The sequence below is a fragment of the Mchenga conophoros genome, linkage group LG5, assembly GCF_057382185.1.
Source record: "Mchenga conophoros isolate Kocher_MC1m ecotype Shallow Benthic linkage group LG5, M_conophoros_male_GT1.1, whole genome shotgun sequence".
Lineage (NCBI taxonomy): Eukaryota > Metazoa > Chordata > Actinopteri > Cichliformes > Cichlidae > Mchenga > Mchenga conophoros.
Genome location: NC_140530.1, coordinates 14,085,417 through 14,146,851, shown reverse-complemented (window position 1 = coordinate 14,146,851; position 61,435 = coordinate 14,085,417). Strand labels below are relative to the sequence as shown.

The following is a 61,435-nucleotide window of genomic DNA, read 5'->3' as shown; positions in this document are numbered from 1 at the left end:
CAGCTTTTTCCATCAGGCCATCAGACTGCTGAACACGTCATAGACACCTCAGCTTCACTACTGGAACTTCAACATTATGCACTCCACACTGTATATAAATGCCACTTGTTTTGCACATATTCAACTCTGTATATTTTATATATTTTATTATTATTATTATTATTATTATTATTTATTTTTTTTTACTATTTAATTTGTAAAAATGTGTATACACACACACACACACACACACACACACACACACACACACACACACACGTAGGAAAATATTTAGTATACACATCCAGAAATGCATACACTATTATATATTGTACATATATTTATTAGTTTCAGGTTGGCCATTCTTGTATTTTGCTCGTTTGTGTTGTTGTGTTTGCACATCTCTGTTGCTTGTGGGGCTCGCACACAAGAATTTCACTCGCATGTGCTGTGCCAGTGTGCCTGCACATGTGATGTGACAATAAAAAGTGATTTGATTTGATTTGATTTGAAACTCCCTCCAATTAGTCTGTCATCCTCATGTCTGTATGATCACCCACAGCAATCTAACGAGAACAAATTCATTCATTTATATATATTACTTTCACAGCTGGACGTATGAATTGCATGCAGCTATACAGGCAAGGTCACGATTAATCTTGAGAACTAAACACCATTATAAAGTAGAAAAGCACAACATTGCACCTCATTGGCAACATTTCTAGTTTAAGTTTTTATTTTCAAAATCACCATCACTACTGTAAATGTGATATTGATGAAGCAGCCAGTGTTATATGTCTCCATCGTAAAACAGAATCACAACCAAGTGTGAGTGTGAGAAGTCAAATTGCTACTCAAAGCAAAGATTTATAATGTACTATTGTACAGTACTACTGGGTAAGCATAATTTTTTTAACATTCAGGGTTAAAGTTGTGAAGGGGCATATTTGAACCTAACTAGGTGGAATTTAGTAAAACGGGCTCTAAGGGAAACCCTGCAATGTTAAAAAGGCCAAAGCACACACAACACTACAATCACCACAGTTAAATATAAGTGGAATCGCTGCATGTGATGACATAAATGTATGTATTAATCACAGCGCTACCTGGGAACAAACTGTGCCAGCACAGTTGACTGGGTGTGCTTGGCTGTCCTGTATCTCTGCTACGTCATCACACTCTACACAAAGGCAAATGCAGGCTTAGACTAGCACGACTTCACTGAATTAAAAAGTGCAGCCAGTTTGAAAACAGATTGTTTGTGTGAACTGCACGTCCTGCAGCCTTACAGTTCCATTCTGATAAGTTATGTTAATCAACTCTACGTGTGGGCGTGTTTCGGCTCGGTGCGCTGCTACAGCGGCCCCCAAGTATCTGTGCTCCAGGAAATTACAAAAATTATCATGCAAAGGCAACCATAAAGACTGTAACTTCTATTCAGAGACAAACACGACGATGTATTGCATACATTACACATAAAAAGTGGCACACCAAAGTGATAGAAGTACATTTTAAAATACTTAAATCTTACACTGCTTGACTGCTGAAAAAAATGAGACACACCACAGACAAAGTCAAACTTTCAGTACATTCAGGAAGCGGCATACGACTGAAACATTGACTTCATGAACACCTTATTTAAGGATAACTGTGCTTTTTTGGGTATTTCGTTAAATTAAATGAAAACTTAAAATAGAACGGTAACCCCACTGAACCATGAAATACAAATGCGCATTAAACAGAGGTGGAAAAGCCACACTGCAGGTCAGCGTGAAAGACACAGAGAACGTTATACAACCTTATCTCTCCTAAACAGTTCTCAAGATTGTGCAGCACAGCGCACTGCTATCTGGACAACAGTCAGCAGAAATTGAAAGCCTTACGAACTACATGTCGTGATGTTTAAAAGCGCAACAGCAAGACTAAAATTAGATCTGTAAATTACAAGGCACAAATATTTAATCTGACAATATGCGGCATGTTGTTTGAAAGAGAAGCCAATAATAGGACAAGTGCGTATTGTCCACACACTGAAAACAACACCTTGTAGACTGAAAAGCCATAACATTTTCAACATACTGGGTCCTAATCAGGTGAATCACCAACAGTATACAGAAAAGCAAACAGAAAATAGATACGAAATCAGTTACTGCACAATGCAGATGCTTTTGTAAGCATGGTAAAATCTGACAATGACTCCAAAATTCCTTTTGCAACACAGGTCCAAAGCAGCACCCTAAAGCCAGCAGTAATCACATTTGTTTGCCCTGTCATTATTCTTTTGTCCTGCAGAGGGGCCTCAAGCTAAATGCTCTAGTGTCTCTAGCTTCTGACAGTGAGCCATGAAAACAGAGGACGGATTCTTTTATATTAGTCTGACTGAAATGTGTTAACGTTAACGTGCGCTTAGTCATCCACAGCAAACTGTAACATTACGATTCTATCGACCAGAATTGGCTGTAATCAGACAAGTTTAATCAAGTAAACCCATCATACATTGCTATAAATACTTCTTAATACACCACACTGACCTCAAACGTGTCAAACTTGGAGTAACCTGAACAATAAAAGATCACGAGACAGAACAATTTGACCGAATCTGCAGCAGAAACCTGTTTTTGCAACAGAACACGATCTCCTCGTTTGGTGTCTTGTTACATGAGGGTATGCTGTGTGCGCCACAAATGCTGCATTACTGATTGTCTCACTCTGCTTATTCAGATATTTAGTAGTCTTGACTACATCTCTGTGTTAATGCAGCTCATATGATACTGTTACTTACAGGAACTTTCAACCGCAGTGATGTGTTGACACTTTGATTGTAGTATTGAGATAAGCTGCAAAAGAAGAGAACATATGTTCTGACTTAAAAGTTTATTTTTTTTCCACTTGGAGTAAATCATATTAAAAAAACATAAATGGATCACTATTACACTCCACGGGGTCAGGGACACTTGTAGGATCAAAGTGGACAAGGTGCTGCTGGACACTTTGGTAAATGGCCTGCATTTGTATAGCGCTTTTCTAGTCCATAGGACCCCAAAGCGCTTTACACTACATTCAGTCATTCACCCATTCACACACACATTCACACACTGGCGATAGCAAGCTACATTGTAGCCACAGCTGCCCTGGGGCACACTGACAGAGGCGAGGCTGCCAGACACAGGCGCCACCGGGCCCTCAATTAGAAGATTAGTTATGAGCATTGTGCTCGGAGTTCCACAAACCATGTCTATGATTGAGTCTTAATTTAGCTTCTCCTTGTTTGATTCCCAGTTTCCTGCTTTTGACAGCTGAAATTATTTGTTTGGCCATACTGTGAACTGCGATGCAAGGCAGAAGTCATTGTTTTGTCTGACAGGCAGCTTTGCTTGTTCCCCGTAACAACCTTCACACCCCCTCCTCCTGTCTGCAGCAGGAGGCCTGTGTAATTACATCCAAACCATTCCCCTCTCCCTACGCTTGATATCACCGCTGACATCCACTTGCACGGCCCCTCCTCTCGCGCTCTCGCTCTCTCTCTCCCTCTCGCCCCTCTGAATCTCTGCTGTTGGAGAGCTCTCTGGTAGACAGTGCGCAGTCCTGCCTCGTCTTCAGTTGTCTGTAGTGCAGCGGAGCAGGTGGAGAAGGAAAAGAAACGGGGGAGACAGAGGGGAGAGCAGAGTATGGCAGACAGCTGGAGAAGGAACTGTTATCCATGTGAATAATGGAAGATGGCTGACTTATACGCTGGGATATTTATTCAAAGAACAGTAGAAAAACTGATGCCTCAGTGTGTCGGGTAAGTGTGCAACTACTGTGAATGTAAGACTTTGCTCCATAGCAACACATAGCGTGATAAAAACAAATGGGAAAGTCTTAATATTCTTAGTGTTTTGAAGTTAAGATTGTTATTAGAATTATGTTTTCCATAGGACTGGGGCCAGCTGGTGCTATTTAAGTACGCAGCGAGTTATGAGATCAGGGGGAGATCACCAGTTGTGACTGAGGTATCCTCCTTAATCACTAAAGAGTGAAAAAAATGGAGCTTCCTTTCCACCTGAGGATTGAAGGCTGCACCAAATCCAGATCAAATGTTCTGTGACTTTATCAGATCCACCTGTCACACTCTGCAGGCAGCCAGGTCTCCAACTGCACATGTGGGGGTATGAAATCAACTGACGCAGGGGACTCTGATTAACATGAGACTGATAAGAGGTGATAGCGAGTCTAGGTGTGACAGCGCTGTCACTTCCATGCAGATATTGGAATTAGAAGGGCTTCTCAATAGTTAGGTGAGACAAGCAGATTTAAGACTGACTGATAGACATCATGCTAGATTCAACTGAGTCACGTGAATAACACATAGAGGGTTATATCCATGTGATTCACTGGGTTTGAAGAGGCGTTTTTTTCCTCACGGGAAGTGGCTGTACTCATGCTATTCAGCACTAACTTGAGAATGCAGAGCAAAGATCAGGACAGGCCTCAAATCCCAAGATCAGTGATGAGCAACGATTGTAGTGCCTTAAACTCTAGATGCCTCTGTGCTTTTACATGGCAATGATGATAGCAATGAGTAAAATGAAGTGACGTGTTTCATTTACAATAAAATATTCACAAATAAAATGAATTTTCATGTTTTTAGAAAGTAACAAGATTCAAAAAGCGATCTTCGGGACAACACTATTCACGCGCAACATAAGTTCACTGTTCACTGGTAAGTGCTTTTGCAGTGTAAACATATTGACATGCTAATCCTCCAAATGGGAAAATAATGGGAGTGAATTTGTGTCTGGTTAATGTGCATCTACATTAGCAACTGGTCCACCTTTATTAAAGATATTCAGTTGTCAAGAAAGATGAGCACAGCAACCATGTATGCATGTATGTGTGAGAAAGAGAGAGAGAGAGGGGGAGAGAGTAGGTTACCACAACTTTATTTTGGTGAATCAAAGTGCACAGTGTGCAGCGAGCTTGTAGCATGTGAGTTATGCAGGGAAACAGGATGCGATTAGTAGGAATGCACAGTCCATTGGTTGATTTGGATTAGTAACAATCACAAACTGATATTATTGCTTCAAAAGCAGCGCTAACTCTATTAGCTGTGGTTGTGGAGCCAGATGAAATCGAATTCTCGTGTGCAAGCAGAGCTGGTGCATGTGAAGCTACAGTGGCCTGCGATCAATTTGCATCAACCTAGCGGCGGCTGTATAAAATTTAAGCTTAACACAGTAGATATGGTGTGCATAATTGTGTACAAATGGGGCATATGCTCCCTTTCGCTGCCTGCGTAGCCACTCAGCTGGAAGGGAAGGCTTTCATATAGCTCCAAACAGATGTTCCATTCATACCAGGGGTGGCTAACCATCATGACCGATTTAATGCTATTTCGGTAATTTTGAGTTTAGACCTTGTAGATGTGTTGTTTTTAGTGTTTGCATGATTGAAAACAGTGGTGAGGTTTACCTAGCTACCTTGCCCAAGAATCCTCTGGCCAGTAATGATTTAGTGTTTACCAGTAGCATTTATGAGCTAGTGTTGAGGTTCAGCATTTGTTTTGAAAGTAAGTTCAATATACCACTACAGTACCATTGTTCTGCATGGTTAACTGAGAAAATCCTTGGTAATAGTACTTTATATATAATATATTAATACTCACAATAAAGAAGATATCTGGAATCCACCTTCTAAGTTTAGTTGACTGTTCTCGGGGAAACAAGGTGACTTATTATATGATACAGTAAAATTTACTCTGGTGATTTTTTAATCTTTTTTTTTAAGTCAACAGTCTTACTGAACACTCTTTCTCACTTCTTCCTCAAAGTAGGGGATTTCTGTCTGTTCAGGCAATACAGTGTGCTTTTCTGTTTACTAAAAATGATAATTAATTTGGTTAATAAGTGTGTAAAGAGTAGAAACAAACCATATTGTGTAGTAGTAAAAAATTAGCATGCTGGATTACAGTTTGAATGGCTTTTTTTTTTTTTTTTTTTAAATCAAAGTCAAATCAAAATTGCCATCAGTTCAGTCATGAAGCATTTTTTGGAGTCAGTATTCTTGCAAAGGCTTTCCTCAAGTTTTCTTTCTCAAATGGCTCAAAAGGATCATTGATCATCAAGTAAAAAGTCATGAACCTGATCTTCGAATCCACATTACCTATCCTGACACAGATCACAAGATCCAGCCTTTGAGATATATGAGTTTTATTTTAAAATACACTCTCTAGGACTATATTTTACTGAAAATAATAATTCAAGTTTAGTGAAGAAATAAAAAACTGAGGTACAGATATGAGCTAATTATCTTTTTACAAAGTTTTTGTGTCATTTTAAATGAGACATCTAAGGAAATGAGCTGATGCATTATCACAATAACGGTCCACAAAATGGAAGGACACTGAGTCTGACCTGAATTCATTACACTGTGAGGAGGAGGAGTGATGTCATCGTTTTGTCTTCAGACTTTGTTTTTTTCCCTCTTTATTTAATTGTTGGTGCCTCCCATGTTAGCTTAACCTGTATTCAATTAGTTCCCTGTTTGTTTCTAATCCTGTCCCTATCACTGTTGTTTATCAGGTTGCCTGCACAGCCTGTGTTTACGCCTGCTTCCTCCTATCTGCTTCCTCTGTTCTCGTGTTCCTGTGTTCAGTTCCTCGTGTGTTTTTGAGCGTGTTCGTGGTTATTTGGGTTTACAGCAAGTCAAACTGAAATTAATCTTTTGTTTATACATCCTGCCTATGTGTCCAGTGTTTTGATCCTCATCCCTGTGTTCTTCTGTGCCTGTGTGTGCTCTCAAATGCTGACTTCTATTATAAAAGACATTAATTAGACGGAGATGGCATTAAAAAATAGTACAAATGTTACACATATATTAGTATATAGTATAAAACTGATATAAAACAATGAACAGCAAGGAGAAGGAGACTGATTGAAAAGATTGATGAGTTAACTGAGACATACTGTGCTCCACTTTCCATTTCATGCTCCACAGGTGTTCAATTATTCCTAATTGTTCTATTTGTTTCTCTCTTACAGACAGTTGCAGGCGTTTACTGGAATCATAAGCAGTGTTTTGACAATACAGACTATTGTGAAATCATCACTGGGAGAAAGTGCTGCGAGCCTCCTCTGTATGTTGGAGCACTGGTGTGTCACCCTAAAGAAGCTATCAGGAAAAACAGAACCTTGAGGAGCAAACATTCATATCTTAAGTGACACATGCAAGCAAACTTTCCTGTGCTTGTCTTCTCTAAAAATTCTGCACAATACAGTGTGCGCTTTGTGGAAGGGAACACTCCACTTTGATGTTCATATTACATATTAATTTTATCCCACAATAATTACCATAATTAACTATATGATGGAGATATATGTTAAGTTCTTCTGTGGACATCACCTCCTATAGATTCATGCTTTCTAAATAAATATGCTGCTGCTTGGTCTTACTAATGAACTAAGGACATCAAGGAGCCAACTTAAAAGCTCAAATTTAGGTTAAACGTCACTGGGAACTGCTGTCCAGTCTTAAATATGGAATCAGAAGGAAGCACAGGACTGTCCACAGCTGCACTGGTGGCCATCGCCTGCAACACCTTTGTTGCCATCCTCCTTCTCCTCCTCTGTCTAATCCTCTACCGAGCCTGCAGGGTTCCTTCTAGCCCAGAAAGGCAGCCTGTGCTGGCTCCAAGTGAAGCAGAAACCCAGCAGATGAACGAGCACAAGTACCTGTTAACCTCCTGACTGATGAAGAATGAGTCAAATGTAGCAACAAGCTATGACCTCAGCGTACTCCTCCACAGGAGAGGGAAGTGAAGGAGCACTGAGCCTGACTGCAAGCAATAACGAAGCTTGTCCTCTCCTAGTGTCAAAAAAAAAAAAAAAAAAAAAAAAAATAAAGAAATCAGCTGTCGCTCTAAAATCAGAAATGCCTCACAAAAACAGAAAGGATGAGTTGTTGTGGAGTGAGAGAACTATTTTTAAACAGCGATCACTTGTCAAATCTGTTAACTGGTTTGACAAAACACACGGGGGAGTGCCGGTGCGAATCTGTGTTTAACGCACACACAAAAAGCCTCGAGAGGAACACATGGTCACAAGGATGTCTGCAGGTTACGTACAGACTGAGAGAAAGGGGGGTTCAGTACATGAAGAATGACTAGTACTTGTTGGAGGTTTCTAAATATATATCCTCTTATTTCATATGTTGGCCTGAAAAAAAAGAGAAACAGTATGTTACTCAGAACAGGGACTTGAGCCCGTGTGGAGTCTGTGTGTGTCACTGTCACTCATAAATATCAGTGGACTGTGAGGCACAGTGCTTTTGCTATGGGTGCTGTATAAGAACTAGCGATGCTTAGTTGAAATAGCAGCCCTCATAGTGACATCTGCCTGCAGCCATGTGTGACAGGCAGCTCGCTTTGGACAGAATCACACGCTGATCACGTAAAGATCTTCAGTTTTACCAACATCCCATTGCAAATTATTAAGACTCAACCACTTCTCCACTATTACAGCTGAGATCACACGTACATCAAAAAGGAGTAAGAAAGAAAAGGTTCTCAAAATATATTCCTACTCCATGCGTGAAAATATACCTACTGCTAATATACTCCTTTTCATCATTTTCTTTTTCATATGAAACACAATATGAGTACATGGATTAAGTTTAGAGAAAGTCAGAAAACAAAGAAGTTCATATCTTTAAACATATATTAGATATTATATAAATACATAAATATATTGAGGTTGAATGAATCACTGATTAACTGATCAACAATTAATTGCCACATATTCCAGAAACTTGCTGAATATCACGTAATAATGATGCTTAAAAGTCAGTGCCCTAAGGGTGAAATCATTTTCTGGACATGCTAGCGAAGATTCAGTGAATTTATGACCTTTGTAGTAGAAGTGCTTCCACCCTTTATGCTTCCTATAACAACATAACTGTATAACTGCAGCCACATTCTCATTACTACAACACGGGCACTCTCATTTATTACACATCTGCAAACATGAGATGATCAGGCAGCGTTCTCCAACCACACTTGGAGAAATTGTAATGTAATGAATTACTCATAAGGGAGAAATTGCTGGATGTGATCACATCTAGACCCAAAGGATAAAGGAACTCTCTATGGCAGAAAGACAGAAAGAAAAAGAGCTTGGGAGACAAAGAGCAAAATGTTATTCCAGGTGAGCATTAGAGCACTGGGCGGCGCTTTACTGCAGATCATTAAGAATGAGAGGAATGAAAACAAAAAATAAAGGCAGAAACCATTCAGTAGATGGAACATTAAAAGGCTACCATCCCTGGAACGGTGCCCAGGACTATGTGTGCCAGTTGTTTGGATGTGGTCCACAAGTGCCCAGTCTAGTAGGGTAATTTATCTCCCTGTCCAATGCTGTGACTTTCCCCCTTGCTATTTAGCTTAATTAACTTGTACCATACATATGAAATGAGCTTTATACATGCCTGCAGAGGAGGTCAGACAAATCATAATGCCTGGTTAATGTGCACCAAGAACAGCAATTTCAACAACAAATATGATGTGATTATGAATAAATGATGGACATCTTAACTTAAGCTGGAAGAACACATTTTAATAAACATATACATATCGGTTTGTTGTCATGTGATGTTTACTGAATAGAGTGAACAAAATAAGTGTTTTTCATGAACGGCAATGAAACACTCTATTTGTGTTTGGCTTAGAAACCAAGGTGACCACCTTAACTTGAGTTTTGGTCTGGTTCTCTTAGCAGGCTGAGGAGCTTCTCCATTTTCGCTACCTCCACTTCTGGTCCCTTAGGCAGCTCATGACCTTTCTTGGCCTATAGACATTACACACACACACACACACACACACACACACACACACACACACACACACACACACACACACACACACACACACACACACACACACACACACACACACACACACACACACGCGTACAGATGAGAAATTACTTGACCTTATACTTACCAAGCACTGTGGGAAACCACAAACCCAGCAGGGAGTTAAAAAGGAGGGCAAGATAATAAAAGCAGACAAAAATTGAAATGGATGCAGGGTCAAAAGTAGCAGAGATTTTATGTTAGTCTATTGAATATAGTGAAATCTGCTATGGAGACACAGAGCTACTGCCTAAAGGGCAAATTCAAAGCCATCTTCCAAAGTTATGGTGAGATGACATTAAATCCTCCTGGGTGTAGTAAAGCACAGCCTCTTAAGAGCGATATAATATGGCACAGCTTTAGTTCTATTTTGCTGCAGGAGTTAATTTCACTTCTGTGAGAGGATATTTATTAGAACTTATCAAAGCTCCTCTACAATTGTTACAGGCTTTACTCATACTTAATACGGCTTTGATTTAAGAGGCCCAACAGAATAAACCTCAAAAAGCCACAGGTAAAAATAGAATGGCATGTGGGCACATTAATGAGCAGATGCAACAGTATGTATTAACCAATGATATACGTGTATCCATCTGTTACACTGTAACTACCAATCCACATTAGATATTACTTCATCCAAATCATTATATTCAATAAAAAAGGACATTTGTTGATTAGGCCATCCCCTGCAGGTATTGACTACACCCTGTTGCAAACCTCTGTGTTGCGATGAAGTTCAAGCCTTCTAAAGTGCTGTGGTATTTTAAATAAAAAAAGAGTATGAAATGATGAAAATGGAGGACTTTGTATTAAATTTATATAAAAATTATATTTAAAAAGTGTCATTTTTCAAAAACCTATGGAAATAACTATGTAATCAATTCTGAAGCGAAGCATCTCGTGTGAACTTTTCATCTTACTAAAAGAAAACAGTAAGACGTTTGACAATTTGTTTACCAACTCAAACACTGTTAATATTAAAAGCAAAAAAATGTATGTGCTGTACTATTTAACGTATCTGTATGTAGGTGGGATGCAGTGAATATTTCTAGAACTAGTCATAACTGAACATAGTGAAAAATGACAGCTGAGCAGCTAACGCCTCAATTTAACCCTGGAAAAAATATATTTGCTGTATATTTCGGTGTGGCTATTTTGACATTTGAAATAGTCAAAGGTGTTCCTCTGAAGAAAGACCATCATATCTCAAGATAATATATCTGGGCAGTGATGAGTTTTCACAGAGCAGAGTGAAAGGCTAAACTCAAAGTGAATAAAGCTTCAAAACTGATCTCAGTCATAAAGGTTTTGTCTCAAATTGAATATATCCGGATTTATTTTTCCAAATACTTATTTTTCTGGTTATTTTCCAAAAACATAAAACGGCAGACTTGTCTGTGTATAATATGAATGTGTACTAATTTTCTCCATTTACTGTAAGGCCTTCAATTTGATGTCTTCTCATTTTTTGGCAATGCTACACAAATTAGGTAGAAAACTAAATTTTAATATGGAAGTTTTATTTAAGAGGCAATAACGATAAGTCATAAAATACTTCATAATGCGACTTTTATGATCGACCCATCACTGATTTGTGGGCATGAAAGTAGGAGGCTGAGATGAGATGAACACATTCATGTTGAAAACAGCTAAACAGTGTGTTGTACTGAACATACACAGGGTCATTTGATGTTAATGGACTCACTGAGTAACACGGCAGAATCTACTGGACAGTACAACAATTGTATGTAATGCTGTCTAGTTAGTGACTGTTTATTGCTGAGATGTGCATTGCATATTTTCTATTTTGGACACTAAAAGCTGCAGTTCATTCTGGAATGTCCAAACAATGACTTAGAAACTGGGGAGAAGAGAAGAGCACTAAAAGATAACAGAAGGGTTGGACTCTTTTATAGTACTAGCGCCAAGACTATGATCTACTTTATAGAAACCCTTACAATTGGTAAGTACAACACATTGGCTAGTTTGGCTAGACCACTTTTGGGTATATTTATAGTTTTGGTAGGCTAAGATATGAATTTTACAAGATATATTATTGATAATATTAACTGTGGGTGTTACTGTCTTATACTTATTTGCTTCAGTAGCTTCCAAATTGCTCTGAGCCCTGTCACTGGTGCTGAACTGAGCAATTATTCCCCAATTGTATGCTTTAGGGCTATGGTCCTAGGTCGCTAATGAGGCAGTGTTGTGAGTGTGTGTATGTGTGTACATGCCTTATTATGCTGTACTTTTATAAACCGTGTTTATGCGGGCAGGTGAAAGGGACCTGTTTGTGTTTTGGCAATACCATGTATAATGCAGCATGCATATTACACTGGTCATTAGAATTTATTCTATTTTACATGCACCATTGTGAACAATGCACAGGAAGAATAGAGAGGCTGTAGGGCTGACTTTAAATGTGTCCTGATTAAAGTGTTGTGACTCAGCGTGCCACCCGGTTTCTTTTATGTTCAGACAGAGTGATGTGATTACTCCACAGCCCATTAACCATTAGCATAAGTGGCAACAGCGTCTTCAGGGACTTATAAATTGTGAGTTGACCAAAGTAAATTTTTGATTTATTTCATAGCTACAAGTTTAAAAATACAAAAATGAAGAGCAAAAAATACTTTTTTACTCTTCATTTTCTCCGTAATGTTTTAGCACTCTATGCCCTCACCATTTTAAAATCCCAAACTCAGAGCACAGAAAAAAAATGCTGTAAGCTTTCTTTTATATTGTAGCTTTTCATACACTCATTCATTTACTAAGAACACTACACAATGAGGCTAATTGTTAACTGGGATAAATATAAAGGGAAAAAAGCAACAAAGGCAATTAGTAATGCTAATGGAGGGTGGGGGTGGGAGAGACTTGCTATTTAGTAAAATTAGCTCGGGGTCAGGACACTGGACTGAATGAATCATTTGATTTGCTTTAATTGATGTGGAACAAGTGGAAGTCGCGAATGGTGCGGTAAGCTTGTTAAGACTCTAACCTTCGGCTTCTTGCGGAGGTTGGGAGAGAGTTTGAAGCTGGTGACATAGCCTCGGTCATCACCCACTATGATGACAGGATGGATGGGATTAAACTCGACGTGGGTCAGCTTGGTCTTCTTTTTGTCCACCACCAGCTGCTGGCAGATCGCCTCGTATTTGTTGACGCTCAGGTCAAAAACATGAACCTGAAAAAGAGGAGCGATCATACCAGTGGTACAGATTTATCAATCTTTTAATAGTTGTGACCCTCTGATTAATTGACTTACATTTCAGTGGTAGACCAAAACAACAATGTTTGTATGTGCAACAAACCCACATCTCATAAACTGAGAACAACAATAGGAAGTATTCAGATATTTCAAGTAAGTAAGGCCTGCATGTGTTTCTTCTTTGTGGTGGTGCACAGTTCTCTGCAGGGAGGCAAGACTGACCATCTGGTGAAAGGAAGGGTGTTCCTAGTAATTCAGTGAGTGTGCATTGCTGTCCACATGAGCATGTGTGTTTTGTGCACTGTGTTGGCAGGTCCAACATACCAATGAGTTTACAGCCATTGTTATCCAGAAGAAACCAGATCACAGATTTCTTTCTGTTTGAGTGCATTTTAGATGATTCCACTGCAAAGCGCAGCCCACTCCTTTTATCAGAAAGATGACTGTGCGTGGATCACTTGGATTCACACTGTCTGTGTGCATCAGTTACACACAAAGTGTCATAGTCATAATTTGTAACCAATCATCATACTCCACCAGGGCATGGTGACTTTCTGCAACCTCTTGTCACTGCAGCCATTAACTACGGTGTTTTTGCTGTTCACATTTAAGCACTAATGTAACATTAGTCATGCCTGATTGCAGGGCACAGACTACATCTGTAATTCATGCAAGAACTTGAAGCAGAGAGACATTTTACTGTGATGAATTTATACTTCTAAAGTGCCAAACCTATACTGGAGAGAACAAAGCTTTATGTAATAAGGATTTTTAATAGTTTAATAGTTTAACCACTGTAATCATTTCATTGCAGACTCGGTGGTAATGAAATCAAATGTGCAAAGGACTAAAATGCCTCAGAGCAAACTTCACTTAAGTTGCATTGACAATTACATCAATTTTTTTTTTCACTTGACCTTAACATTTGGCAATCCAGTCCAACATTTTTGATGGCAATCCAAAAGTTCCACAAAAGTTATGCTAAATAAAAAGATGCAGCAGTCTGTGTGCAAAAGGTTAACAGCAAATGCACGGGAAGCAAATATGGACTTGAAGGCTAATAATGTGCAGAGGAGTCTGGACTTTTTATTATTTCATGCTGACACTTTATTTCCCTGACAGTCGGCTCAGATGGAGAGGCAGGGACAGATAGAGCGAAGAGATATTTGTTTGCACCACACAAGTCTGTGTCATTCTTACACCTCAGCCCGCCAGGCAAGTCATTATCCTTATGAACCCATGCACACAAGCAAGTACGCATACATGCTCTCTCTCTCTCTCTCTCTCTCTCTCTCACGCACGCACGCACGCACGCACACACACACACACACACACACACACACACACACACACACACGCACACACACACACACACACACACACACACACACACACAGTGCCTGACATTTTATAGTGTGGAGACAACAGCAGCAGGTCAGGTTGTCATCAACAGTATATACACGTCAGGGAGGACACAACTCATGCTGAGTCACTCAAGGCTAATCAGACACTTGTCACAGAAAATTGCAAATGTACTGCAAGGAGACTGGTATCCTAGGGAAGATTATGCCGATTAACATCACGCGCTGAGAACCCAACAGTGAATGTGATTCTGCTGTCATTTTGTCATTCTTTAAAGTTTGAACTATTAGTGCCTGCATACTCAGTAATCATCAAATATGTAGAGCTGTTTATGCCAAAGCATCCCTAAAACCAGTCTAACCAGATCCATTCAATTTTGAGCTCAGCACACTGGGAAAAAATGGTAAATTACAATCTTGGCACTTCTGGTTTCTAAAGAACAAATATTATGTGAAATATATGCCAACTCATGAACTTAAAATGAGTTTTTTAAATGGTTAAAAATAGCCTTTGATCCAGTTTTAAAGGCTAAAATAACCAAGAATCACAAACGTTCTAGATATCTTCGTTCATAGATGTATAACTAAGATTACAAATTGTGAATTTGGTGTGAAAATGGATGGTTTCTCACGTAAATGTCTGATCAAGACTTGGGCTTGGATGTAAAATCATTTGCATAATTATGATAGTGGGCATACTACAGGGCATATTGTGACCGAATCCTGGCACTGGAGAGGACGAGACACACATGCACACACTGCCACATAAGGTGTCTCTCAAATTGCTCATCTCTCATTTCCTCCCTGTCACTCTCACTCGACTTCACACTGGCACGCTGGACAGGAAATGTGTCAGACACAACACTCTGGACTTTTATAATGTGGCGCAGGCTGTGAAGACAAACAGATGGGGACAGCTTGCAGCCATACTAAGAAAATATGTGGAGATAAGCAGCACAGCATCCAGTGAAATTACTTTTGGCTGAAATCAATAACTACTGGGAGAGCAGGAAGCGCTTTTGCTACATGAAGCTGTGTTTGAACAAACTTGATTGCCTGAGGCTAGGCCGAGGGCTTAGCCAACTGAGTCTATAACTATATTATGAGGATAATAATAAAGTGGGTGGCAGGTGGTAGCTGGTGCTGCTGTTTGTTATCTCACATGTTCAGTTTGGAAAGTGTCAAGCTTAAGACATGGGATAACTAACGTTATTGGCTTTGTCAATCTGTTTCGAACATACGTAACCTTCACATCTACCTGATGACAGCTGACAGGTTCAAATGCCATTGAATTAAAGGAAAGAAGTGCAAGTCTAAAAAGGGACTTCAGGTAAGCAGCACGTGTGGTGGCTGCAATCACAGTTTTCAGACAAGCTTTTGGTTACTGGTTGTGTTCTCATTCTCTGCAACTCTAAACTATGAATATATTATATTTCATATGTAACCACACTGTTAATCAATTAGCTTGACACAGTTGTGATATCTACATTTTTCTAGTCCTATCAATTAAGCATTTTTGATAAAGCTGAGGATAATCCACACACTGTAGTTTAGACGAGTATTTCTTGGGCCAAAACATGCAAAATCTATTAGGCTCATGCTGCGGGTTGCAAAATTTAGGAAATAATGTAGAGAGACTCTTACTGTTCCATCTGTTGTTACAGCAGCAAATACAGTGGACGAGTATGGAGACCAGGCAACATCCCCAACCGCTGCTTGTAGGTCAAAGACGAACATTGGAGTGCTGGAAAAACATCGAAACATTATATCAGAGAGGGAAATATGATTTTCAGTATACCGCATGAGACACAACATGTCTATAAAATTTAAACAAGAACACTTACTTGTTAGAGTCTACAGAGAGAAAGACTCTCAGTGTAAAGGTATGACCTGTTGCCATAAAGAACAAATTGGTTTCGTAACATAAAGCAGAACTTTATTTCTATGATCCACCTGTTTCCAGACACCGATGCCTAATCAGGGCCAGTCAGAGAAAATGTATGGACATCAAACAGAAGGTTGCTTCACACCATTTCTCCTCATTATTAACTTGTGGAACACTACCGGAAAAAAGATCATGAAATGAGATATTTCTAAGAGTTGGAACTGGGTACCTGCAGGTCTTGTTTAAATATTGAGAAGAAAGAGAGCGTGTGCATGTGTCTGTGAAAGTGAGCAAAAAGTAAGTAACACTTTTATAGGTTGTAACTTTGCTAACACGTTAAAACAATTTGCACATGCAGCATGTGGGTAACTGTTGTTTGATTTACTACGGCAGGAAGTAATATGCGTGGCTGGTGGAACTAAAAAGGATGCTCTCTCGCCATTGTTTGTAGAAGCCGTTGTAACTGATTACTTTACCTAGGTGACAGACACAATGAGTCTAAATCTGTTGTGAGTCTTCGATGCACAACATGCACATGGCTAGGTGTAGAATATGTATAAAATAAGGTGCAAATTGTTAATAAATCTGACACAGAGTCATTTATGAGATGTTTGTTTACAGCTGAATAGTACTGCACACTCCTGTAAATGAAGAGGCAGAGCTACCAGGATTCAAGGTTTTCATCCAAGTTGTTAATTACAAAAGTGCATATTTTGCAGACTTTTTATGTGATTAATAGACTTGATGCATCACATTTATATAGCGACAAGGACCTCAGTTCATTTGGGAATAGCTAATGACATCTCTGACAGTTTCACAGGATAGATGAGCCTCAGCAAAAGCAGGGCTCCCACACCTCCCACCTATGTGGTAGAGTTTACGAAAAGTTGTTTTAGCCATATCTTTTTTCTCCAGAAAACAATGTCCCTTGTATCTTTAGGGTACTTTATTGCAAATCATACTTGAAAGCCCTATCTCTAATAATGGGCTGATGATTACTATCATTATTCATTCAAGCAGCCTGTGTTGGCAAGTCGTGGGAGGCACTTTGGATTAGTCAAATAAAGTCAGGAAATGATGCTGGGCCATGATGGCTATAAGGAGGTAATAAAGACTAATATGCAATACAAAAAGCTTGTAGGACTGATAATTACCTTTTCCTTCTTCACTGAATAGACACAGATAGATATTTTTAAGCGAATTAGTAGAGTTGCTAAGGATGATGACATAAAGATTTTACTTGTACTGCTACTCTATAACTAACTGCAACATATGTTTCCTGTTAAACAAAAGAATGTCTCATATATTTTCCTTCAGCTAGAAGAAGAATGAGGATGAATGAGATTATTATCATGTCGTCTTCAGTTTCCTGCTGTTAGGCGACAGAAGTGTCACGAGGTGTGTTCTTCTGCTGCTAGCCCATCTGCATCAACTGCAAATAACTTGGTTGTGACGGGTGAGTGATTGTTTGAGTTACTGTTCGTTCTTCTGGCATCAACAAGGCATCACTTGATATTTTTCAAATTATTGTCCGTAAAGCCCAGTAGATCAGACACAGTGTGTAAAGTGTCTACAGTGCAAATGATGTCATATTTACAGCTGGTGCAAGTATCTTTCACAGTATTACTTTGTTTGAGTCTTACTTGATGGTATGGTCCCAGATTTTGACAGTCCAGTCTGAACTACAAGAGACGAAAACCTTTGGATGGAAGTAGTTCCACTTTACGGTATCCACCGCCATGCTGTGGGCATCGTAGGTCTCCAGAAACTGGCTTGAGTAAGTCTTAGAGCACTGAGAAAAGAAGGCAAAGTCTTAATTTGGGCCACATATACGGTATAAATAAAATGTAGTATTTTCATTGTCTGACATCACCAACTTCAGATACCAAAGTTTGAATAACAAGACTGTGCTGAAGGATTGTTGAATAGTCAGAAGACAACTACAAAACAACTTACTGCATTAAGTTGTTTTGTAGGTATCTAATTAAAGCCAATAATTTCAATATTTTGATTTTGTTAAAATGTAAACATTTCCTTACTCAAAAGTGGTAGTTTTAAGGATTCATATACCTGATTGGTGTCTCCAATGTACTTAACATGTGAAGAGTCTGTACCTCCATGTTTGTCAAGTTTGTCGAGATATTTCAACATGTCCATGACTTGAGCTACATTTCTAAAATGAAATTATGAAAAACCTAAAATTGAATATTTCTTTGAGAATATTTTACATATCTGGGTAGAGTTTTTCACTGACAGCTAATATAAAAAGTCTTTCAAGTACAATAGCTTGTTTTAATCTAGAGTAATAATTACTTTAGCTCAACTTTGAATTACCTTTTAGATTTTCAATGTTTGGCATTGACAGAACAGAATTTAAAAAGAGCCGAATAGCAGCAGATTTATAGACAGGACAGGTTAGACAATCTGGGATAAAACCAGCTTTATAGGGTGTTGGTAAAACTGTTGAATTTCTGAGCGCTGGTAGATTGTTTGTTGACCTGCAGCTAAGTGAAAGATTTGTAATCTGTCCTCTTCTGGGGCTCTGCACCTTTGAAGCTTGAGGAGACAGAACATATTTTATCATACAGGCCATGTTTTTTTTTTGGCAAGTCTGCAAAGAGAGGAAGGTGAGAAACATGGTGTACAGACCAAAATGTAGAGGATATAATTATGTATGTACTTATTGTTCGTGTTATAATTTGTAAAAAAAATTCAATCAAGTCAAAGTACAACACAGCCAGCTAGTACATTAAATTAATGGCTGGTTTTACTTATGGATCAGGATCAAACTCAGGATCAAATGTTAATAATTTATTATCATAAATAATTTGATTTTACAATGCTGTCTTCTGAACAACATGGGAACAAGCCTGTGTGAGTAATTACAGAGAAATGACAAATTATCCTCATACATGATCACACTGCATTCTCTTTATGGCAATGTGAGATACTTCCCACTATGTTAATTTTCATTAACTTTTGCTCTTTGCATTAATATCTAAAGTGTTTAAACAGTTCTGTGCTAATAAATGAATATCAGGGTCCAGGAAAACTGAAAAAACAGTTTCAAACTGAGAAAACATTTTACTGATGTCCTAAAACTGTGGTTCCAAGCCAAAAAATGTTCATCTCCCACCTTCAGGGTTATGGGTTTTGAAATTATCGCATTCACAAGATTTTCAAAAAAGGTGACCTCTGACCTCTCAAACTCATAATTTTTAGTAGATGCACCTATGATATCAGTTTGAAGCTCCGACATTATGTCACCTTGTTCTCAAGTTATCACATTCACAAACTTAGGTGTCCACGCCACCTGCCCGCCTGGTGGGGTGATGACAATACTCCATCAGCCTTTTACGGGCAATGGGTAGAAACCTTTGAAACCAAAGTTAAACTGAATAAAATTATAATGAGAAAGATTGCATCAGAAAACTTGTATTTATTTTCCCTACAAAAATCAACAAGAATCATTCATTTAATTTATTTAACACTATATTTTTCACCTGGATGACTGACCACCTGCAGTGGTTTATACCCCTGCCAGTGGAGCTCACCTCACATTCGGGGGGCAAATGTCCTATAGCAACCAAACCATGCAGGGGAACAGCATAGAGGACAGAGGAAAGAGGCAGTTAGCCCAAAACTACTTAAACTGTCTGAAGAGGACAGAGAGCCTCTTCTTAAGGAGAGACATTAACTGCTTAAAATTAAGTCTATGAAGTTCCCAAATCGTCACAAAACAAATTGCATGTTCAAATGTCTAGTTGTTTACTCCTGAGCACCAAGTGTACCAAGAACAAAATGAGAAACCATCCTTCAGAACAGATAGGGGCAGATGGTGTAAAGCCATGATTATCCTTAAGAGTTGTACAGACAGACAACAGCAAGATAAACTAAATTACCGCAACCTTTGATCAGAATGATAGCAGGGTGTAGCACGTATTACAATACCTTAGAATGCCTTCATCTATGCATATAAACTTTGTTTAGCAATAAAGTTTATAATCTGATTTTCATATGAATTATAATGTATGCATTATAGACGCACACAGCTATAATGTGTACGTTTACTGATTCATACCTAATGAAAACCACTGCTATGGCTCTTTAAAATAGTTAAATGAGCTGAATAATTCTAAAGCTATTTTGTCAGTTTTAGGTTAATATCTGTGTCTGAATCTGCTTTGTGGTAAGAACTGAACAATTTTATAGTAATAGGTGTTACTTTTATGGTCAATGTAACAATACGCAATTTCCAAAGCATGGTGTTTCTAAACAATAACCATGCAAAAAGGTGATGCTTTGTAGTTAATATGTAACCCTTTTAACATAAAAACCAAGGGACTGCCATAAAAGATTAATGTTAATAAGAATATATTTATTTTTATTCGTTACAAAACATAATACACTGATTATTATTAATATGGCGGTTAGATGGAAATTTGATTTTTACCTCTTATTATCTTGAAGTAGTTTTACTGAAACATGTTATGTGGGTTGTAAAATGGAGAATTGCCCTTTTCTAGTTTTCATCGCAACCTTTTTCCAGACCGTTGTTTACTAGCTTGTGCGCCCATCAACACCTCTCCAGTAACTGTGACCAAAGTCCTTCTCTGGTGTGATTCTGGTGAGAATCTGGAAGGAAGTGTCATTTTCATTCAACAATCATTATCTTGGAGCACTGACAAGGTTGGCACGCACACAGCTCTCTAAACAATGTTTTAAGCAGGTCACATTTACCAGTGAACAAAATCTGGCCTTTTTCTTGGATTTAGCCATGTGGCTACAAAACCTGCATGAAATCCTTGATACATACCTTGTGTATTTTTCCCTCCTCTGTTCCAACTAGGAACATGTAGTCAATCTGTTTGTGGAAGTCGAATGATGTACCAGACGCTGTGAAAAAAGAACGTTAAGGACCTTATTTAGACACGTTATTACAGACACCACCCTGATATACCAGACTGAAAGAATGTTGCATTCTTTTACCATCAATACAGTAACAACTATATTTGAGTGAAGCTTTACCAATGCTGGGAGCCTGTGCACCTTCTGTGCCCTCAGAAACTGCACCATTCAGTGTCAGTCTGATGATGTCTGTGAAAACCAGCTCATTCTGCAATCATGTAAACACACAGTGATTCTTCCTTAGATTTAAACAAATACAAAAGCCAAAGCAAACTGCTTTTGTGCAGTGCACATGAGAAATTTGAACCTAATTTGAGTGCAAGCTACAGATATAATACGGCAACAAAATGTATATCTCCTCGGCTAACCTTGACGAGTGTCCAGGACACAACTCGGCCATCAGACGACACAGAATAGAAATTGTGGTTGTTGTCCATATCATCACTCTGCCAGCGGACCTAGAAAAAAAAGTACACTGTATTGGGTTGCAGTAGCATGAATGACATGAGTGAAAGTAGGCTGTTCTTAGTGCTATTTTCAGCTCTCAAAATGGCAAAATGCATAAGTGGACACAAAGTAAGCAAAGATGTGACAGAAATTAGACTGAACAGTGCACACATCCTGAATTTCTGTCACCCTATCCACCACTGTCATGCCATCCACTCGCACCTGCCAGACAGGATCTGTGTGCTTGCCAGTCTTGGCTGTACTCTTGTAAACAGGCTCCTGTCCCTCCTCCTTCAAGCTGTAGACAGCCACACAGCCATCGTAGAAGCCCACTGCCACCAGGTGGGAATGCTGTGCATGAATGTCGAGGCACATGACACCAGAACTGGTGGGGTAGATGTACTCTGGGAAGGCAGGGTTTTTCAGCGAGTAGAAGAGAAGCATGCCACATCCCTGTCTACTGAAGTTGTCTGGCCAAGAGAGGGACACAAGTGAGTGGTTTGCAAAAAAAGATAGATTATTAATTTACAGCATTTGTTTAAAAAAGAAAGAAAACACAATTTAGATAAATTTAAGTTGTCTAAGACGGTGACAGATGAGGTGCTTACTAACAGCTCTCTGCCTTTGAACTTACATGATCCCAATCCCACAGCAAAAAGGTCCTGATATTTATTATTCCTGTTAAGGACAGGTGACTCAGTATCATGCCAGCAGAGGAAACAAACAATCATTGAAATCCAGTCATCTCTCTGAGGTAACGTTCTAGAGCCAGTGAGTCAACCTACCAGCAGAGGGCAGTGACAGACAGTGTCTTGGCTTTGTCATATTGAAACTTCCACAAGGGGAGAAGGGTTCCCTCCTGCTCCCTAAACTCATCAGAGGCATCCTCAAAGTATTTAAAATCTGAAACGGTATAGAAGGAGAGAAATTAGAGGAGAAGAAAAGAGATGAGAATGTCCTTGCTTGATTATGAAATCAGGCTGTAGTTCATTGTTCTTTATCTGTTATGTACAATAACAAAACAAACCTTGTGCTATGTCATCAAATGTATTCTGACTGATCGTTCGTTCAAGGATCTTTGATGCCATGGTCCATTTGGTGACATCTTCACTCTATAACAGAAATGTGACATTACACTGGATGAAAACATTGCAAAAGCATGCAATAAACAATAAACATGACTATTATGAGAACATAAAAATTATGGTGTCATTTAGTGATTTTGTTTTATGAGTAGCTCAGTGAAAACCCTTAGTAATGCATTAATATGGTGTTATATACATGGTTTGTATGGCAGCAAGATAAAGCAACTTTTGTCTGCTCCTTTATTCCCAAAGGGTTACCGTGGCAGCGGATGCCCTTCCTGAAAAAATCCCTAAGGACCTTGTGTCACCTCCCAGATTTTTTGATTGTTAAATGAATGTGTAAACCATATTAAATGTAAATGTGCTAAAATACAAATATTAGATGCATGTTGAGTTTAGGCTGTAAAGTTTTTCAGTCGTCAACTTACCTGAGTCTCCATCAGCATCACCTTTTTGCTTTTGCCATTATCTTTTTGTGAGTGCATGCCTTTCTGCTTCTCTTTGTTTTTCTCTTGTTTCTGCAGCTCCTGCACGTATGCATCATAGATCTCCCACTGCCAATAACAGAGTTATTAGCATCAAATGATAGGGGAACAAATATTCGCTGATGCTCAACAGAGAGAAAACAAATGTGGCCTAAACATATCCTTTGATCACATCAGGGAATCCAGTACCTGATTAGCAGTAGCAGAGAAGCTGCTTCGTGGAGGAGGTTCAGTCTGGCAGATTCTATCCTGCAAGGAAATTAAGAATGACTTCACTGAAACTTTTGAGTTTATGTTAATCTCTCTATCTACTCATTGAAACTGTTTTTAATGCACTTTATTATTAAAAGCAAATACTTCAACCATTGCACAAAATACTGGCTTTGCCTCTCCTACCTACCCTCATTGGATTATTGAGAGTCTGAGAGGCTCGATTACTGAAGTTAAACTGGTTAGTCACTTTTGGCTCTTTCTTGTTGATTCTGGAGACAGCACTGTCTGGTCTGTCCTCATCGGCAGCTTCCTCCACATCCCCTCCATCCACTATAGGATTAACCTGTGGAAAACCAACAAACAGATATTTGTAGTGCAAGTCAAACTTTGACTAATTTACGCTTTAAAGAGTTAAGTTTAGGAAAAGATTTATTTTATAAAAAATTTTCACCGAGGCTTCTGCTTTCTCCTCTTCAGACTCTGCTGTGGCATCAACTGTTGCAATCTCTAGACACATAAAAAAAATCTATTATATCTCTGATATCTCACTATTGGGATCTCACTTTTTGCGAAACAGGGTATTTCTCACATTTTATGTTGCAAGGCAAAAGCGACACCTTGAGGCATCAAGTGTCAACTACAACAGAGGGGAAAATATAACACTACAGGCAACAAAAACAAATTCTGAGAATAAATCATTAGTTTTTGGGTTTGTTTCTTTTTTTGACTACAGAGTGAAAGCAACCGTCATTTCTTTATATTTTGTTTTTCAATGAGCCAGACTTTCTCATAAGTTTTTAAAGTGGTTTTAAGCAATATTTTCCAAAATAGGTATGAGCTAAAAACTTGCCATATCTCAGCATAGTGTGCAGTGTGTCCTTAAAAAAATCAGAGAAAACTGGACAAGTGGAAAGTGTCAAGAAGCCATTTTAACAACACAAGGGAACTGGGGAGCAACTTATACAAGAACTGCATTAAAAATCAGTGGAAACAGGTTTTATAGAGTAATGAATCCCAGTTTTAAAGTTTTTGGTGACATCGTCAACACTATGTATGGAGGAAGTCCATTACTATACTGTACTAAATACAGTATTGTTTTTACTACAGCTACTACTACTACTGCTATATTTACTATATGTATATAATGTATTTCCATTTCCTTTTCAATAAATGTTCAATTAATGTCTTTTCCCCCTTGCAAAATATAAAGAAATACAGGGTGGTTAAAGACTTTTTGACTTATCTTATACATCATATATATAAAGTAGAGCAAAATCTATACATATTATCCTCTGTTGTAGGATGTTTCAGTAAATACCTTGAGCTAAGCCTTCCTTGACTCTAAGTTTACGAGCCTCTTCAGAGTCTTGATGCACAAGGCTGCCCTCTAAAACACAGTGAACCGCCATCTGATCCACAACATTGATAGGCTTGTAGGAACGCTCCTGAGAGAAACGAAATGTGCTTGTTTAGTCTGGTTATAAATTAAAAGAGAGAGGAGAAGCGAATGCATGGGGACTACCTGCATAGATTGTATCAAATTATTTGAGATGAAACAAATAACACTTGCGGCAAACAAGTTATTCTTATGCTAAACGTAAGAGGCTCACAGTGAAGCAATCATCAGTCTACAGTCCACATCTTAATCTGTATTTTGTATACTTTCATTGCATCTATAAACAGTGATTTTGATTTTTCCATCTGGATCTAGCTTCTTTACCTTGACGCTGTAGCGGACAATATTTTGAGGGGCGTGTGGGTTGTTTGCAGTCAGAATCCTTGTGATGTCCTCCTTCAGTTCCTATTCATTATCAACATAGAGAGATCCTTAACACAAGGACAATTAATTTAATTATAGCTAACAATTTTAATATAGGCACTGAATGATAAAGAACAGCATCAAAGTCTGCGCAAATTTCTTCAGTTCAGCCCACATGGTTGTCTTAAACCTGAGAAATTAGTATTTCCATCCTTCTCTTACAGCCTCAGTAAGCTCCATCTGATCTGGAGGCCTCACAAGGGCTTTCCCCTGAGACCACTCCTCCCATCCAGTCCCCGTCTCCACAGCCTCTTCCTCATCCTGTAACGTTGCATAGAGAAGACATTTATGAATAAAAATCACATTATGTTATGATATAGTATATTCATCACTCTTCTCTTTCCGTCACCCAAACGCCAAAACCTATCCAATAAACACACCCACCTTTTTCTTAGTGGCAGCTTTCGTTGACTTTGCTCCAGGTACCTTCTGAACGTTTGACCCCTGTGCGAAAATAACCAACAATCAGCTATACGGTGGGTTATATTACAGTAGGTCCTTAACAATTGCTTTACTTATCCGTGAAGCTACACCATGAATATTCTAGTTAGCTAATTCAGGCCAGCTAAACTGAGCTGACGTTTACCTTCCTTGCAAACGCTGCGTTGTTGTTAGGCACCGGCATTTTCAATTTGATTTTTAAAGCTAGTTTAGAAAGTTCGAAAGAAAAAAGGGAAAAACAAAACAAAATTAAACTAGTTAAAAGCTAAAAAAAAAAAAGAATAGAAAAGAAAGAAAGAACAAGGGGCTGTCTGCTCGTAGCCTGCTGCTGTATATAGGTTGTCAAGACAACCAGTTTTGGTTGGCGCAGAGCCGGAGACTGCTGGATGTGTTCAGTCCCTCAGACAACACTTGAACATTTTTATTAGTGAACTATTTTAGCAGTATTATTCTAATTTTATCAGCTAAAGGAAAAAAAAAGTGGTCTGAATGCTTTTGAAATAATTATACTAAATAAGGAGAGTTTATTATGGAAAGGAAACAAGTGTATTTTTATATTAAATTAAAAAAAAAAAATCAAACAAACACCCTTCCCCCTCCAAAATCCCCCCAAAACAAAACAAAAAACACAAAAACGCACGTATGCTTGCCTTTGCAATTCTAACTGAAAAAACGAATTTGGTTCACGGCGCAGTTCCAGTGGGGATCTCATCTCTGATTGGACGGTTTTTGCCTGAATAATTTATAGACCCGGAAGTGGGGCGGTACTGCTGTTTTGCTGTCGAGTCACCTCTGTCAGGATGGAAGAAAACGAGCAGCTATCATGCTGATTAACGAAGGATGCCGACTGCCGACCACCATAAACCTGGCATAGTTCGAGTACATTCGACGTACAGCTTAAACCCCTGCATCGTTTTCTGCGACGCTTTGGCAAAATGATGGAAGAAATCGACAGGTTCCAAGTGCCTCCAGTTAACGGAGAGACACAGCCTCTGGTAAGAGACGAAAGACAAATCCCCCCACCCAAAAAACAAAATACAAATCTCATGCAAATCAGTTTATAATGTAGGCAAAAGGGCAAGTTTTAGTGTCGCCTGTGTGGTTTTATAGTGATAGCCGTGTCATGTAATCTGCCTCTGAGCTAGCCGATAAAAATTTGGAGCTCTGGGACAAGCTGGCTCTGTGGGATGGGTGTAAATCGACCATCTATAGATGGAAAGGAAAGGAACGCGTCTGTTGGCTTCTCTGTACGATAAATATATTAGCATTACATGTAATAACTGATAGATGAACAAGCCGTTACTTTTTTTCTCAAAGCAATTAAACTGCGCACTTTGCAGAAATCGTGATTCTTTCAAATTCACGTCAGTATGCGCTTGTTTACATCAATAGCTGACACAGCTCACTGTTTTCACATTTCGTCATTTGGTGACGTCTTATTTGGGTCGGGATGGGTGAGTCCAAATGGCGTGAATACCCATACTGCGGACTGAAGTGTGGTAATAGTTGGCTCGAGCAGGCCCAAAGTAAGAGGATAGTCCCTGCATATTTTACCCACTGACAAGTTTCGAGACCTGTCAGAAAAAATTGAAATGGATTTACTTCAGCACCCGCAACTTACGTCATTACCGTTTCCTTCTGCTTATAATGTTTCTCTCTCTCTAGATTTGAAATAAGTCGTGGTCACTATTGACAAATTGAACAACTGGCCTCATTCCCTGCGTTCAGTTTTGCGTTCATTTTTAAGTGCTTTTATATCAACAGTACATCACTGCCAGATATTACTAACACAGAAGCCTTCTTCTTCACATGTGAAACAAAGCAGCCTCAAACAGCTGCCCTTTTTTCTTTTTTTTTTTCTTTTTAAGCGTTTGCCTCAGGGGGTTAGGCAAAAGCAGTGCTCCAAGTCATACTGTTCACATTATACCCGTGCTTTTCCAGCCTTACTACCCCTGAGGAAATCACACAAGAACAGGCTTCCCTCACAAAGTCTCGTTTGCTTTGTGCAGCAGCGATCACCTTGCTGTGTTAAGATCAGATCCGTCTGCACTCGTGTTTGATCCAGAGAGGTTTCCTTGTGAAGCTGAATCAGAGATGGCCCTGCTTAGGCTGTGCATACAGTGGCGTTGGTCAGCACGTGCCCTAAAAGTCTTGAAATCACATTGTGTATTCCTTTTCATCTTTCAACTGTAAAAGGCGATGTGGGTTTAAAAATATTATTTTATAGTTCAGCTCACGATCTCAGCCACTGAGCCACATATGGCCGTGCATTTTAATGCTAATAACTTCATTGTGAATGGGATGCTTGAATGCTCATGGCACCTGCCTCTTTGTCAGGACTCTGTTTCACACAAATAAATCAGATTAATACTCAAGTTTGAGCCGTTTAATTCCTTTTCTATATGATATTTTTTCTTTCAGTGGGAAAAAAAAGCAACTTCCCTGAGAACTTCCCTTTTATGCTCTTCAGCACAAGAACATCTGACAGTGATTACTGTAGGCTACATCTATTTATGGAAGATTTCCCTGCAACGCACTGAGACAGCAATATAGTCATCACTGCCTTGCATAAGGAAAGCATTCAGTTGTTTTAAAGGCCACCTGATGTATCAGTCTTAGCTGCTATTGGCTAGTGGATGGCCGTGATGCATAATCCTAGCAATCGCTTGGTGCTTATGCCGTGTCAGCAACCTTGTGGCACTTCATCATCACAGGTAGAAAAGAGGTTGCAAGCAGGACGACAGAGTGAATGAATGTGTATGCGAATGCACGATGAAGGTCAGGCCGATGGCCCATGTTTTATTGTCATACATATAAATAAATATAATGCCCCAAGTGTCATAGATCATCCTTTGATCTTTCATCAGTAGTTGTCAGCAGTCAATACAGGGTCTTTGGGGAATATCTATGCTCTTAATGCATGTTTTATAAGGTCTAGTTCAATTTAATCTCATCTCATTGCATCTCATTGCCACCTAATATCCTCCACAATGACTTGATTATCATTTGGGTTTGGAAATGTTAAATTCAATTCTTTGGGCCAACTTTCTACCTAATACAAGGTGTTCTGGGTTGTCATATTCCAGGGCCTGTTTTAACTTGCTTATCGTGGGTACCTGCTACTTGCCGTCTGTAATTGTGCTGTCCTATTTTTTAAGAAGTGGCAGGAATTTCTGTCACAAACAGCTTAATACCGAATCCTATTCATTATTCACTGGCAGGCTCTGCTGAAAATTTTCAAAAGGATTTATTTGACAGGCGGTGTGACCGTACAACATCACAGCATCTTTCTGTAGTGGAAGGAAAGCACGAAGAAGCAAAGTAAAAATCCGGTGGGTAAGCCTGAGGTTCTAAGGGACGGGCCTGTCACAGAACAGAAGATATTTGTGCTTGTTATGGTGGGAATACCTCATCTGTGTGCTGTGATTTCACAACCTCCTTTAATGTGTGTATCGTATCCAGTATTGCAGTTTTCATGATTTTTTGTTTTTTGTTTTAATGGTTGCGCTGCTGAAAATGCACACACAAACTACTCTGTTTTACAGTTGTTTGGAATTTGGATCTAACATACATTGCGGGTGGCTCCATAGCACATTGGGCTGCACTTGTTTCACATTTGTCTAATATGTGAAAGATCCCTGGTTTGATCCTGGGAGGAGACACAAATCCCCTTTGGAGTTGTGTCAGGAAGGGCATCCAGTGTAAAAACTCCTCAATCAAACATGCAGAGCTACCTGCTATGGGTCACTTGTTGAAAATAGCTTTTTATCTTTCAGCTTATCTTTTTCTTGAGGTCATAATTGTAACTTGTCAGAGGACAGAGCTGCTGTTTGTCTTTCTGTAGATGCTCTATTGAAAGTGCACTGGCATGCTACATCCCAGTGAGGTTTGCCAGCTGCACTGCTCAGGAAAAGACAGCAATCCAGAGAGTCGTCAACACAGCACAGAAGATCATCGACTTTGCTCTACTGTCCTTGGAGCTCTACATGTCCAACTGGCACAGAGTGCATAATATATAAATAAAATGCAGACGTGTTTACTGTAAATGCAAAACTGTTGGCTGTATATAATTTGTAGATGAATACTGTGCTCCTTAAATGAGGCACAATAGGTTTATCTTATCTAATGTTACATAATTGCCAGCACTGTCTGCTTACTCAGCTTTTTTCACCCATAAACAGACTGATATGTAACTGCAAAGCATCTCTTTTATTATTCAGCAATTCTAAAAATATTAACCCATTACATTTTGGTGCGGTTCTGGTTTGCATTCTTTACAATTGCAAAACGCAGCATCATGTCCTCTCCGAGAGGAACAGTAATCTATTTACTGTCTCTGCTAAATGATTACAGATCAGCTCTATTTGTCTTTTAGAATTGACCTGAACTGGTATAGTACTGTAAGTGTTTTAGCCATCCACCACTACTTATTCATTTTAAATTGTCATAGCATATTCAGACAGGGAGCATACGCTATTTCAGATACACCACTGGTATGAATTTTTTAACTTAAAGTGTCAAATTTCAGCTCCAGATATTTATTTGCTTAAAGCCTTTTTTAAATATAGCACCCGTTTCTCTGGAGAGTATTCAAAGTTATCGAAAGCCAAATGCCTGGTAGCCTTCGTTCATGTGGCCCACTGAGTCCCACACAGCGCAACAAGGGGAGGCCTGTGGGATCAACATAATGTGCAGCTCTGTGAGGAGAGGAGGCCAAGTGCGGCCTACCTCCCCTCTCTCAATCTGGCGAAAGCGTGGCTTCAACAGCAACCCCCTCTGTTCTCCCACAGCCAACTCCCCATGCAATCACCACTTGCTCACACATGAAAGAGAGAGCTGCTAACATAGGCCGAACACTCAAGCCTATTGATGCTGCAATCCAAGCAGCGATAGAAGGCTGCAGGAAACTTTCCAGGGTGCTTTACCCGAGTAGGTTCTAAAGCAGGCTGATTTGCCAGCTTTGTTGGTTAGTAATAAATCAGACAATCACTCTCGTCTGAGTGAGTTGACTGGACTTTGTTCAGTCTCACATACCTCTACAGTAAAGAGTTAAATGCCAGTCATAAATAAAGAAACACAACCTAACACATCTTTCTTTTTCTCTAGGACCCCGCAGCATCTTCCACCTCAGAGGCAGAGCCTGACACTAAGGGAGAAAGTGTGGCCATGAACTACAAACCCTCGCCGCTGCAGGTCCAAATAGGTATTGTAGTCAACACACCGCAAATCAATGCATGACATGTCTTCATGTTTATCATTTAGAAATCAATTACCTTTGCTGTGGGATACCACAGTATGCAGGTTTGCTTTGCTGTGTCATCCAAAGTCAACATGAGGCCGTAAACATCAAGCACCATGTGATATTTCTTATCTATACTGGATGTCAATGAAATTATTTTCCTTATTATTTTCAGTCTTTCTTACTGTCTAATAACTTCAGAGACCAGCTGTCTAACGGATGCTGTGTGTGTTGCCACTTCTTCTTGTTGACCTTGATGTTTTTTTCTTTTTTTGTGGCTAAACAACCAATCAAAACTTGGCTGATATGGGACAGTCCTAATAGATGCCATATTAAAATGACCTTGCACCGCACAGTAGCCTTGGTTCGCTACACTGTGGCATACTGTATTATATAGGCTGCATTTGGATAAAGCAATTTTGACATGAAAACAGGAAACTCGATTTAAAAAAAAAAAAAAAAACAGTCAAGGAACAATGCCAGTGTTTTTAGCTTAATTGGTGCATTTACTGATGACCTCGCATCCTGTGGTTGCCCAGAGAAACAGAGGGACCTTGCCAGGAAGGGATCGGTGAAGAATGGCACCGTGGGAAGTCCTGTCAATCAACAACCCAAGAAGAATGCCAGGACAAGGTAGCGGCTTCCACTGCCTGTTTGTTTCTCTGTTATTCTGACCCGCTCAGCCACAAATGTTACACTTTGCGCTCATTAGCATTTTTTTCTATCTTCAGTTCCCCATTCAGGTCTGAAGCTCAAAGCTCCTGAAATGCAAAACATGAGGACTGTGCGTCCTCTGAAAAGGCTTTATTTGCTGCAGGGCTGCTTTGGATGCCATCAGACTCCTTAATGCTATAGCAGAATGCAATTGGGCTTTTTAGCAAAGGCAAATTTGGTGGTTTGTGAGTGGGAAGGCTGATACAAGTGTTAAAACATTGTGAGTGAAACAAGTGCAACCCGCAGTATTACTGTCGCATCTGTTTAATCCCACTCCCTGGTGGATTAGTGGAACTATAAGAAAGGCTACCCACTGATCTTAACCCACATTCTCTCAGGCAGAAAGATAATCTGGCACTGCCTGCAGTTGGAAAGCTACAGATTAGCCTCTTTTTAGGGGGAAATGAATGGAATGGATGGTGGATGGATGGCATACATATCACAAATATCAAATGCTGTTATTTGATTCTATGACTTTTACATTTGCAGGTATTGCAGGTAATGTTGTGTTAGATTTCTTCACAAATGTGAAGGACATGTGCTGATTGCTTTTTTAAGTTTACTTCTAATATGGAAGTGTGCTCTTCTCCATTCTCTTTTGAAGGCTGGTGGTGCCAAACAAAGGCTACTCCTCCTTAGACCAGAGCCCAGATGAGAAGCCTCTGGTAGCGCTGGACACAGACAGGTAGGTACCGTACATGTTGTCACGTCGACTTAATTAAAATCATTTTTTTTTACAGACAGATTTTTAGGAAGAGTGCAGATGAGCTAAAAATACAACTGCCTTGTAGAACTTGTATTTTTTGTAGGCCTTTCTCTGTCACGTCGGCATATTAATCCAAAGAGTAACTTGAGAGAGTCCCTAACAGCCGGTATCCTAAAAAGGGGCAAAGCCTCTCCCAGGGCTCCGGATTAGAGGATAGCGGGGTGAGGATTTGGACAGGCAAAAGCAGCTCAAAGAGAGCGCTCACATCCACCCTGTGCCAGCAGGACAGTATTTGACACAGATGAGTCCCACCCTTCGCACCCCCTTGTGTTGCTACATGTGGCAAACCCGCTCTTGTAAAATGAGCTCTCTGATAGCCAACAAAGCTTACATCATGTATTGCATCATATACTCTGTCTGACAAGCTTTCTCTGACTCATAGCCTCGCGGGATGCCCATTTGTTCATTGTTCACATTTTAGATTCATGTACACGTCCTTCACTCAATGTCTCCCCGTTTTACTCTCTCTATATCTCTATATCATCTTTCTCTACGAAGGCAACAGGACAAAAATAGACAAAACCTTTGTCTGAATACATTTTGAGCTTAAATATGATACAGAAATGAAAGAAAATTTAATTTACTATTTTTAATTACATATTTTTTCATTGCCACATACATGATACAGTCATTTTTCCTAAAAGTCTCTCAGCCAAATGCCTCACAGTCGTTCTGCTGTTGTTTGTCCAGCATCACTCAACACTTTAACACAACCTAATGCAGGCTATAATATTCTGTTATTTCTTATCTCCGTCATTTGATAAATTTCATGTTAGTCACGGACCACTTACCAAAGATGTTGTATCACATTCTAATTAACACTTTTAGTTCCTTTTTCTCACTACAGCCCTGATCAAACACACATTTTTAATAGTTTCTGGTCCTCTAAAGCCTCCACTGACTCTGCTAAATATAGAGTAGTTATGGAGGCGTTGGTTATGCTAATGATCAGATCTCATGAGCGCATATCTCATCGTGCATGAGTGACATTCATCAGGCTGTAATAAGCGATTTACGACAGCTTTGTCTTAACTAAGAGTGTTTAACATGAAACTACGGTAGGAAAAAATGTTTCTGTGAGGTCCAGTAGTTTGGAAATTTCACCACTTTGTGTTTCCCTTCAAAGGTTACATTCAGATTTTCTTTGAAAGATGAATATAACACCTTTAATTAATATAATCCCTTTTCAAAGAGAAGTGCTGCTCAGGTAGTGTAAACTGCATGCATTATGCTGGATAATAGCTTCTGAGTTTCTAGTGGAACTGTGGAGGTTTGCAAGTCTTAAAATTTAAATATCTTTATCTGGAGAATAAATAACCCCAATAGAGGCTGTAAATGTGATACGGGCAGTCATGAATCAGTAGACTGAGTTTTGTTTTGTTACTGCAACTGCTGCGACCGGCTTCAATTCCGACTATTTCATTATCACTACAACTTACTGTTTCATCGACGCCCCCCCACCCCATTTTTAATGTCTAACCACTGATGTCGTGTCTTGCAGTGACGATGACTTTGACATGTCCAGATACTCCTCATCAGGATATTCCTCAGCCGAGGTGAGATGTCTGAGGGACCAGGTATTTATACACATATTATATTGTTTCACAGCATCGTGTGGTGAAATCACGAAAACCGCCATGTGATCACACACTTCCTTTGTCACACCAGATGTCTGTGCGTATGTGCGTCCATTCAAGTGTACACTGGCGTCTTCGATCTTTCACTCACACTCACCTGTAATGACTTCTCCATAATTGTCATCCGGATAGATTTGTTCCTTTTCATTTCTTCCACTTAGAGTAGAATAAATATATAAATTATTTATATTTTTGGGGTTCTTGACTCAAGCCATTACATTAGTAAGTTCTCTGTACTCTGCTATATTTCTGCTTTGTGTGTCTTTTTATTAATTTAGACTACAAAGATTTATTTTCTCTCTATTGATCTATGCTATATATTTCTAGAATCAGCATAGAAAGTTGATGCCTGATACTTGTTTCTTCGGGTTTCACAGCAGATCAACCAGGACTTGAACATCCAGCTCCTGAAGGACGGTTACCGACTTGATGAGATTCCTGATGATGAGGATCTGGATCTGATCCCTCCTAAAGCAGTCAACCCCACTTGTATGTGCTGCCAGGCTGCTCCCTCCACAGCCTGTCAAATCCAGTAGCACTAACCCCACCTACACAGTCTCCTCCATGCCACCTGTACTGAGGCCAACAACTGACCAGAGTGGCAACAGAGGAAGAAAAATTAAAGGCTGGCAAAGGCACAAAGGGAAAAAAACAACAACCAAGGGTTTATAAATGCGAAAATTGAATATGTACAGTATCTGTGCATGTTCCTCCTATGGTAGGATCTGTGCATCTTACTTCTGCATTGTTGGTTCAAAAGGGACTCGACTGATGGCAGAAACATTACCTCTAAGAGAAACACACGACTTTGTTTGAACTTCCATCTCATGCTTGTGGATTTTCTGGCTTAAACAGACCGCGATGGTGCAACGCTGGTGAAGAAAAAAAACTGTAAAATGACAGGAGCTCAACCAAATACGTGTGATGGTGACAGGTTGTTATTACCGCGTCATCTGCCCATCCAAGCAGATGACTTCTTCTACTGATGTACACAAAGGACAAGAAGAGATCGGAAGCTTTGTAGTGGCCATTGTTTTTCTTTTTCTTTTCTTTCAGCCAGTCTGCTTTGTCTTCCTGTGTATATATGTGTCAAACATGATGTGTGCGATTAAGCCCAGGAACACCGTGCTAAATCATCCAGCTGCCGATAAAACACTAATGCTATAATAAAGTAGTAATCCAGATTCCTTTCTTTTTATTTATTTTTTCTTTTACATGTTTATCTTTAACACAAAGATTGTACTGGGCCGTTGTTTTATATTTAGCAGAAAAATGCATGTTGCCTGTTAACACTGTGCCCAGATGACCAGCCTGTGCAGATAATTTATCCGTTTTTATTGAGCCCTTAGCACATCCTTGTGCTGAGGAGACATTAATGTGCTTTCAGAAACATAGTTAATCTCATTTAGGTTCACATACTGTAATATCAGTAAATCTAGTGAAACCATATAGTGTCAGCTCAGCGAGTAAATGTGTACTTAAAGTGTGTTTGTCTGCATTAGCCTCCCTAGGTGACGGTTCACATAAACTTAGGAAAGTAGTAGAAAGAGAAGGGCTTGGAAATGGGAAATACATTGGTAGGGATGTAGTGTTGGTCACACATACAGGGTTCTGAAGCATGTTGAAGTGATCTCATAATGCTTGGATGCTGATTTTCTTTTTTTAATCTTATATTTTCCCGTCATTCTTCTTCTTTTTTTAGATAGGAACATTAACATGCCATCCCTTTTCATTTTTACGTTTTTTTTGTAAGGTATGAAACGAGTGCATATTACTTGAGTAACAATAGAACTCATTGATGTGGGGACAGGATCTGTAAGTGTAGCATATGTTGACAGTGCTTTATGCCATTCACTATTTTCAGGTTCTATAGAAACTGTTTATTTGTGGGGCGATCGTGGCTCAAAGAGTTGGCAGTTCGTCATGTAACCGGAAGGTTGCCGGTTCGAGCCCCGGCTCGGACAGTCTCGGTCGTTGTGTCCTTGGGGAAGACACTTCACCTACCGCCTGCTGGTGATGGCCAGAGGGACCGATGGCGCGATATGGCAGCCTCGCCTCTGTCAGTCTGCCCCAGGGCAGCTGTGGCTACAACTGTAGCTTGCCTCCACCAGTGTATGAATGTGAGAGTGAATGAATAGTAGAATTGTACAGCGCTTTGAGGGCCCTGAAAAGTGCTATATAAATGCAATCCATTATTATTATTTGTTGTTTAAATGTACTGAAAGAGCATTCTTTGTTTTCCTTCTTTCTTTTTAATGATTTTATTACTCTGAGATTGGCAGAACTCTGCAGACAACATTTATTTTTTGGTTGATGGTAAAAGTCACTTGAACGTGAATCGACTCCAAAAGAAATGATCATGTAAGGTCGCGCCAGCTGCTTCAGAAAAATTCAAGTAATGAGCTTTTAGAAGTGTACCACTGTTCATGATCATGAAGCATTCAGAGACACCATCTCTTTAAAATAATTTCAAAATCGATGAGCTCTACAGCTTGAATGAAACGTAGCTGATAACGTACATGTGAGTCTGTGTGCACTTTACATTCAATTGCAGTGTATAGTAACAAGAAGTACTGACGAATATTCAAGGAGTTACAAATACTGCGCATCTACGGTGCAGAGCCTCATTTTGATGTGCGGCTGTGTTTCTGGGGGTTCTGTCAAAGCTGATAATGTGTTGATTTCTTTTATGTTTTTCTGTTATGATAATGAAAGACTACAAAAAGCACCAGTAACAATCAAGATCTAAAAGATTGATGCGATTGGAGATACAGTGTGTAATGTTTACCTCCTAAAGGACTCTTGCTTTGTGATCTTGCTTTTGCTTTTTGTTGTTTACGTTTAAGTTTGTAGTGGTTGTCATCAAGAGATGAACCTTTGCACTGTACTATATATAAGGAAGTAGTACCGTATTTATAGCATAAAACAACTAAAAGTTGATTGGATAGAGATAACTAAAAAACTATTTATCTGAATTAACAATTCAGAAAATATTGCTTATTTCCCTTTTATCCCTGATAGAACCTCAGTGTTCCTGCAGCATTTGATTTAGAAAAGTGCACACTAAAAATAGTTTACATTTTGCAAAAAGGTGCCATGTGTTTAGACAATAAAATCATGTGCAAAAAGTAGAAAAGTCCATCAACAGCACAGTAGGTAATTTAAAATGTCACCAGTGTAGCTAGTAGGTGGATGCACAGTTAGCATATATGATGAGGAAGTGATTGCGTGTGACTGTGGAGCTGTATTTTTTTTTCCACCATTAACATCATCCTAATGGATTTTCACACAAGTCATCACAATTATCTTCTACCGATTGCAATACTTGTGGCTGATGTATAAATTAAGGTGTAGCTGACTTCTTCACTGACTTGAGTTTAGGGTAATTTCTTGTAATTGATGCTATTTATTTGCAGTTGTGTGTTTTTTGTTTACTTTCACATGTGGGAAATAATTCATACACAGACTGAAGCTTTTTATTTGTTGTTATGATGATTGTGAACAGGTTCCATTTAGATTTTAATAGTGTTAAAGTTCTGTGTATAGTACAACATATCAAAAAAAAATAAAAATAAATATTAGATATCTCAACTTTGATGGTGCCGTGTGACTCTGTAATATCCAGTTATATTCTTTAACTTCTTTAGACTCTGGTAGTTTTCCCTGCAGGAGATGAAACAAACAGCTACTGGCTGGAAGAGTTTCCTTGCCTTCCCTGCAGAGACTCTGCTGGTAATGGGTGATTGCCTACTGAAGTATATGACATTACGTCCAAGGTGGGCAAGGTGGGGAGGGAGGGAACAATAGATTGATGGAGTAGTGAGTGCAGGGGGTTGGGCATTTGTGATTAGCTTTGAGTTGATCCCTCTGGAGCAGATGGTGAATGGTGGCTTACCTAGATGCCTTGAATCCCAGGAGTTAACGGTAGCATGTGTCCATGTGGAAGGAGTAACACCGAAGTTGAGGAAGGAAGAAAGAAAGCCTCATGAGAAAAGACTTCAGGAAGACAGGTAAGGAACATTTTCTGTTAGTGACTGACTTTGTGTTCGGAAATGTCACTGTGAACAGAGAAGGGCTCCTTATCGAAGGAATTCCTGGTTAAGATTCATATACTGGTTAGTAGGTGATGATGAATACCTCATTTTCATCCATCTAGAAACTTGTATGGTATTTGTAAAACCTGTGGTGAATAGGGTGATTACTGTCCCCTTATCTGTTCTGCCTTACACTGCTGGCCCTATCAAAGACTTTATTTAAACACAAAATATTATAATAGATATAATGTGCAAATGTCTTGTGTCACCCCTCATTTCTTTATATCTAACATGTGGAAACATAAATGGAAATACGGTTTAAAAGGCAAAAACAGTTTATACAATTCTAACCAGCTTGAAAGTTAATATTTGGTATGACCACCTTTATTCTTCAATACAGCCTGAATTCTCTTCTTCAGGCTTCTTCTTTGAGTTATCTTCAGGAATAGTTCTCCAGGCCTAGAAGTGCAATCAAAGCTCTTTTTGGATGTTGTTAATATTGAGGTCAAAGCTCTGGGGAAACCAATCCATGATTAATAGTGAGCCATTTTGTGTTTTTCTTTCCAGGTATGCTTTTACTGCATTGGGAGTATGTTTGAGATCATTCTCATAATGCTTTTCAAATGGTATTGCATGGTGGATCAAAATCTGATGACACTTTTCGGCACTGATAATTCCATCAGTTTTGACAAGAGCCCGAAAGCATGACAGAGCCTCCACCATTTAAGCTGTAGGCTTGTTGTACCTCTTACAGGTAGAAATCTGTACATATTAATGATGATTTGAACCAAAAATTTACAATTGCCACTGATTTTGCTCACAGTTCTTGTATAATTTGGCACACCTCAGCCTTTTCTCCCCATCCCTGGATTCTAAATTGCTTCTTGACACCCATCCTTCCACTGTTGAGGATTCAGTGAACAGTAGGCCAACTGAAGGCCAACTGATGCGTCTCTTGAGTTCTGTGTCAGGTGGATTTAGTGGATCTTGTGTGTGTGAATGTGAGAGTGAATGAATAATGGAATTGTAAAGCGCTTTGGGTGCCTTGAAAAGCGCTATATAAATCCAATCCATTATTATTATTATTATTATCTTATCTCTTAAGAACATGACTTCCAAATGGCGTTCATCTGCTCTAGATAGTTTTTAGGCCTTCCACTTTTCCTCCACTTGTTCAATTTGTATGTTAGTGTTAAGTGGCTTAGCTCTTAAAATAATCAGGTACAAGGACTGGTTTCAGTATAAGTAAAAACAAGCCCCTGTCTAACGATCTTCAGAAAGCATGAAGAATTATTGCTAAAGACCACTTTAAATAAAAATTCCAAGAACGCCTGGCTTCGTGGAAGCAATAAATGAAGGGTGGCTCCAGACTTTTGTACAGCACTGAAGGAAGTCTGGTCTCTTATGAAGTCTAACATTAACCATCCTCCCTAGCCTGAGATCACAACTGGATGCCACATCATGTTGCAGAGCACAGCTGCCATTGCACTGCTGCTTTGCGTGCAGTCTCTGCATGGCTCCGCTCTCCCTGCCGTGTCGTCCTATGAGTTCACTGCCTATAGGATGCAACAGTACAACCTGGGACAGCATAAGTATGGTAAGTTCAGACACACCTATATATTATAAAAAAAGAAAAATGACAAATCTGTAGCATAAAATTGCTTCTAAATTTAAAGTCTTGCTTGTTTTTTGTTTGACCTTAAATGTGCCACATGATGCATATTCAAGCTTTGGTGCTGAAAGGATATTTTGAAATCAGTATGTTCCAGGAAGAGAGTTTGTCTGTGCTAAACTCAAATTATAGTTTAACCTGGGTGCTCATGAAACCACTACAAATCTGGTAACCAATTTTAGAGCATTTTATAGGAATATAGGAAAAACTGGATAATTATATAGAACCTATTCTGAGCATAAATTATGTTTCAAATTCTAAGGAAACCATTTTCAGTGTATTTTTTTTAAAATGTGCAGATTAGCTGGAAAGCCGAGGCAAGGTCTTCCAACAGGATTTTTTTTAACCTAAAAATTACAGCTGACTGAGGGAACTAATATTTCTTGACCACTGAGAGCTTGTGGTCACTGCCACTGGAAACAGATTGGTTTGCTAAAGGCTTTTTTTCTGTGTAAAAAAACAGGAAGAGGAAGCTGCGTTTAAAGTAGAGTTTCTATGTTGCCCAAGTTGGTATTTATGTATCATTTGCCTTCTCTTGTCTCGTCCGCCGAGGCTGTCGTGGAGCCATTGTTGTTGCGGAGGCACGCTCAGCAGAAGAGCCGTCGTTAACCCGCCGCTGTGTGATAATGAAGGTGGAAGACTTCACTACAGAAAAATACTCTGAGGCCCAACGACAAAATGCAGCTGCCATCCTGATCCTGCTGCCCCAAAATATCTCCAGTATCCCTCACAATGCAGTAGAGGTATTATAATACTTAAAAGCATTCATTCTGTTATTGACACATCACTCAATTACTAAGGAAATCAGAAGAAAACAGGATTATAAGGAAGATATTAAGAATCTCTTAATCAAGATTACAATTGTTTCTCTGCCCTTTGGTTGAAGTAAAGCATTTTGTCTCTCAGTCATTTATGGTGAGTGAAAGCGAGACCTTGCTTAAGGAGACCCTCATGCCAGTGTATGTGGCACCTGAGGATGAACAGCTGCTCTGCATGTATGAGGAGGTGAAACAGGCTGCAGCCACCCGGACATCATCCATTTTTGTCAGAGGTAAGTGATACAACAACGAGATACATGCAAATGCTTAATGGTGGTTGTTTGGACTAATGCCCGGGGAAAACTAAAAAGAAAGTTATGGTATGGTATTACTAACGGTTCTGGTGCATTTCTTCTTTTGTTGACAGTCCTCCGCAGTATGGTCACGGCTACAGCTTTTCAGATTTTAGTGATCAACAATGCCCCAATTAAGGCCACCACTGACAATGCTATAATCACACTGGAGGTGCGTTTGGGACCCAATAATTCCCCATAGAGGAATAAAATTGATTAGATCATCCAATATCAGTTAAATAATTTTCAATCTGCTTGCAAATGCACTTTGGTTCTGTGATATATGCCTGGGGATGTTTATTTCAGGGAGTTCTTCTAGGAGCAGTAGAGGATGCACCCACTATAGTCATCGCAGCCCACTATGACTCTTATGGGCTTGCCCCTGTGAGTCAAATCGTAAAACACCTCTAAAATTAGGTGTAAATTTTAGCAGATAGAGTATCAGACTGTGCTCGAACCATAAATGGATATGTGCTTGTGTGCATTTTACAGTGGTTGTCTTATGGAGCAGACTCAAATGCCGGTGGTGTCACAATCCTAATTGAGTTGGCCCGTCTCTTCCAAAAACTCTACAGTAGTCCCAGAACCAGACCACAGTAAGTTCCAATTCATTGTAAGATTACAAAGCAAAGGCAAAGTTAATAAATGTCTCTACAAAGCAGATGAACACGCAGCAATTCCAATGAATTTTCCCGCTGTGCCTGTCTTTGAACAAGATAATATGCTGCTGGATAAAGATACTGTATTCTGTATGGAGGAAGTATACACTGAAAAGTAAAACAGGAAAGGAAAATTAGGGCCTCGTTACTCACTACTCAGGGACCACACCTATCTTCAAACTTAGCTTTCATTGTAACCTCAGCTGGACTGTGAAAGCTTTTGTAATTGCATGGCTCTAATGATGTTGCTTTGAGTGACTGATAGTGATCGGAAATACCCTTGAGGAAAACTAACAGCCAGTGCAGGTCAGTTATAGTTAATAAGTTAAGCTGTTGAATAATTTTGTTTTTTTTGTGTGTGTATGTGTGTGTTTTAGATTTAATTTAATGTTCTCCTTGACCGGAGGAGGAAAATACAATTTCCTTGGAACAAAGAGGTGGATTGAAGAGAATTTGGACCACGCTGGTGAGTTTTCAGCTTTGCCACTCACTGAACATGAGTGGGCTGTGTGCTGTATGTGCTAATGTGAATTAAAACACAAAATGTCAGGTTTTTAAAGCTAAATATTTTCCATCCAGAGTCCAGCCTTCTCCATGACAATGTGGCATTTGTCCTGTGCTTGGATACACTGGCCAACGGCGATGAGCTGTACATGCACGTCTCCCGCCCTCCTAAACCCGACACGCCAATGCAGTCTTTCATCCAACAACTGGAGGAGGTAACCAGCGGAGCTGTTTCTACACGTGCAAGAAAAGCAACCAGATCTCATCAGTCTTAGTCATTTGTGCAAATATCTTATTTAATTGCCCTCCAGGTGGTTTCCTCCAGATTTCCCTGGGTGAAGGTGGGGTTGGTTCATAAAAAGATCAATCTTGTGGAGTCTACTGTAGCCTGGGAGCATGAGCGCTACAGCCTACGCAGGATCCTGGGCTTCACTCTGTCTCATCTGGAAGATCCTAAATCTGAACTTCGTGGCTCTATGCTAGACACCATGCAAGTTTTGTTTATGGATATTATTATTAGTAGTATTTGAGAGCATTGAGGCCCAGGTTGTTTGTCCCTGTACACCACAATAGTGTATTTTAAGTAAAAGAATTAATGTGTGAATAAAGTCAGCTTTTCAGCTTTTACAAAAGGTTTACACCGACAGACATTTATTTATATATCCAGTCCTTCAGTTTCAGAGGCTCAAAATTAATTAGACAATACACTGACAAGCAGTCTCATAGCCAGCTGAGGACTGTTCCCTTGCATTTCATGACTAATGAAGCAGATATAATATCTCAGTTTGACTCAAAGCGTTCAATTTGGTTTATAGTGTTTCACTGTAATTTTTAATATAAGACTCAGAGCGATATCAGTGGAGGTGAGGGGAGCCATCATTAGGCTGAAAAATTCAGAACTAACTATCATAGAGAGAACGCAAGTATATTCTTAAAAAGGCGTGGGTCTGTGGTTTGGTTAGACCAAAAAAGGCAGCTAAAGTACATGATCACAGAATTATTTCCATGGTTAAGACAACTTCACAATATCTAACCAAGTCAAGAACCCTTTTGAGGAGATAGATCATGGATCAATCTACAATCTAAAGAAGCCTTTGGGATGGAAGTACAGAGGGTGAAAATCATTGGTTATAATAAAGAAAAGGGAGGCCAGATTACTCTTTGTCAGAAAACATCTGAAACATCTGAGCCTACCCAGTTGTGTGGGAAAAAAGTCTTTTGACAGATGAATGAAAGTCGAACTTGTCCCAGAATTATGGGAAGAGAGAAGTGCAGAGATGGATAGAAACAGCTCGTAATCTGAAGCATCTGTTAAACATTGTGGAGTCAATGTTATAGCATAGGCACGTGTGGGAGACGTTGGGACTGGGTCACTATTGTTTATTGATGATGTGACTGCTTATGTAAGCAGCAGGATGAATTTGGAAGTGTACAGGGCTATACTCTCTACTTAGATTCAGCCAAATGCTGCAAAACTCATTGTTCACAGTTCAGCTAGGCAGATTTTTATCATGTAAAACCCTCTGAATCAACGTTGAAAGCCTGCACTTCAAACACGTCTTGATTGTTTGATTTAAAATCCACCGCGGTGGTGTACGTAAGCAAAAATACAAAACTGTGTTTTTGTCCAACAGATTGTTGAGTCAAGTGTATTTTCACAGGGCATTAAAAGATATTTACTCATGTGACTATCACCTCTAGGTCAAAAGTGGATTTCCGGAAACTTAAGCGAAATGGCATCATCATAGCAGAAGCGCTGGCCCGCTACATGTACAATCTCTCTGACAAGGTGACTGAATGCATGAAAACACAGCATACTGAAAATATAATAAAAAATTTTCATTACGTCAGCATTGCTTTAAAATAGCCATGTTAATGTGTTATAACTGTGTGTTTATTTTTCACAAGGGTTCACCAAAGGATGTGCAAGTTTTCAAGGGCCAGCTGGTAAGTTCCCAGTTATTTTGATTGGTATGTACAGAGAAGTGCTGACCTCTGGTGTTAGTTTAGAGACATGACACAGTGTTTGAGTCTTTCAGCAGCTTATTCCTCATGATCATCTGAAGGTTAGGGATGGATCACTGAGGTTATTTATTCAAACATGTTTTAATGTCATTTCTTAAAGATTTATATCTACATGTAACTGAAAAAGTCTAAACAGAGTCTATTTTTTAAATCATAAGAACTGATGCATGCAGAGTAGAAGCTGAGTTTTGTGTGATTTCTTTTTTCCCCTCTGCAAAACCCACATCCAAATCTGTAATTCAGGACATTCAGGACAGTCGTATCTCCAGTTTGATGTCCTTCCTGACATCAGTCCCTCGGGCTACTCAGCTGCTGGATAAGGAACCCAGTCATATCTTGCTGGTCAACTCACTGGAGCACGAATTCAAGCGCTATCTGCAGCAAGTCCACAGACACACCTTCCGACAGGACAAGAGGTAAAAAAATACAGCTATCTGAGTAGAAAGAACATCTTTTCAATCCAATCGGTCATACCACGACAACAATAATAATGATCAACAACATTTCTTCCTGCAGGGATCCTGATATTACCTTCTTTGATCAAATGAGCCAACCAATAGTCATGTACAGGTAGATATTGGTATTATTATATCTGTTTTTAAATTTTAGTGTATATGTTAAATTTAATAAGCCATTAAAACTCTAATGTGCATTTTTTAATTCAGAGTGAAGCCTGCAGCCTTTGATCTGTTCCTGGGAGGCTGCATTGCTGCTTACCTGGGTATTGTTTACTACGCAATCCAGGTGTGTTAATGCACTCTTTGACGTCCATATTATATTATCTAATCATACTGTATTCCATATTTCCATGTAACTACACTGTTTACAAGGAACTGTAGACAGTGCAGCTACAGCACTGTTTATTCGTCATTCTGCGTAGTCTAAAAGCACTACCAGTTTAAAATAACCTATTCTTTCTCTTTTAACAGAATTTCGGTTTTCTCTACACAAAACTAAAAGCAGCAGTTAAAACTAAGCACCACTGAATCCACTACGACTACGACCACCGACTCCATGACAAGCGCTTTGAAGTCAGCTCTGCACATGTTGGACATTTGCCGGGTGTGCAGCAGGAAGCCTCTTTGCATGATCACATGCATCTCATATAAAGTGGGAATTTACTTTGAAATGTAAATTTTTTGTTTGTTTGTTTGTTTTTAAAAAAAAAGATGTTTGTACCTTTCATTACACTTGAAGTCACTTAACTGTGAAAATTACTTACATTAACAGGCTCCGAGTGTGCCGTTTGAAACAAAATGAAACGAAATAAAGAAGTTGTTTCAAGCTGTATGAAAACTGTATCAAAGCTGGGAACGCACAGCCCTGGATCTGATTTGAGCTCCTGTGAAGGACACTCCTGCCAGATCATTACTATGATTCCCCATATCCTCTGCTCTGCATCTGTTCGCGTGGATTTGACTGGGCTTAACATGGCTGTCAAGCGAGGCCCCAACCGCTTCACTAGATGAACAGCCAGTTCCTGTCACAGATAAGTCAGTGAGAGCGCTGGAGACACAAAGGCACCCTACAGCGCTTGGTAAATTATTAATGCTTATGTGGCAAGCTGACAGTGAACAGAGGTGACACTGGGTGGTGGTGGTTGTGGTGGTGGTGAAGATTTTTAGAAGCCCCATTTCTCTGCTGTTTCACTCCTTTTCTGCTGATCTGATAGCGCTGAGTTTATTTTAACTACGAGGCAGCCGAACGGCCAGAAGTGTTGGAGATTGGTGTTGGCTTATTTGTAAAGGCCCCTGGGAGGGAAATAGGTCATGGGCTGTGACCCCAGGTATGTGTGTCTCTGCAGGGGGCTTGCAGCTAAGGAGGATTAGTGGCCGAGTGCTCAGGTAGCACAAAGAGTTTTTCTGCTTCAGCAAGGATGCCCTTAATCTGCTTTCCTTCCAACAGAGTACATTAATCAGAATAGCTCCAGGTTAAACAAAAAGTTTTATCAGTTTGGAGGTTGACAGGGTTTCATGCAGAATTTATAACTACTGATGCAAGAGAAATGTCATGTTGTTATATAAATATAGAATAAATAATATATAAATATGACAGTGAAATAGGTGGTATTCACACTCCAGGAATAATAAACCCCCATAAATATTAGACAATATTTCCAAACAAACAAACAAACAAACACACAGACAAAGGTAATACAAAGAGGAGGTACACTGTTTTCGGGGAAGGGGTGGAGTTAGCAGGTGTCAGGGGGAGGTGAGTGATGCTGCATGCTCCATTCAGGCAGGCTGATCTGGATGTAAGCCGTGGAAAAGTAAGTAAGGCAGTCAGTGAAGATGGTTCCCCAACTATACATCACAGTGTACAATGAACAGTTCAGATCTCCAGGCACAGTGAAAAGAGCTCAACTTCGACCGACCTCTGCCCACCGTAGGAACAACCCTCAGCCCCGGGCGGTAAGACACACAGCTTTCAATACTGCCTACGTGATCTGTGTGAATGAAAGGCCGGAGTGACTGTTGGAAATTTTGGAATTTCTTTATTCTTTTTTTCAAATTTGTCTCCAAAATTAGAAGTTATACTATATCACCCTGGGTGATTCAGAAAATATGAAAAATATAGCTCATTTCAGGCAGACAGGATTATCTGAGGCAATTATACCTACTGCTCTATGCATTGTATTTTGTTTGGCTATATTAAAAAAAAGTGTCCTACTAATTGACTGGTTGGGCACATTTTTCTGTGAATCATAACAGCTGTATCCTACTATTATGCAGGAATTTCTCCGTGCTTATTTATTCATGCAAGGATGAATAGAGTTAAGAAAATTTACATGTATGTGTCCCATTTGTTCTTTGCCTCCCAAGGACTTTCTGTTTCCCAGGAGCCTTCAGTCAAACAATAGGTCAACCCATGCACTTCTTCATCCCTTGCCCCCTGTGGACTTCAGCCGCCCTCTTTTCCCCCCTGTCAGACATTTTTCATTTCACGGTCCTGTTGCAACTTGTTCTGACAGCTATCTAAATACAACCGACAAAACACAACACATGCCCCCTGTCAACCCATCAACAGTACAAGCCATGCCCTCTGCTGATAAACTGCAGAAACTACAACTGACCGAGCCTTCCCCGAGCACTGACATCCACCTCAGCACTGCTTTGAAGAGCCCACAAAGGTAAATATATTCTGTATATTCCATCAACAGACCAGAGATAAATACTCAGTGATTTAGAGTGATTCTCTTTGCAGCAGACTTGGTTATCAAAAGCATGTCCATCCACATTCAACACAGCAGCTCAGGTAGGCAAATAACCTTTGGCCTGTTCTTATGGTCTCAGGGCTGATGAACATTATTGATTTATAACCTAGTAATTCTATTAAAAAACTTTTTTTTTCATCTTTCGAACAGGCAAAATACAGCTGCTCCGCTTCAAACAAGAGCCCAAACTCCTGCAGCTCCTTGCAGCTTTGTACAGACAAAATACCAGAGGTGCTGTTCTAACAGCAGCCGGGATAACAGGTGATTATTTAGTCGAATGTGATATATTGAAATATATCCCCATTTTTGTTTTGGTGCATTTAATAATAGCTGCTGATAGTCCTTTTCCTCTCTTTTGGTTCCTCAGCAGTGGTTGCTACAGCTGCTTCCATGTAGTGAAGCCCTACCAAGCTGGACACTACATCATACACCCAGAGTTTGTGTCTGAAAGCCTTTATTAGGATTATTAGAGCTCTGGTTTCCAAGATGGTGACCCGAAGAGGTCCATGGAGAGCCTGAGGCTACTCTCCAGCAATTGTTAACTTTTCCTTAATTCTCTGTTAATTAACCCAGTGAGACAAGGTGTAAGAGTGAATCATGTAGAGTGTACAAGCACAGCTGTTATCTCATTGTGTAATGCAAGGAAACTTTTGCAGTTAAGTGCTCAATCGGTACCAAAGATCTTCTCATGGGATGATTTTGAAGATCAAATGAGGCTCTGAGGCCCTAAGGTGCTGTACGTGAGTTTTTGTAATTTTAATCTTCTGAGGAAAACGTGTGTCAATTAAAAGGGAATCAGTACAATGATACAGTATGATGCCGTCTTCAACTACCAGAGCAAATGCAGTGAAAGAGTGTCACTATCGATGCAAATAAAGGAAGCATTACCCTCACTTTGCTAAGGATCAACTCCTCACTTCTGTATACACTGCACTTTTTTGGTGACTTTTAGGTTCATCGGGTTCTTTGTGAAGTATTGCGTAATTTGCATGCAACACTGTCACATGCGCAGCAGAATGAGAAAACACAGAGCGCTGCTTTTCTGCTGAACTACATTTCCCAGGCGTTTATGGACGTGTGCAGGGCGGAGACCCAGCAGCACGCTTTGATTCCTTTCACGGGCTGTTTGTGTGAACAGAAGCAAACAAGTTGTACTTTGAGTCGACGGGGGGACTGCTGCTGATCGGTAGGCAAAAAAACCCACAAAAATAAACTATAAATGTAATTTAAAATCTAACAAACCGAAGAGAAAAGGGCAACAAGTGTGAGCGAAAATTATAGTGCACATGGATTACGTGTTATTTTTCTTCTTTCTCGTACCACCTACTAAGGCGCAAAACCAACGACTGGTCTCTATACATCGACAGACACAGACATGCTTAGAAATGCGCTGTTGTTGTCTGTAGTGCACGATTTATGCAGTTAATAAGAGACAGATATATAAGCAAAAACTCCACAGCACACAACAGTCAATTTTGCACACACGCACGAGCTTAGATTTAGACTGATGGAGGGTTTCTTTCTCACACGGCTGCTCTGATTTGATCAGCACTTCACTGTTTGTTTTTCCTCCATGTGATGGTAGATAGTGAATCAGCTGAAATGGTGCATATGAGCCCTCTTGATAATACCTTAAACAAAAAAAAATGCAGTGTAAAGCTTTTAGAAGAAGAACATGCTGTACTTGAAAACTTTGAGTTTGTTTGTGAGAAGCCGTTGAAACTGGAGCAGAAAGGATTGGCCACATTTTTATTTTTATTTTTTAAATTTTAGCTCCATAAAACTAAGCAAAAATCATTTGGTCTACACACACGTGCATATTTGTAAGAAATGGAAAGATGTCACTGTGGCCTCTTGCACAGTTTTCCAGGATTGTGTGGATGAAACAATTAGGTACTTCTTGGTGGAAAAAACCTATTAATGTTGACCAAAGTGTTGGTTTCAGCCTGATATGATCAATATCAAATCACAAACTGTCATAGGTTAACTTCTTAAACCCACCCTTGTAGTTTTCCATTACAATAAAGAAGAAATAACTCCTAGAAATGGTAAATGATCTTCTGACTTTCTTGGTAAATTTCCTAACTGGGTCCAGCAGCTTGATTGAATCTCAGAGCTACCAGCAGTTAGTTCTCTGTTAATTAATGATAGGCTTATGTTATCACTACTGCTGTTGGGGGAAATCTATACCAGGGCTGGTTGAACACAGAATCAGTCAATTAGATTGCTAATTAATAGCCAGCATTTGTTTATTATCGACCCCTGCTGCCAGGGCAGAGCATGAGCATCAAGTGTAGTTAGGACTAGTGAGCATGTAGCTGAGTTGGAGAGGACTGAACTCCGCTAGATCGGCTGTGCATTCTTATCAGATCTCCTCTGATTAGTTAAAGCCACAATAACTAACATCAGCCATTAATTAGTTTACCCATAAGAGTTTCTGCCTTCCCTTCGCTGGGAGGTGCACTACAAATGGATCTCTGTCTGTTTTCTTTTTGTTAGACTTGTTTACTCTGCTGTCAAACTTGCACCGAATGATGTGTGGGTTACTTGGAGTTTTGGTTTGTTGGGCTTGATAGAACACAATGTTTAGTATTCTTTACTTTCCTTCCTGACATTGGCAGAGGTTTAAGGCCCAAATCCCCTTTTCTGCTTCTGCGCCTCCTTACATACAAATGAGTATTCTTTCAATTTTGATCTCATAGGTTAGAATTACTGCTGGGAACATCTACTTATTTTTTTTATGGGTAATTGGCAGTAGATTTGTTTGGTTAAATCTCAAACACATCTTTAAAGTTTACATTCTGACAGCCTAATACCTTTAAGTGCTGTGAAATCACTTTGTTCAGCAATGCAGAGCATGTAAGACAACCCAGGAAATGTAGTGGAGGCTTTGAACTGACAGGGAAACAAGAAGGACTGAGAGCACCGATGGGGCTGGGGTTGTTTTCCTGGAGGTCCTTTGATAGTTTCATTGGTATATTCTGACTGTTTGCTACTGAAAGAAACATGAATGCACTAAAACACCTGCACATTTTTCTTATAAAGAATCAAAATAGTAATTGAAGTTTGATTTCCTCAAAATACTGTGTTAATATGAAATCTACAAATATTGCATCGTCACCAATTTTTTATTTTTTTTAAAAGACTGGTATATCGTTGTCATGGCAGGAAGAAAAACAGATGTGACAAGCTTCCAAGTGTCAAACAGAAGAGGTTTCCTGTAAAACATATTGATGATCTGTGGAAAAGCTACTTTGGGATTTGCACATTGAACAGCACAAACATGTACCAAGTGGTGCCAGGTGGAGCGGGGGGCACAATTACAGATGTTATCCCCAAGCAGAAACTCAGCAAGGACACTCGACCCTTAGTTGGAGCTGGAGTAATCGGGCTAGTGCTGGTGATTGCAGCTGTGACTGCGTGGTGTTACTACATAGCCTCTTTACGCAAAGCGGAACTGCTTAAGACTGAGCTGCTGGATCTGAATAAAGATGGCTACATCATCCGAAACCAGGGAGGGTCTATCGTTTTCAGAATGGATTTCAGGTTGGTATTTCAATTTATTTTATTTATTTTTTTGCTATTTAAGTTTCCATATACAGAAAAAATGAGACCTTTAGATATACAAATCCATTATTTTAAATATGTGCTGAACTTTTTGTCATTTAACAGAAATGTGAGATTTGTGTAAAGAGATAATGCTTATAGTTATTTTTGAATCTTGACAGGTCAGGGACCCTTGATTTAGACTCCTGCTCTAAAGAAGGTGAGATTCTGAGCTGCGTCCGCACCACAGACAGAAAACTGATTTTTTTCATTGAGACAGTACGGCCCAAGGATACTGTCCAATGCTACCGTGTGCGCTGGGAGGAAGTGGTTCCTGATATTCCCGTAGAGCATGCAATGACATACAAGTTTGCACACTGGTATGGAGGCGCAGTGTCAGCAGTTCAACACTGGCCTATTTCTATTTCTGGCCAACAGACTCCAAAACCATTTGTTACTAGTGACATCTACTCGAATCGTGATGAGTTTGGTGGAATTTTAGAGAGTTACTGGATTTCATCTAATGCCACTGCCATCAAGATCAATAACTCTGTGCCCTTCCATTTGGGTTGGAATGACACAGAGAAGACCATGTACTTCCAAGCACGGTATAATGATAGTTCCTTTAAGCCAAACCCAGGGGAGATGCCATGTGCGGAACTTAGCTACAGAGTTTGTGTGGGATCGGATGTAACATCCATACACAAGTACATGGTCCGCAGATACTTCAACAAGCCAAACAAAGTGCCTGCCGAAGTTATGTTTCGCCATCCCAGTTGGTCAACATGGGCATTACATAAAACTGACATTGACCAAGAAAAGCTTTTGACATATGCTGCGAACATTCGCAAGTATAACTTCAATTGTAGCCAAATGGAACTGGATGATGGCTATTCCCGCCACTATGGGGACTTTGAGTTTGACCCAGTTAAGTTCCCCAATGCCTCTGCTATGTTTCATAAGCTGAAGTCAGATGATTTTATGGTGTCTCTCTGGATTCACCCTTTTGTTAATCATGATTCAGAAAACTTCCATACCTGTGTGGAGAGGGGATTGTTTGTCCGAGAACCTACAGGCCAACTGTCAGCCTTAGTGCGTTGGTGGAATGGCATTGGTGGCATCTTGGATTTCACAAACCCTGAAACCCGTGATTGGTTTGCCTCCCAGTTACGTTCACTGCGATCCAGGTATGGGGTGTCCTCTTTTAAATTTGAGGCAGGAGAGGCTAACTACTTACCATGGAAATTTAAGACTTTGGAATCCATTCGGGACCCGAGTATTTTCACAAGACGTTACACAGAAATGGCAAGCCTGTACAATGACAGAGCTGAGGCGCGCAGTGGTTACCAGTCCCAGAACATATCCTGCTTTTTCAGACCAATTGACAGAGACTCAGTTTGGGGGTATGAGTTGGGTCTCAAATCTGTTATTCCTGCAGTGCTTACCATCAGCATTCTGGGCTACCAGTTCATTTTACCAGATATGATTGGAGGGAATGCGCATGTGAACCGCACATATGGAAATCGTGGATTACCTGACCGAGAACTTTATATCCGCTGGTTGGAGCTGTCAGCCTTCATGCCCTCTATGCAGTTTTCTATTCCACCGTGGGAGTACGGCGATGATGTAGTTGAAATTGCTCGGAAATACACCGCCCTCCATGAAAGTCTTGTGGCACCAAGGGTCCTGGAGCTGGCCAGCGAGGTGCTGAGCACTGGGGACCCAATCATACGACCAGTGTGGTGGATTGCCACAGGTGATGAGACAGCCTATAAAATTGACTCCCAGTTCCTGATTGGGGATGACCTCATGGTAGCCCCAGTTTTAGAGCCTGGAAAGCAAGAGAGAGACATCTACCTCCCAGCTGGCCATTGGAGAAGCTACAAGGGGGAGAGATTTGATATCAAGGAACCATTGCACCTCACAGACTATCCTGTAGACCTGGATGAAATTGCCTATTTTCTTTGGGTGTAGCAGGAGGTAAATAACAGTCTTGATTATTTTACGCTCCGATTTGCTTGTGGGACAAGCTTCACAAGTCCTTTTATTGATGGATGGGTGGATGGATGTTATATGGACAGATTTGTGGGGGAAAAATGTTTTTTATTTCATTTTATAGAAATTAAAATTTTAACAGCACATTACTTTACAAATGTGAACATTGTCACTCAAAAACATTTAAAATCTCATCATCGCTGATTTTTTTTTCTCCCCAATTTGATTTAAACTAATAATTACAACATTGTCTTTAGTATTTTATGGTATAATGAATCATAGCTTAGTGTCATTTAAACTGAAATCGTATAACTTCTGGTGTCTGGCAGAATTAATCTTGTAAATGGTAAAATGTGATAGACACCGATCTTTTATGTTTGTATGCTTGCAATATTAGCCAACAATGGCCACCATAAGCTACTTGTCTTACCAGATCTAGCAAGACTAATGTGCCAAACCACTTATTATTTTACAGTAACGAAGGTATGTTTTAAAACTCATTAGTTAAGCATATTTTTGTGTGTCTGTAAGATTTTTAAAACTATCTGTGCTGCTTTAAGCCACATACTTGAGACATTTGTTAAAAAGGGGATTTACTAACTGTGAAAGAAGTTAAGCTTAATTGCCAGTGAATGCTATAAAGTTGTTATTTGAGCCTCGCAGCACTTTGAATTTCAGCTTAAGCCAAACAGACTGTGGTGGGAGGACGACTGAAGGGGTGTCGTTATTGGATACTTCTCAGGAAGTTATCTTTAATGCTTCATTCATTAGAATCAGTGCTTGAGGTTTAATCATTGCAAAGTGCACAGCTCTCACTAATGCAACACCGAGTCATGTAAGTACTCTTAGACAAGAACGAGACTCCTTTTTATTAAGCTTTGAATGTTGTCCTTTCTGACTCAGGTAATGGTTTTCTCAGGCCGTCTGAAGTATCTCGCAGTTCTTTTAATGATCTTGGCTAAGCTTGTATGCAGCTAAAAAGGCAGTAATACTTTCATGTCTTATGCAGTGTTTGCCACGTCCAAAATAATAAGCAGTTCTGTAGCATTTTTTTGGTATAATTTAAAAAAATGAAAATGATAGGTGTTGTAAATTTAGTGTAATTTAATAATCACTTGTAATGCTACAATGATTTTATTTGTAATCTTGGTTTGTTTGATTAATTAAACGGCAGTGATGTGCCTGTTATTAATAACTATTTGCAAAGTGATTATTCGATTTTTTTTTTTAAAAATGCATTTATCACAGCCCTATTTTAAAAGAAATGTCAATACAGAGTAAGGAGAATAAAAGAAGAGAATATTACTATTTGCTAATTACTTCAGGCCCATATTTAATTGGAGGTGGTAGAATGACACTTCTTTAAACTAACTGGACCAAAAACATTGTTATTGTATCAGTTAATGCACATTATCTCTGCTATTCAAGGAAGAAAAAAAATATTAAGCAAGATCCACACACATCACTACTTTTTTTCATTTAAAATGAATGAAGACAAGTGAAACCTGTCCTGTGTTCTTGCCAGTTAAAATTGTACTCATTTGCCTATTAGCAGGGCACAGTTTAAATGACATTTTACTCAATGCTGAACACTGCACACAGTTTTCTGGGCAATGTATGGCTTTTATTTTTATTTTATTAATATTATTTTAAGGGAAGGCCTTGGCTATTTCAGTAAGATCATGGAGAGTCCTGGTGCTAAACTGGCCTGCCTATACTGGAGACCAAGGTTTTGAGCAGCTGAAATTATGTGTCAGGGGAAAACAAAGACAAAACATTTTGCTTTTAATTTGCATCACCATTTGGTCTTCTGAGTTCAAGAAACGGGGTTGATAAAAGAAGTTGCTTAAAACTATTGCTCAACTGTTAATTTAAAAAAAGATGTATACAACTCACAAGGCGCAATTTTATATAAATGTATCTTGCAGTTATATAAATATTACACAACATCTGAACTTTTCTGGAAATGGGAATGTATTGATTGTGAGGTAATATTTGTGATGTGTAAATGGGTTGAAGTGTAACGTTAATGTTGCAGAACACGATGTCTTTGCTCCTCAGGCTTTTCTATCATTTTTTTCACTATGTAGCTACAAATGTCCATTTATTTATTTTTTCCCCCCAACACCGTTATAGATCAAAGTACAGTATGTAATATCATGTATGCTATTATCAAGAGGTGCAACAGATATTGATCTTCTCGTCAAACTAGAATACGTTAAGTAACATATTCCTCTGACTGGCATATCAAAGGCTATCCAAGAACCCAACCTTGTTATTGGTTTTGTCTGTTTCATTGTCATTTGTTTTAAATTTTGACATAAATTCAAAATCCTTTTAAAATTGAATAAATGGATAAATCAACTTTAATGATGTCCCTTTTTGACTTCCTGTGGATTAATTTAAATATTCTCATGGTTTCTGTTTTTGACCTATTATGGGTTCATGCTGAACTTTTGCCATTTGAAATGTAGCTTCTATGTTGACATCCACTGAATTTTGTTTTTGCCTTTTGACATCACAGCTGTTCTACCTATTTATAGCTGTTCTCACTTAGCATCTGGGCCAAGCCAATCTCTAAGGCTATTTCTGTCTAAGACCATCTTGCCACATAACAAGACTGAAAGCTGAATCTTTGACTGAAGGTTTCTTCTTCCCCAATGTGAAAGGGCAGCATATCCAATGCCAGTTTGTATGAATGTACAGCACTGTGTAAAAGTCTTGAGCCATCCCTTATTTATTTATATTTTGCTTCCAAGGAGTCAGACTTGGTTTCAGTCCAGTCCTTGTGACTGTTTTTCACTGGAATATATTTTTGTTTGTTAAGCCACTTGATTCTTATAATTCTGACTTATAATCATTCAAGCACAAAAAAACACATAACTCAAGGGATGCACCAGTGTTCACTACACAGACAACTTGGCACGAACCGAAAAACAAAACCTTTTTCTAAATTGTATCTTTAGGCACTTTGTTGCTACAGCTTGTTGCAGAAAAACAGAATTTGTTGAATGTATGAAAAATGCCAAAGATAACACAGGCTGACAGGCATAAAATACATTTTTTGCAACAAGAAAAAAAGAAGCAACTGGCCTAAAAAATTACAGCAGAGTGTCTAAAAATCATGTTCTTAAGAAATAGGAAAAGAATCCAGACCTTACACACGACATGAGATGCATCTGGCCTTTCAATTGATCCATCTACTTTTTTCTGAAGGCTCATCAGAAATGGTCTCAGTTTAAAGGGGGTTGTCAAGAACCCATCCTTAAGCAAGTGGAACACAGAGAAAAGGCCGAGGCATGGTAAATTACACAAAAACTGGGATGAAAACCAGGGGCAGCGAGTCTGATGCACTGATGGATCACAATATGAAATTTTCAGTTCAAATTGTCAGAATGTATGGAGTAGGTCAGAAGATGTACAGCAGTTAGTGTCTGCAGAGCAACAACAGAACAACTGCTCTGTCATGGTTTTGGACTGCAGTTCATCCAGTGGTCTCAGGATCTTGGCAAAACTGATGCAGAAAAGCACTGCCAGATTTTGATCCACCATGCAACACCATCTGGAAGGTATCTAATTGGCAGCAGCTAAAAACTTGACAATGATCCCAAACACACTGACAGTACAGTAAAAGCATACCTGGATAGATAAATTGTCCTCCCTAGAGCCCAAACATCAACATTTTGACGCAGTGTGGAATAATTTTGACATAAAACAGAACAAAAGGCAGCCGACATCCAAAGAAGAGCTTTGAATGTCCTTCGAGAAGTATGGAGAACTATTTCTGAAGACTGCTTACCAGAAAGTTTAGCTGAAAGAGTTCAGGCTGTGTTGAAGAAAGGTGGTGCAAACTTGCACATTAATGCTTTAAAGAATCCAGGCTTGTCATATTTTGTGCTTGAAGACCTTTTGCATGAAAAAAAAATCAATATTAAATTGTTAGATATGCCTGACAGTTGTTTTTAATCCCCCAACAATGCCCGTCTGACTTTTTACACACAAAATAAATAAAATCTTAAGGATACAAGCATGGAAGAAAAATAATGTGAAATTTAGGTCAGTAAGCTGACCATGCAATCAGCAAGCCAGTAACAACCTATAACCTCTTTTAAGTCTGCAATACATGAAAACTAATGTGCTGATCAGTTCAATATTGAAAGAGACACCCTTGAGGGACTTTTCCAACTTTTTGAAACCTGCTCATCATGGGGCAATAATGACAAGGTGATGAAACCATTCTGCGGGTTATTTGGAGGCTGTGTTCAGATCAATAAATCATCAGGTGGTTCATGATGTGAGGCCAGAGAGCAAGTGATATAAAAGTGTATGACTAGACACCAAGAATAAGAAAGATAAACTTACTACACTGTGAGATAGAAGCCACAATATTTATTACAATTACGGCATAAAACACGACTGCTCTTTCTGAGTTCAAACAGTCTGGCATCTCCATTCCTCATAGCTAGAGTCGATCTTTCATATGTTTTGGGAATTTATTCCATTTCACAACAGCGGGATATGCTTCAGAACTACTTCGCTTTATTTGCCAATGTCTCATCTGTCTTCAAAATTGATCTGGACTTGCAGCCTGTGCAGGGAGGACATACATTCATTGATTAGCTGTCTGTGCGCTCCCCGGATCAATATTATTTGTCAGTGTTCTTTCTACAATCATATTGTTTGGCTGTGCCTATCTTTTCATAGACTGAACAATAATTTATGTAAGATCTTTAGGAGCTTTAGGACCATCTGAGAGATTTCTGGGAGAAAGGTTGGAAAAGGATTAGAAGTGGAGATGCTTGTATGCAGAAGAAATACCAGTTTAATGAATTATCTTAAGACTTAGTTCAGTGTATGGAAACATACCTTTTAAGGTTTCCAAAAGCTGTGTGTTTATATATTTTTAAAGATACTTAAATGTTGTTGTTCACTGTATTTTAATGTGTTAAAAACAAAAGGAAAAAGATTTAAATAAAACAAGCTCTCTTAAGAGCTTTTAATCAAGTTTCTTCCGACAGTAAAAACGAACCTAGACGTGAAGACTGTTTAGGCCATGTGCTGCTGCGGTTGTCCAGAAGGGTGCAGTGTAGCTTCACTGATGATACCTTTTGCTGACATGTCAGTGGACCATGGTCCAGATGTTGCACCTATACACACACACACACACACACACACACACACACACACACACACACACACACACACACACACACACACACACACACACACACACACACAAGCGTTTGCACACATGAGCAGACGTGCGCGCACACATACAACGAGAAGGACACAAAACTGGCAGAGCCCTCCCCCTCTTCCTTCTCCACCTGTGAGCCCACCTGTGTGTCCATCTGCAGAGGAGAGACGCCAGTTGTTCTGGTTAGGAGCCAGTGTGTCTCAAGTACCTTCCCATATCCTCTATAAGACTTCAGTGTGTCTGCTCTCTGTCCTACGCAGCAAAGCGCATACTATTCATTATAGATTGCGCTCTGTATATTAAATCAAAAACATCTCTCTCACAGAAAAACCTAATACTTATAAAATGTTAGACATTCCTTGGCTTATTACATCCAGTTGTTGAGAAAATCTGGCAAAAAGGACATTACATGAAATACAATTAAGTTGGAAAATTGTCTTTTCCCCCAGAAATGTTTGCATATATTGTTGAAATATTATTATTCGACTTACTGTTAATTAACCACTACAAAAAAAAAGTAATTAATGAATCGTATGTTTTATACATTTCTAAATAAGGTCACTCATTCACAAAAATAATTTTAAGTGAACGTACTTTGTCTGAATTATTGTCAGATCACCCATAGTAACCGAACTGTGGAGGTGACAGTGACAAATAAGCCTCACTTTTATTAAAAAAGCGTTCTGGCTCCTTGGAGCTAAATGTGGAATGAGCATTTATCGTAGATGACCACAGGGGAAATAAAACCTCATGGCCATCTCTTGTGTGAAGTGAGAATCTTTGTCCTTAACCCAAGATTTTCTCTCTGTAACTAGAATGACCTCGCATCTGGTGTTGCCACGGCTTGTCTGACAGGAATATGTCTGTCCTCGCTAGGTAACAAATGAACCCAACACCCCAGAGACTGGTCTCGCATCTGTTTATCTTTTTCACCTGTCTGTTCGATGCACTGCATCAGGCTGACACTCCTCTGCAGCCTTTGTCGATTTCAGAGCATGCCTCTGGCATTACAGGGACATAGTCAGTGCTGATAGCAAGATTTGTCAGCTTGAGGGTTGATGTGATAGTAGAGCACAGTGTGCAAGACCAATTATGTATTGAATAACTTTAATAAGTTAATATACTTCATGGCACTTCCTTTTTTTCTGCTTTCTTTGGGATTTGTGTTACGCACTGAATCAATAGCTGATAGACGAATAACCATTGATCATATAAAACAAACAACTGACAACACCTTTAGCTTCACAGTACTGATAAATAGCATTTTAGCAGTGTTCTGAAAAATACATTAAGCTCTTAATGGAATATTCCTATGTTTTAGTATACTGTAATAAATTATTGTGTAATATCTGTAAGAAAATAGTGACAGAATTGTCTAATTAAGGAGTTAGGTGAAGACAGCCGACAGGGCACCTCCTCTGTGCCTCGGTGGGGGTAAGAGGTGGAATGAATTGTCTAGCATGGCAGAACATGCGTTATTGAAGAAACACTGAGTCGCCGCTGCAGCCTTGCACAAGTTTGTTTGATTGATACTGTTTTAGCACACTTATGTCCCCTCACGCTCATGGGCTTCACCTGAGAAGAAACCAGGGGAGTGGGAAAGGTGCTTAGGTGGCTCATCTAGGTTTTGGAGGAAAATTGGTGCCATCCATCAAATAGTGCATTTAACAAATGCTAACGCAGGCCTGACCAGCAAAGGATTCATATATGAGGCAGCGAACTGGGAAACATGTGAGGTGCAGGCACTGCTGAGGGTCTATCAATCAGCCAGTCAGTTCCTTTATTTAACAAGCAAGGGCCATAGACCCCAAGGGCCACACTCCATATTCTGGCTGGTTGGGCATGCAGTCTTCTCCTGTAAAAGGAAGAAAAAAGGGGAACAGAGGGATGAAGGGAGGAAGGAAAGAGGTACATGAAGGGATTGGGGTTGGGGGGGAGAGAGAGAGGGAGAGGGTGATGGAGGTGCAGAAGGGTTTGGCCTGTGTCCCCTGGTGTGCCGGTGCGCTTCATCTTCTCAGTGCAAGGGGCTGGAACTGCTGCTTGATGGGATTTTCAGCCCTGTGGCCTCCGCTGTCCCAGCATCCATCTGGAGGGCTGCCGTGTGCACAGCAGAGAGCCAGCCACTCAGCGACACAGCCATAAAGAACAACCCGTAGGCCAGCCAATGCCACTGATCTGAGGCTCGCAGCTCTGTTCAGCGGACAGGCCAACACTCAGTGGCACACATTCCTGTCAGAGACACAGGCTGATCCCTAAGCTACTGTGTGCTCAGTGGAACCGAAGACATGCTCTGAGAGGCAGCCCACATCCAACCACCGGCTCCTTCAAAGCTTAGAAAATTAGAATTGAAGAAGGACTTCAGTATTCAGCATCCCTAATGGTGTGGAGAGGACTATCTCCCTCTCTCTCATTTTATCTTTCTCTGTCACTGAAATAGGGTATATACAGTGCGCTATGCTATTGCTATGTGCACCTTTTGATTTTCTTTTTCTGTTTTAGTTTCTGTTCAAACAGTGGAAGTTTTAGCGGCACCTCGCAGGCTGCAAATGCATGCGTACCGGTCACGCGGATTACTGATTTGAATAAGCTTGGCAAGAGGCTGGCTACAGCAAAATTTTGTCTAAAGACAGTGCTTCCTTTGCATATGACACTGAATCCATTTCTACACAATAGTTCAGTTTAACACCACACTGCACAGCACCCAGGACAATAATATCAGCAATATATAATTGAAAATCAACACCAAATATGCAGACAATCATTACTGCCTCTCATTATTGGATCCAATTTATGTATGCCCCAGGGAACAGAGTTGCAAATATTGCTTTGGTACTGTGGAGAGCTGGGTTACTGTATACACCACACTATGTGTTGAACATGCATTCAAGATTGAATGTGATACACCTGATAGTATGGTGTGGAAAACTTTGAATTGAAAATGTTTTGTTTCTTCTCAGGGCTGCGCGGCATCATTAGCATATTCTCTCTCCTCCCTACGACTGTAAATTCACTGAATGCAGCCCTGTGGTGGATAAGGTGGGCAGACGGCAGACTGTATAAATAAACAGAGTCTGTCTGAGGGCAGCACTGTGGCCCCCACCTGCCCACCATCAATCAATATTACAGCGGCCACTGGCAGCCCAATCGCCCTTTTATAGGCCTGTGAAATGATCAAACATCTGCTCATAACCATGCTTCATATATGGATGGATCATGCATACAATATCAAATCCTAAAACAGCATGTAACAATGACAGTACAGTAGATATATCCAAAACTATGTAGAGTAAGGGGGTGTGGGGTGAACGGCCCTGAGATTGATGTCATCAATTACTGCATCACTGGGCTTTTTGAAGTCTTCCCAAATTCAGAGAATGAATAAAGTCTTGCTTTTTCT

The 61,435-nt window shown here is 39.6% G+C and overlaps 5 protein-coding genes across 10 annotated transcripts; 4 read left to right on the top strand and 1 right to left on the bottom strand.

Annotated features, from left to right (window-relative positions):
* Nucleotides 1-8,928: 8,928 nt before the first annotated feature.
* On the bottom strand, nt 8,929-26,322 carry dnai1.2 (dynein, axonemal, intermediate chain 1, paralog 2). Its single transcript, XM_085273471.1, has 20 exons — nt 25,868-26,322; nt 25,666-25,725; nt 25,444-25,542; nt 25,183-25,263; nt 24,781-24,907; nt 23,914-23,969; nt 23,650-23,805; nt 23,439-23,498; nt 23,193-23,318; nt 22,707-22,791; nt 22,465-22,582; nt 22,314-22,357; nt 21,902-22,149; nt 21,601-21,690; nt 21,353-21,440; nt 21,141-21,220; nt 17,968-18,116; nt 16,084-16,183; nt 12,869-13,054; nt 8,929-9,797 (listed from the first exon to the last, which is right to left on the bottom strand). Exons 1-20 carry the CDS (start codon nt 25,904-25,906, stop codon nt 9,696-9,698), a joined length of 2,094 nt encoding a protein of 697 aa, XP_085129597.1. The 5' UTR covers nt 25,907-26,322; the 3' UTR covers nt 8,929-9,695.
* A 103-nt stretch (nt 26,323-26,425) lies between these two features.
* Nucleotides 26,426-37,669, top strand: fam219aa (family with sequence similarity 219 member Aa). 2 transcript variants are annotated; one of them, XM_085273472.1, is made up of 6 exons: nt 26,426-26,717; nt 30,829-30,925; nt 31,501-31,594; nt 32,280-32,360; nt 33,943-34,018; nt 34,456-37,669. In XM_085273472.1, the coding sequence occupies exons 1-6, from the start codon at nt 26,658-26,660 to the stop codon at nt 34,612-34,614; spliced, it is 567 nt and encodes a 188-aa protein (XP_085129598.1). In that variant the 5' UTR covers nt 26,426-26,657; the 3' UTR covers nt 34,615-37,669. The 2 variants fall into 2 exon arrangements, with proteins under 2 accessions (XP_085129598.1, XP_085129599.1); XM_085273473.1 differs by having other exon boundaries at nt 26,436-26,717; nt 33,943-33,997.
* A 282-nt stretch (nt 37,670-37,951) lies between these two features.
* On the top strand, nt 37,952-45,367 carry LOC146573961 (BOS complex subunit ncln). Of its 2 annotated transcripts, XR_014892452.1 has the most exons (17): nt 37,952-38,088; nt 39,547-39,709; nt 40,337-40,527; nt 40,691-40,835; nt 40,970-41,067; nt 41,202-41,279; nt 41,388-41,491; nt 41,932-42,020; nt 42,134-42,273; nt 42,370-42,548; nt 43,760-43,847; nt 43,967-44,005; nt 44,327-44,499; nt 44,600-44,653; nt 44,749-44,827; nt 45,013-45,213; nt 45,314-45,367. XR_014892452.1 is itself a non-coding variant. In XM_085273467.1 (16 exons), exons 2-16 carry the CDS (start codon nt 39,574-39,576, stop codon nt 45,067-45,069), a joined length of 1,650 nt encoding a protein of 549 aa, XP_085129593.1. In that variant the 5' UTR covers nt 37,952-38,088; nt 39,547-39,573; the 3' UTR covers nt 45,070-45,367. The 2 variants fall into 2 exon arrangements, 1 of the variants encoding a protein (XP_085129593.1); XM_085273467.1 differs by having other exon boundaries at nt 45,013-45,367.
* Nucleotides 45,368-45,511: 144 nt separating this feature from the next.
* On the top strand, nt 45,512-48,193 carry LOC146573960 (uncharacterized). Of its 3 annotated transcripts, none has more exons than XM_085273469.1 (5): nt 45,512-46,497; nt 46,909-47,216; nt 47,294-47,341; nt 47,451-47,561; nt 47,668-48,193. In XM_085273469.1, exons 1-5 carry the CDS (start codon nt 46,378-46,380, stop codon nt 47,759-47,761), a joined length of 681 nt encoding a protein of 226 aa, XP_085129595.1. In that variant the 5' UTR covers nt 45,512-46,377; the 3' UTR covers nt 47,762-48,193. The 3 variants fall into 3 exon arrangements, with proteins under 3 accessions (XP_085129595.1, XP_085129596.1, XP_085129594.1); XM_085273470.1 differs by having other exon boundaries at nt 47,291-47,341; nt 47,671-48,193; XM_085273468.1 differs by having other exon boundaries at nt 47,291-47,341.
* Nucleotides 48,194-48,327: 134 nt separating this feature from the next.
* Nucleotides 48,328-55,205, top strand: myorg (myogenesis regulating glycosidase). Of its 2 annotated transcripts, none has more exons than XM_085273465.1 (3): nt 48,328-48,486; nt 50,469-50,846; nt 51,029-55,205. In XM_085273465.1, exons 2-3 carry the CDS (start codon nt 50,584-50,586, stop codon nt 52,818-52,820), a joined length of 2,055 nt encoding a protein of 684 aa, XP_085129591.1. In that variant the 5' UTR covers nt 48,328-48,486; nt 50,469-50,583; the 3' UTR covers nt 52,821-55,205. The 2 variants fall into 2 exon arrangements, with proteins under 2 accessions (XP_085129591.1, XP_085129592.1); XM_085273466.1 differs by having other exon boundaries at nt 50,445-50,846.
* Nucleotides 55,206-61,435: the final 6,230 nt, after the last annotated feature.

Bases quoted from the DNA above. Each gene is read 5' to 3' on its own strand.
- myorg (XM_085273465.1), top strand. From the start codon at position 50,584: ATGTACCAAGTGGTGCCAGGTGGAGCGGGGGGCACAATTACAGATGTT. The intron at 50,847-51,028 runs GTTGGTATTTCA...GAATCTTGACAG, and splicing joins GTTTTCAGAATGGATTTCAG to GTCAGGGACCCTTGATTTAG.
- fam219aa (XM_085273472.1), top strand. From the start codon at position 26,658: ATGATGGAAGAAATCGACAGGTTCCAAGTGCCTCCAGTTAACGGAGAG. The intron at 26,718-30,828 runs GTAAGAGACGAA...CTTTTTCTCTAG, and splicing joins ACGGAGAGACACAGCCTCTG to GACCCCGCAGCATCTTCCAC. The intron at 32,361-33,942 runs GTAGGTACCGTA...CGTGTCTTGCAG, and splicing joins GTAGCGCTGGACACAGACAG to TGACGATGACTTTGACATGT.
- dnai1.2 (XM_085273471.1), bottom strand. From the start codon at position 25,906: ATGCCGGTGCCTAACAACAACGCAGCGTTTGCAAGGAAG. The intron at 25,264-25,443 runs GTAAGAGAAGGA...GATAATGAATAG, and splicing joins AGATGGAGCTTACTGAGGCT to GAACTGAAGGAGGACATCAC. The intron at 13,055-16,083 runs GTAAGAGTCTCT...CCTCTTTTTCAG, and splicing joins CTGTAACAACAGATGGAACA to GTTCATGTTTTTGACCTGAG.
- LOC146573960 (XM_085273468.1), top strand. From the start codon at position 46,378: ATGGTTCCCCAACTATACATCACAGTGTACAATGAACAGTTCAGATCT. The intron at 47,342-47,450 runs GTAGGCAAATAA...TCTTTCGAACAG, and splicing joins CATTCAACACAGCAGCTCAG to GCAAAATACAGCTGCTCCGC. The intron at 47,562-47,667 runs GTGATTATTTAG...TTGGTTCCTCAG, and splicing joins AACAGCAGCCGGGATAACAG to CAGTGGTTGCTACAGCTGCT.
- LOC146573961 (XM_085273467.1), top strand. From the start codon at position 39,574: ATGTTGCAGAGCACAGCTGCCATTGCACTGCTGCTTTGCGTGCAGTCT. The intron at 41,280-41,387 runs GTGAGTCAAATC...TGCATTTTACAG, and splicing joins ACTCTTATGGGCTTGCCCCT to TGGTTGTCTTATGGAGCAGA. The intron at 44,828-45,012 runs GTGTGTTAATGC...CTCTTTTAACAG, and splicing joins TTGTTTACTACGCAATCCAG to AATTTCGGTTTTCTCTACAC.